The sequence below is a fragment of the Schistocerca gregaria genome, chromosome 6 (assembly GCF_023897955.1).
Source record: "Schistocerca gregaria isolate iqSchGreg1 chromosome 6, iqSchGreg1.2, whole genome shotgun sequence".
NCBI lineage: Eukaryota > Metazoa > Arthropoda > Insecta > Orthoptera > Acrididae > Schistocerca > Schistocerca gregaria.
Genome location: NC_064925.1, coordinates 108,929,289 through 109,001,377, shown reverse-complemented (window position 1 = coordinate 109,001,377; position 72,089 = coordinate 108,929,289). Strand labels below are relative to the sequence as shown.

General features: G+C 41.9%; 1 protein-coding gene across 1 annotated transcript; it reads right to left on the bottom strand.

Annotated features, from left to right (window-relative positions):
- Positions 1-25,900: 25,900 nt before the first annotated feature.
- On the bottom strand, positions 25,901-71,428 carry LOC126278613 (juvenile hormone acid O-methyltransferase-like). Its single transcript, XM_049978855.1, has 6 exons — positions 71,355-71,428; positions 60,807-61,012; positions 52,509-52,699; positions 46,099-46,231; positions 42,050-42,197; positions 25,901-30,160 (listed from the first exon to the last, which is right to left on the bottom strand). The coding sequence occupies exons 2-6, from the start codon at positions 60,990-60,992 to the stop codon at positions 29,892-29,894; spliced, it is 927 nt and encodes a 308-aa protein (XP_049834812.1). The 5' UTR covers positions 60,993-61,012; positions 71,355-71,428; the 3' UTR covers positions 25,901-29,891.
- Between the last annotated feature and the right edge of the window lie 661 nt (positions 71,429-72,089).

Genomic DNA, 72,089 nt, shown 5'->3' with positions numbered 1-72,089 from the left:
CCACGTATACAACCTTCTTTCATGATTCTTAAACCAAGTATTAGCTATGATTAAGTTGTGCTCCGTGCAAAATTCTACTAGGCGGCTTCCTCTTTCATTTCTTAGCCCCAATCCATATTCACCTACCATGTTTCCTTCTCTCCCTTTTCCTACACTCGAATTCCAGTCACCCATTACTATTAAATTTTCGTCTCCCTTCACTATCTGAATAATTTCTTTTATTTCATCGTACATTTCTTCAATTTCTTCATCATCTGCAGAGCTAGTTGGCATATAAACTTGTACTACTGTAGTAGGTGTGGGCTTCGTATCTATCTTGGCCACAATAATGCGTTCACTATGCTGTTTGTAGTAGCTTACCCGCATTCCTATTTTCCTATTCATTATTAAACCTACTCCTGCATTACCCCTATTTGATTTTTTGTTTATAACCCTGTAGTCACCTGACCAGAAGTCTTGTTCCTCCTGCCACCGAACTTCACTAATTCCCACTATATCTAACTTTAACCTATCCATTTCCCTTTTTAAATTTTCTAACCTACCTGCCCGATTAAGGGATCTGACATTCCACGCTCCGATCCGTAGAATGCCAGTTTTCTTTCTACTGATAACGACATCCTCCTGAGTAGTCCCCGCCCGGAGATCCGAATGGGGGACTATTTTACCTCCGGAATATTTTACCCAAGAGGATGCCATCATCATTTAATCATACAGTAAAGCTGCATGTCCTCGGGAAAAATTACGGCTGTAGTTTCCCCTTGCTTTCAGCCGTTCGCAGTACCAGCACAGCAAGGCCGTTTTGGTTAATGTTGCAAGGCCAGATCAGTGAATCATCCAGACTGTTGCCCCTGCAACTACTGAAAAGGCTGCTGCCCCTCTTCAGGAACCACACATTTGTCTGGCCTCTCAACAGATACCCCTCCGTTGTGGTTGCACCTACGGTACGGCCATCTGTATCGCTGAGGCACGCAAGCCTCCCCACCAACGGCAAGGTCCATGGTTCATGGGGGGAGGAGAACATACATAGAACACCTATTAATGGGAGCTATAGAACACCTATTAATGGGAGCTAGAACGGAATAATTCACATTTTAGGATTTTTGTCTCATTATAAAATATGTAATTTTCCGAATAAAATGTTATACTTAGAAATTTACAAGAGAAGTATTTTATTTTACTTTTTTAAAAATAACCTACACTAGTTGAAAATGTTAAGATTTTTACGTGCATTACTTCAAGATCTAATAAAATCTGTAATTTTTTTATATAGTAGGTTGTGGATTGCTGTGTTATAAAGGTTAAATTATGTGCTTTTTGTATTGGTAGCACTGTCAGTAACAGTTTCATGCTATCTCATACTATAAACACTTGTTGTATGTCGAAGTGCTAACGTTTTTCCGACGAAAAGTGACGAATAGATGGGTAAATCTCTCAAAAAGTAAAATATGAGGCCAAAACGATTTTTTTTTTTTTTAAAGTGGATTTCATGGTAACAGATTGCCGAATAAAGGGAAACATTGTGTTCAACATGTGGCGTGTGAAGTAGCAGATAATGTAATACAGGCAAACTCGTCAGTATCTAGAGAAACACCCATTAGTTCTTGAAGATTAACATGTACCTTCTTGATACACAGTTTTCTCAAAACGAAAGTGACGTAAATGGTAGGTTAGGTTATATTCTGATAGATTTACACATCCTAACAAGGGTGTTAGGTGAATATGTGTGTTGTAAAATATGTGGCGGGCCAGTTAGTTTAGATGAAGACAGTGAGGTATCAAATGGACTAGCCAGGAAACCTATCATTAATTGTGCCAGTTGTAAATATACTCATTCATTTTAGAATTCTGATGAGTGTAAAGATAATTATTTTGAAGGAAATGTTAGGTGGCTTTATGGACTGAGAGCTATTGGCAAAGGACACACTGCAGCAGAAACAATGTGTGCTGTGATGAGTGTGCCACGCCTACCTTGTAAAATCGATAAGTATGCAGGATTTATTGGAGCTGCTGTGGAATCTGTTGCATGCGAGTCCATGAAGCGTGCTGCAAACGAAGCTGTTGAAATAAATGATGGTATGACTGACATACCAGTAGCTTTTGATGGCACTTCGCAGAAGTGCGGCTACAGTTCTAAGGATTCTATTGTTATGGTGACCAGTTTGGATACTGTAAAGGTAATATATTTCCATATTTTAACCAAACATTGTTATAAATGTAAATCAGGGAATGAAGAAGGGCATATCTGTGACAGAAATTGTAAAGGTGGCGGTATGGAGGCTCTGCAACTATTGAAATTTTTAGTCAATCTGTGAACAAAAGGGGAGTGTGCTACACTAAGTTCTTCGGTGATGGAGACTCAAAAGCATATAACAGTGTAGTAGCTGCTCAGCCTTTTGGTGAGAAGATTATCACAGATCTGGAATGTGTTGGTCATGTCCAGAGAAGAATGGGCACTAGGTTGAGGAAGCTGAAACAAAGTGTGGGAGACAAGAAACTTTCTGATGGTAAAACCATAAGAGGCAGGCTGACAGACGAAATGATTGGTGAACTACAGCAGTATTATGGGATGGTCATTAGAAATAATACTGACGATTTGTTAAAAATGAAGCAGGCAGTATGGGCTACTTTCTTCCACAGACTGTCAACTGATGAAAAACCAGTACACCACCTTTGCCCTCCTGGTCATGATTCATGGTGTAATTACTGCAATGCCCAGTACTCAAACAGTTCATAGAGCCATAAATATTCCATCCCAGTAGCAGTCATGGATACCATAAAACCCATTTACAGAGACCTAGCAAATCCTGAATTACTGAAGTGTCTGCGTGGTCAGACTCAAAATCCCAATGAGTCGTTCAGTAATCTAATATGGACTCTCTTACCAAGAAGATTTTGTTGGAATGAAGACACTAACGTGAGGGATCAGTGATGGCAACATTGGTAGGGTGAAAGTACTACAGCATATGGGAATTAATCCTCTAGCAAACTGCATCATAGAACTTCAACAGATTCGCATTGATAAAGCAGAGTGTGCAACACAATTGGCCACTGAGGAGTCCAGAAAGAAGAAACAACTTCGAAAAAGATCAAGAGGATGATATACAGTATGGTGCAAGGTGCTTCTGTGTGACCAAAAATAAAAAATTAAGCATTTGCTAAGTGAGTTACAGTCTTTTGAAACTTTAGAAGCCGTTCCTGAAAGTTTACATTTACTGCTGCATTTTTCCCTAAATCTCAGAAACCAATTCAAGTAGAGGATTCAAATTCTGATGGAGTAATAACATACGTATCCTGAGTCTACTGAACTAAAAGAACATAATGTTATCTATAATTAAAATTATTTAGGATGAACTACAAAAATTACACACAATTTTAGTCGAGTAATTAAAAATTGTATTCCCGAAAGTAGTGCCTGCAACGCAATTATTGTAGTTCAGTAGACTCAGAACATACAGTTTAGTGTCCTGTAAAAGTTTCATGTTAATGAAATACAGGGAAGCCAAGTCATTAAATTTAACAATGTCAGGATAGGTCATTCCAACTCCCCTTAAGTAAATGGAGAAGATGTTTATGAGTATATGGCTATATGCTGACCATTTCTTGGTTTTTCGTGTATTAGCATCTAATTATTTCCATTCAGGAATCCCTGTGTGCTGCAGAAAGAGTTGTTGACGGAAAACATCTTTAATGTAACTTGAAAATGCTGCTGCTACCTGTAAGACATTTTATTTCCATTCGTAGATTGTCAAAAACTTCGCATACTTCACTCCATTCTACTCCAAAGTTACTTTCAGTAGAGAATGATGCAAATCATTTTGTTTTCTTGTAAATGTGCACATGTGAATATTTCTTTTACTTTCATAATCAGTTAAATTGATAGTAACAAATTTCGTGAGTGAATAAATGTACTGTGATACAGCGGTTAACATTACCATCTATTAAAGAGATCTTTTGTATACACTCGATGTTCCCTGCTAGTCGCACTTGATACAGGCCTCATAGTCTTGAGCAACATTCAGATGTTTTCTTATGCAATCTCTTTTGCCGGGTAACTACACTTTTCTAGTGTTCTACATGTATCGTAGTCAGAGATTTGCTTTACTTACAACTGAACCTATGTTGTCATTCCACCTCACGTCCCTATACATTGTTACTCTCAAGTATTCGTATGACCTGGCCAGGCTCTGCTTACGGCTCATTAATCCTTCCGTCAGAGGAAGCAAAAAAAGTTCTCGAAGTTCTCAGTCTTTGCACAAGATGTATTTTATCGGCATTTAATTTGAAATTACTGCACTTTTTACAGGCTGAAATATTCTGACAGATAACTGCATCATCTGCGAAAAGTCTGAGGGTGCGGCAAACTCTATCCACTAAGTTATTAATTTAATCTGGACAGTGAGGATTCTATTACTCTCCATTGATAGCCACCAGATATTACTTAAGTGTATGTAGATGACCGTTAAACGTTCATTCAGGATAACATACTTTTTCCTATCTGTTAGGAAATTTTCGATGCAGCCACAAATCTGGTATGGAATCCCACAGCAACGTATTTTCTGCACAATGCGTCAATAGGGCACTGAATCAAAAGCTTTTAAGAAGTCCTGAAGCATGCAAGTGACAGGAACTGAAAGCTAGTGGACATTGTTTTCGGAAGCCATACTTATTTCCACGGGGAAAGGTTAATTTGTGGCATATACGCTAAAAGTTTGAACTCAGAACGTGTTCTAGATTTCTGATACAGACAGGCCTGTTCTGGTGATTACAGGGATTCAGTTTAGAAGCCTGGAGATTTAGAATACATTGGGTAAAGCTATCTTGACCAGAGAGACGCCCAGAGAAAAGAAAATAATTTCTGGTGTCCTTAGGGACTTATTACTTACCTACTAGTTCAAGGCACATGGTGCATTAAAGGAGAGACGGAAAACAGGAAGGTTGGTTGACAAAGTGAAACAAAGTGCAACGCTTCAGTCGATACGTTGACCCTTACAGAAATAATGCTTATTCCCCTTGGGGTAGTTTGTTCTTCTGCAGTCTAATCCACACGCCGTCCCTGTCAGAAACGAATGATGTTCCCTTACTGGAAAAGTTGCACTAGAACCAGAAGCATTATAAGAATCCATCGAGTGCAACAGATGTTTTCGGTATCTGTTTAAGTGAGCATTTGATTGAAAGCTATATTGTGAGTGAAAATTTGGAATATATTGGCTCTTGTTTGAAAAAACATTGCCAAGCCCATTCTAATCTTAAATTCTAGTTTCAAAACTGACAATCATAGTCATTCGTAATAGCAAATTTCTGGTAATTAACCAAACCCGTTACCAAAAGGATTGTCAAACGGATTATATGTGACAGAATAATCGCTCAAATATTACGCTGTTTGACCATTAAGAATGTTCAGTTTGCGGTCACAGACCGTATAACATGCTACGCGGATTTAGGTTATTCACAAGTCACAGTTTACATATTAAAATCGATATTTCATGTGTTAGTTTTTCTCATACATTCGCATCCACTTTGCGGAATTCCACGGACGAGCTTTCATCATTATTCTGCAAAATTATCATACCTATTCAGAGCTTCTTATATTTGCATCCGAATGTGATGATGACTGATCTTCGAATTGCACTTCAAGACTGCAGAAAGCAATTATTTTGTTCACAAACTATGTGCGAACGTACTTTCCTCTGATCGGTTGATACACATGATAGCCATTGTATTAGTGTTAAACCTCACATCTTTTACATTTGACTAATTGCAGCTTAATAGCGTATGTGAACAATCTGCAAAGTGAACAAATTTAGAAACTCCATCAGTTTAAAAATAACTCCCGCTTTAAATAACAGAATTACCTAAAATATTTCTTACTTTCCCAGTCCCATAAGCTGGCTGACTGTACATCATGAAGTTTCCCTAAGAGTGTAATTCACTCTCTCTGTATCATCACTGTTCTCAAGCTAACGTGTACTTTGGTAATAGAGATAACAATAGTCATTTAATATCTTACTTTCCATTCACACCATCGTTCACATTAATTAACAAACTATCAATAATTAATGACAGTCATAATAATCACAATAAGTACTGTTTTGTTTCCAGAATATGTTTTAACTATGTGATAATTTGATAGTCCGTAAGAAGCTGACACCATTCGGCCATTGTCGTAACTACTTGCAGATAACTCTTGGATCAGAGCGCAACTGTTATGGGATAACAGCGTCACGTAGAATTAGTGTTAAAAAGACTACTGAAAAGACTATCCTAAAAATGGTCAGCAAGTTATCATATTTTTCGCTGTTAACGGGTATTATGAGAGTAAACTAACTAGTTCGACATTACAGTGAGAGGCCCCATTTATAATCCATTGAACAAACAAACAATTAACCACCATCTGCGAATAACTCCAGGCAACGGTGGCTGATAACATCGAAAACGACCGACATCTCGACAAGTAACAGTTATTTCGTTTCACAGCGTTATCCAGTTCGTGCCTTCAAAATGACGAGGGATTACATGTGGAAATACCGGACTTTTGACTAATTTATCCAGCTGCGTTGTTATTAGAACATACAATATGGTGGGAGAAGCTTAACTTCTCCGTGGACAATATGTTGAACATTACAGTCTGCATGTTTCAGAGGATACAAAGTCCTAATCAAAAAGGCAACTGATATGTTGACAAACATATTTTTTAAACCATGAGTCTTTAAAACTAAGAAATATTATTACTTTTTTCCAAAGTCTATATCGCAATAGCACCGTCACTTCTATTTGATCTGTTTCTGAACAATCTGATTGTAAATTTACAATGACAGGTTCAAAGCTCATCTCCATCATCGCTTCCCTGTCAAATTATTCCTTCTGAAGCTTTTCAGCATGCTGCAGAGGCTGTGCCCACGCTGCAGGTGGTTGCTGGCAGTAGCGGTCACGAGAATATACAGTCGCAAGAAGACCGGGCACAGGACTGCCACGTGGCACTACCGCGAGGGAAGACCCCAGTCTCCAGCGTATGGCTCTGGCGCATGTACTGCATGTGCAGCTGGAATTTGAGCAGCATTTGGCACCACAGTGACGCAAAGCACTGTTTCGTATTGGTTACTTCAAGCATTGCTCTGAGGCAGATGCCCTGTAGCGTGCATTCAACTGACCTCAAACCGCCGCCATTTGCGACTTCAGTGGTGTCAAGCGAGAGCTCATTGGAGAGCAGGTTGGAAGTCTGTGGTGTTTTCTGATGAACTCTGGTTCTGCCTCGGTGCCAGTGATGGCCATATATTCATTAGGCTCGTTGTGGGCCTGCAACCCACGTGTCTGTTTGGTAGCCACACTGGACGACCTTCACCTGGAGCTATGGTCAGATGTGCGATTTCATATGACAGCAGGAGCACTTGCATGGCTACCTCACGCATTCTGACTATAAATTTGTACGGCAATCTAGTGATTCAGTCTGTTGTGCTGTCATTCATGAACAGCATTCCAGGGGGTGTTTACCAACAGTATATCGCTCATCCATATACTGCTGTTGTAACCCAACGTGCTCTACACGTTGTCGACACGTTGCCTTCGCCTGCTCGATCACCAGATATCGGGCGCATATAGGACATTACTGGATGACAACTCTAGCATCAACCACAACCAGCATTAGAAGTCCCTGTACTGAACGACCAAGTGCAACAGGCATAGAACTCCATCCCACAAACTGATGTTCCGCGCCTGTACAGTTTCATGCGGGTTTGCGTACTTAGTTTCAACATGCTGGCGGTTAGACCGTTTATTAATGTTCCAGCATTTCAAATTTGCAATGGATTATCTCACAACTACGTTAAACCCGTGATCTTGCAATAACCGGCCGGTGCGGCCGAGCGGTTCTAGGCGCTTCAGTGGGGAACCTCGCGACCGCTACGGTCGCACGTGTGTGGTGTCCTTAGGTTAGTTAAGATTAAGTAGTTCTAAGTTCTAGGGGACTGATGTCCTCAGATGTTGTTAAGTCCCATAGTGCTGGTTGGTTGGTTGGTTGTTTGGGGAAGGAGACCAGACAGCGAGTTCATCGGTCTCAGCGGATTAGGGAAGGGCGGGGAAGGCAGTCGGCCGTACCCTTTGAAAGGAACCATCCCGGCATTTGCCTGGAGCGATTTAGGGAAATCACGGAAAACCTAAATCAGGATGGCCGGACGTGGGATTGAACCGTCGTCCTCCCGAATGCGAGTCCAGTGTCTATCCACTGCGCCACCTCGCTCGGTCCCATAGTGCTCAGAGCCATTTGAACCAATTAATAATTCAATGTGAGACCTGAGCTTCTCCTGGCGTAAACTGTGTTCAAAGTACTTACGGGCATTCAGCCAGGTTGAATTTTCGACAACTGCCGATATTTCGGCGGATGCACCCTCCGCCATTTTCAAGGCTTAACTGCAACGACCAGACGAAGTGCAGAAAACACGAGAGCTCGGTTCTGCGAGTCTAACAGAAAAGATAACACACACCTAAACAAAAGCCACCAAAGATGAACGAAGTCAGAGCTATCGATAGTAAGAAACTATGGACTGGTAGTTGAGGAAACGTTAACTCTGTCCCTATGTTTTTTAACAAGTGAAAGAGCAGGATTCCAGGCCGAGTTTAAACAAAAGCCTCCATCCCTATTCACAAGGTTGCTAGCCAATTTAATTTCAACAGACTCCTTAATCACACTATCCCAATAGCCGGACGTGCATGCTAATATCTCGGTATTATTATACCACATGGGGTGACCAGTATCCAAACAATGTTCGGCAATAGCAGATTTGCTAGGCTGCTGTAGTCGCGTGTGCCGTTTATGTTCAATACAGCGGTCCTCCACGGTCCTGATGGTCTGACCAATGTATGCCATGCCACAGCTACAAGGAATGCGATAAACACCTGCCTTACGTAAACCAAGATCATCCTTAACAGACCCCAAAAGCGCTTTAATCTTAGATGGAGGTCGGAAAACACATTTCACATTGTATTTCCGTAAAATACGACCTATCTGGTTTGAAGTGCTTCCTATGTAGGGCAAAAAGGCAATAGATTTAGGAGTCAACTGAGAATTATCATCAGTCCCCTGGCGCACAGTTGGTTGATATCGCAACGCCCGTTCAATCTGCCTTTCACTATACCCATTGTGGCGGAAGGTAGCCTCAAGATGGGCCAGCTCAGCAGGCAAAGTCTCAACGTCGGAGATGACATGTGCCCTGTGTACCAGGGTACGAAGTACCCCTTCACGTTGGGCCGGATGATGACAACTGTCCGCCTGCAGATACAAGTCAGTGTGAGTACGCTTCCTATAAACTGCATGTCCCAACGATCCATCCAACTGTGGGCCAGGGGACTGATGATAATTCTCAGTTGACTCCTAAATCTATTGCCTTTTTGCCCTACATAGGAAGCACTTCAAACAAGATAGGTCGTATTTTACGGAAATACAATGTGAAATGTGTTTTCCGACCTCCATCTAAGATTAAAGCGCTTTTGGGGTCTGTTACGGATGATCTTGGTTTACGTAAGGCAGGTGTTTATCGCATTCCTTGTAGCTGTGGCATGGCATACATTGGTCAGACCATCAGGACCGTGGAGGACCGCTGTATCGAACATAAACGGCACACGCGACTACAGCAGCCTAGCAAATCTGCTATTGCCGAACATTGTTTGGATACTGGTCACCCCATGTGGTATAATAATACCGAGATATTAGCATGCACGTCCGGCTATTGGGATAGTGTGATTAAGGAGTCTGTTGAAATTAAATTGGCTAGCAACCTTGTGAATAGGGATGGAGGCTTTTGTTTAAACTCGGCCTGGAATCCTGCTCTTTCACTTGTTAAAAAACATAGGGACAGAGTTAACGTTTCCTCAACTACCAGTCCATAGTTTCTTACTATCGATAGCTCTGACTTCGTTCATCTTTGGTGGCTTTTGTTTAGGTGTGTGTTATCTTTTCTGTTAGACTCGCAGAACCGAGCTCTCGTGTTTTCTGCACTTCGTCTGGTCGTTGCAGTTAAGCCTTGAAAATGGCGGAGGGTGCATCCGCCGAAATATCGGCAGTTGTCGAAAATTCAACCTGGCTGAATGCCCGTAAGTACTTTGAAAATAATTCAATGTTAATCACTTAAATAACTAATGACGGGTATTGAATAGGATTGGTGAGAGGAGAAGTTTGTAGCACAACTTGACTAGAAGAAGGGATCGGTTGGTAGGACATGTCCTGAGGCATCAAGGGATCACAAATTTAGCATTGGAGGGCAGTGTGGAGGCTAAAAATCGTAGAGGGAGACCAAGAGATGAATACACTAAGCAGATTCAGAAGGATGTAGGTTGCAGTAGGTACTGGGAGATGAAGGAGCTTGCACAGGATAGATTAGCATGGAGAGCTGCATCAAACCAGTCTCAGGACTGAAGACCACAACAACAACAATCACTTAAATATGTTACGCAGACATATTTATTCCCAAAATTTCATTACTCTACTTAATTTTTTTGGTGATGCCTTTTTTCCATCATTACATAAATCTCTGTGGTGTTACATGAAGTTGTGTGGAAACCACTGATTTAACTGCAGAGTCACTAAGCTGTGACTGGACTCGCATTCGGGAGGACGACGATTCAATCCAGCGTCCGGTCATCCTGATTTAGGTTTTCCGTGATTTCCCTAAGTTGCTCCAGGCAAATGCTGGGATGGTTCCTTTTAAAGGGCACGGCCGACGTCCTTCCCTGTCCTTCCCTAATCCGATGAGACCGATGACCTCGCTGTCTGGTCTCTTCTCCCAAATAACCCAACCCCCTAATCTATGCTTAAGCATAGGGACTGTAAATACACGAGGAGTGAACTGCTTCAAAGTGTAGAAACTTGGAGTAGAAATGTTACGTTTTTCGTTTGATGTAAGTGATTCGAGTCCTGTTGGTCGAAGAAATTTCCAACACAAGTGGCAGCGTATCTAGGGATGGAGAGGAGATGTCTTTAACTCGGTTAAGTCCAAAATGTCTCTTCAGTCTGTCAACAAAGAAGGTTAGGTGACACAACAAACCACAAAAAAGGAGAAAGCGGGAGATATTGTGTTTCATAATTTCAATGTGTCCCATGTACAACCTTTCAAATCGATAAAAGAGTCTCTGTAATTGTCAGAAGAATGAAAGAAGAAGGGTGGATATTTTTAGAAACGCTAGAATTTCCAAGAAATGTAGGGTTGGAATATTGCAGATATAATTCTTTTTACAGAGCCAAACATGTAATTTATGCTGTAAACATTTCAAGAGTAGACATTTTGTTTGTCAGGCTTGAAAAGTTTTATTCGTAATTTTTTAATGATAATTCGTTTCTAAATTCGTTTTTTGACGATGGTTCTGATTTGCACAGTGTGCACGATCGACGCATGTGGACGTAGGGAAAAACGGGTTATTACAGAATATGTTTTATTTAGGCCTTCTGTGTAGAATGTATAACTTTCCTGCAATGATTGTCAGATTGATACGTAAGCAAAACTCCATTCACATGATACCTTTCAACGGATAAGATTTACTTACGCAAATAGAGACAGTTGACTAAAGGATTTACTTCTTGGAGCAAGCAGTGAATTTGTGCCAGTGAATTGACGGCGCTAAATGTTTACAACTTTCAGCTAGTCGGAAAAATGCACAAATGACGCTGTTGTTTGCGTGTTCTCGGCGAAGACAGGTCATGCTTCTCATAAACGAGGTCGCAGAATTGAAGACCACGTACTGGACAAAGGGATACGTTATCTCCGAAATAGTCTCGATGTTTCATATTCCTCAACATATGATGAACTTATGTGTTTGGAAGGTTTACCTTCCGTAATGCACAATGCACTGATCGACTAAACGTACGCAGCAAACATCGGAACTGCACACATCCTCAGGCCTACGGTATGTTCAGGAGAATAATTGTACAACAGGCAGGCATGTGCATAGTAGGTGTGATTAGCATATAGCTGGCCACTATATTTCTCCTGAAGTTGCTCAATTCTTATTTTACGTCTCTCTGTAGGAGGCGATATTTTTTCCCATGGCCCTTGCACCTAGAGATATTGGGGACGTAACTATTGAAAAAGCGTGGTCCGGTATTTCTGCATAATTACACAGGAAAAGCAGGAAAAGAATTCAATTTTCATACGGAATAGTTTGACACAAATGACGTTCGTCCGCATATTACACATTCTGAATGGTTCATACACCTGTGGACGGATTGCCAACAGTTAAATTATCATTTATAGCCTACTTTAGCAACGAGTCAGTTCTGGAAGCGAGCATAAAGCCGGCGAATATTATCTTAGGAGATAATGTTGTACACAGTTTCCAACTGTTGTTGCAAATGTTCAAGGGACTTTGCTGGAAATGCAAACTAGACAAGAGCCCATACGCCACCATGTCCCACACGTAATTGAGGGAGGGGTTAATGGTGAGGGGGGGGGGGGGGGGGGGGGAGGAGCAGGTCTGGCGATTGTGTTGCTGGAAAAGCACTTAATATACCGTGTCAGAATTTGCTGGATGGTACTCTGGTCATACGACACACCACGCAGGTCCTCCATACAAAATATCAGAGAGATATAGTCACATTAGGCAGTGAATTTCCGCATCATCAAACATGGAGTTGGTCCTGCGTGTAACTCCTTGACAGACACAATCTGTTGGATTACGCAATCTTCAGTGACGCAAACCCTTTCTTATCAATAATAACAAAAAACCGTTTTCATACTTGCAGTTGCGTCTTTCGCTAGACCAGGGCGTTTGTGGGTTATGAGAAAGAGCCTGCCGAGCGGCACCCTTAGCGATGAAACAGATTTTAGGGACTATTCGTCATAATCTTAGCCATGGGAAACACTGTCTAGGTCCTGATCTGCGCTGCAGTCGTCGCGCGTTCGGTAACGGTTTCTCGTCTGATGCGGTGGTCCAAGTGTGAACTTACGTATATGGCAATACCGCACAAAGCCAAGTCGACGACTAAGTGTACCTTTCTTGGACATCCATCTCCACTTCAGAGTTGACACTTCACGTTCATTGTGCTGGGAAAAAGTTTCGAAAGCATCTAACCTCCCACAGACCCAAAGTGAATGAACTGCACTAATTAAGTTCATCGACAGCCCACTGATATGTGAACACTGTTTTCTGATCCATTTCGAGATCGAAACATCAGCACACCATTTTAATGCATCAGATGCATGCGCCAGGGCCGCAGAGTTTATTTAAAATGTCGTTCAGTGGTTGCTAGGTTCTCCTTCAGTGCCCCTGCAATTTTGATGTTCCTGTGCCTCACTTTTAGCCGTTTTCGTTTCCCACCAGTGTATTTCGTCTAATAATGAATGAGTACGAGATAAGCTTTCTGCGATCACTTTTATCACGTTAATTTGTTGTAGACATAATCAAGACAAAAGATTGAAAATGAGTGTTAATTTCGAAACCAGAAAATATTACAAGTAGCGCTTTACGAATTACGTTTCATATGTCGACACAACTCGCACATTCTCTCTCTTTCTTATATAGATTGTCCTTCCAGACAATGAATCTTGCTGCAGCTTGTAAGTGTTTCTGCTGTTTCCTAACTTCTGTAACTATCCACTGTTTCTCCGCTTTTATTCGATATGCAGTCTGTAATTGTAAGAATTCTGCTAACCGTGAGTAGCCTCGCTTTTATCAATGGAACACTGTTACATAATAATAATATGCAACAAATTCTAATTGGTTCTCTGATAACCTACCAGAAAAAATGCCTAAGTGTTATTCATCCCTCAATATCGAGGAACACTTCTCTCCCGTTGGTAGTCAAAGGGTTAGAACAGAGCACTGCACTCATATTTTGGACGGCTAGGGACATCAGCGGTTTTCGTAAATTTGTTCAGTTGAAATACGGCATTGTCGAATTCCTCCCCCTCATTTGTCTTGTGGTTCAAATGACTCTGAGCACTATGGGACTTAACATTTGAGGTCATCAGTCCCCTAGAACTTAGAACTACTTAAACTTAACTAACCTAAGGACATCACACACATCCGTGCCCGAGGCAGGATTCGAAGCTGCGACCGTAGCGATCTCGCGGGTCCAGACTGAAGCGCGTAGAACTGCTCCGCCACTCCGGCCGGAATTTGTCTTACAGCATCAGTGCTGTAACACCGATGACTTGAGCTCCATCTAACAAACCTTTTTCTTCCCAATATTACAGTTCGACGTGTTTTAGCTATCAGGTTCGATGGTCCATCAGTCTTCACTATCTCCCCATTAGTCATAAACCATCACCATTCACACGGGGTGGTTATAATTAAAGTGCAGTTACTCACAGAGGTTCAATAAAGGCTGTTATTATCGTGTGGTAGTGAAACGTGATAGATACGCTAATGCATTCATGCGGAACCGATTTATAGTGGAAAAAATTAGTTCCAGTTGTGGACACCATGTCCAAACCTAGACTTCGAATATAAAAAAAAGTGTGACAATGTTTCCATATGTAATGAATTAGGAATGGGATGTGGGCCGAAAAGATCAAACAAGTGAGAAAGACACAAAGTGGATTTTGTTACTAACCGCGTCTTACACAGTTCATTCAATATGAGCACCGGAGATGTCGACGACTTGCTACATCCGTAAAACGATGTGATCAACAATTTCTGTCACCAGTCCTGTCGGAAATTAAGAAATGTGTTCCTGTCTACTGTCCTTCAGATCAGGTGGAATCCGAGCATGTCCCTGATAAACACGTTCTCTTAGATATCCCCAGAGCTAAAACATACATGGATTCAGATGAGGGGATCTTGCAGGCCGCACATCTAGAAAACCTCCAGAGGTAAGACATTCGTGGAAGCTTACGTTAAGCAGATTTTTCACTGGGCAAACGACATGAGGAGTTGCCCCATCTTACATGAGAACAGTGGTTTCCACATAGTTGCGTCTTACAAATCTCGATAATCTGTAGACGTCACGAGTATCTGAAATACTCTATGGGTGTATTCTGTTGGAAGAAGAATGGAGCGAGAATAAAGGTGCTTGTGAATGCACAGCACACAGTCGCATACGGCAAGTACAATGGCTGTTCGTTTACAACGCATGGTTTAACGGTACCCAAAATTCGGCAGTTCTGTTTATTCACTGCATTCTGCAGCGTAAAATGTGCCTCGACTCTCAATGGAATATTGTCCAGCCATATGTTATCAACTTCTATCCGTGCCAGAAACCAAAGAGCAAATTCAGAATGTTGCTGTGGATTATGAGGTTTCAGTTGCTGCACCATCTGGATCTAGCACGGGTACCAGTACAAAACACACTGAAAATCTTTCCACACTGTTGACTAAGGGGTGGACAATTCTCATGACTCTGAATGAACACTAGCACTACCTGGGCCCGTGTTGGGTGGCCAATTACAGCAAAAACAACCTCGTCAAGAACTTCCACCGAAATAGCACGCCTTCGTCTTCCCGGTGCCACACCTGTATTTTTTAATTTTATAATCATCTTCTGTAAACCATTTAATGACACTGGACCTCTCGTCAGAACTTTCAGCTCTGTAGTTGCTGCCATTCACATTAAACACTCTCACTGACAGCGCACAGTCTCTCTTCTCGACAGCTATACTGTTTTCTCAAGTTACAGCTTGTCAAATGACAGTTTGGATGTCATACCATAATACAAACAGTGTACAGCGCCAGACTTGCAATTCGTGGCCAAAACTGGAACTAATTTTTTTCCAGCGTAAATCGGTTCCGTGTTAGTGCATTAGCATATCTGCAAAGTTTCCCTGCCACATGATAATTACAGCCCACAATAGCCACACAGTACATTCTTAGTATGATTGTTGTACCAAAAGTAAGGTTTCCAAATTTTACAAATAGAAGACATTGTTTATTGTTCTTAATTTATACATCTTTGAAAAGATATACTTTTGTCAATTTTTCGACATAATCTCCATTTTTTTTCGACACACTTTTGAAGACGGTGCTCCAGATTTTGTACTCCTAAGCCAAAGAAGTCTCCCGCCAACCTGTTGAGGAAGCGTGTGACCTCTGATTGGACTTCATCGTTGCTCTTAAAGCGTTTAGCACCTAAGTGTTCCTTTAGCTTGGGGAAGAGGTGATAATTACTGGGGGCTGAGTTTGGGCTGTATGAGGGATGGGGCATAACAATCCACCGAAATTTCTTCAAAAGCTCCTGTGTTTGACAAGCGATGTGGGGTCGAGCGTTGTTGTGAAGAACTACTCCATTCATCAGTCGTCCTCTCCAGCGATTCTGGATTGCTCGCCCGAGTTTGGTCAGTGTTTCGCAATATCTGTCCGAGTATAATGTCATCCCAGGTTGCATTAAATTGATGAGGATTACCCTCTTCTGATCCCAAAACACACTCGCCATAATCTTTCCTGCCAACTGCGTTTGTTTGAATTTCTTTGGTGGCAGTGAACCAGAGTGACGCCACTGACGAGAGTGTTGTTTTGTTTCACATAGTTGAAGAAAATTGCTAGTACAATCAAGGTGTTGCCCTTGTGTTCATCAATCAGGATCCGGCGGTCCCAGCAAGCACACACTACAATAACACAACGTTTCTGTTAAAGTTCTTTCAGTTGTGCCGTGAGAAACTTCAGGAATCCATTCAACAAGTTCACGGACAGCGACCCTCCAATCTTTGAGCAGCTCAGTGTTGATCTTCTGGACAATAGCATCCGAAAGCGGAGGTCTCCCACTCCCTTCTTCATCGTAAACTTCCGTGCGACCCTCAGCAAAATCCCTGCACCATTTGCGGATGTGCTGAATGGACATGCACTCTTCACCATAAACCTCAGTCAGCTGCCATTGACTCTCCACGGGCGGTAACTTCCTTGCATGGAGAAACCGGAGTACTACTCGAACCTCACACTTGGTGGGAGCGGCGATCAACATTTCAATCTCTGATGGCTGCTAAGCCAACAATGAGCGACGTAGCGAATCGTCGACGGGCGGGCTCGAGAGTGGGGGAACACTGCACACGGAGCTGTTGTCGGATTTAGCCTAGCACCTTCCCTCGTGGCTGTAGCTCATTGGGGACCTTACTTTTGGTACAACCCTCGTATCTCTCTAGAGGTTCAGCCTTCCCTGAGTCAAGGATTTGTCACTGATGTAATGTCATCTTCCTTAATCTCCCATATTGTCCAACCATCAAATTTTATGATTTTAACACCACTAAACTGTGCACCCAGACAAACAACCTTTTGATACCGACTTACCTGAATCAGTACTACTCAGCACAGATTTGTTCACTTTCTGGTGATGCAGGAATACTCGGCAGCAGTGTTAGTCAAGTTGCTGTAATCGCGCTGCTCCTGGTAACTAGATGGCTTATCGTTTCGCTACTCTCTCTCTCTCTCTCTCTCTCTCTCTCTCTCTCTCTCTGTCTCTCTGTCTCTCTGTCTCTCTGTCTCTCTGTCTGTCTGTGTGTGTGTGTGTGTGTGTGTGTGTGTGTGTGTGTGTGTGTGTGTGTGTGTGTGTGTGATGTGATGTCTCTCTCTCTCTCTCTCTCTCTCAACAGTTCGGTATGTTTCCAGTTAACATTGTTTGCAAGCGTACTATTACTCTGCAGCCTTAAATTATTGTGGAAACTCTTAAAGGAATTGAGATAAATTGGTCATATCTGTGTACTGGTGTAGGAATTACTACATGTATCCCATGACTTATTTTTGTGGTCAGATGATTATGTTTCTGAAGGAGGAACATGTGTATGTTCTTATGTTTATAATAATTTCTCAAGACTTTTCAAATCATTGGAAAAATGGAAATAAGCGTTTGGCATCATTGGCCGGGAGGCCCCTTACGGGGCAGGTCCGGCCGCCTTGGCGCAGGTCTTATTACATTCGACGCCACACTGGGCGACCTGCGCGCCAGATGGGGATGAAATTATGATGAAGACAACACAGCACCCAGTCCCTGAGCGGAGAAAATCCACAACCCAGCCGAGGATCGAGCCCGGGCCCGCAGGACGCCAATCCGTCACACTGACTGCTCAGTTATTGGGGCGGACTTCAAATCATTTACGGCAAGGATTCAGAAATTATAACCTTTTTCGTCTTATGAAATGATGTTTTGATAGGTGTCTGATAATTATAAACATTTTTTCAAAAGGAAGAAGTTAGTCCAGCTGTGCTCAATAACAGCCATTGCCCAAAATTTTAGCTGTAAGAAATAAAAAATTGTTGAGTGAAGTGATGCTTTTGTATAACTGTTATGCTGTGAACTCAAAAATAGATGAAGCTATGGAATTCAGTTTGTAGTGACTTATAAACATGACAAGATTCAATAAAACAAACTGCATAAGCTCAGGACGATATACATAACAAACCGCAAAAGTCTACAATAAAAATTTGAGAGTAAAATATTAATGAATGTTTCCTCTCTTTACACAAGTAAACCGACGATTTCAAACTTATTATAATTGGTATAGCATTAAGAAAGAACTGGGTAGTGGCAATACACAAGAAAATGAGAGGATACAAAATTTCCGAAAAGGACGAGTCTAGAAAGAAAATCATCAAATTAAATAAACGTGTGTAAAAAAGAAAACTAAATCTAGTTTAACAAAGAAAAAAACTGGTACTGTAACAGTCAATAAATTATCCAAAATTGAAAGAGAAGAGATTAACATGGCTTTACTAGTACTTATTTGGCCCGCAGTGTCATATGATAGGTAGTAATCAAGTGTCCCAGTATATTTGTTTTGAAGTATCCACATCACGTTTATTTATTAGCTTATAACCATATTAGGGCTGTCAGACACTCACAGCAGACCAGAGAACTTGCAGTTTACAGTGTAGACATATTTATTTTTATGTTATAGTTGAAAAAAGAAACAAGGGGTATGGAAATATTTTAGAATGTAGTAACCATAGTGCTTATACTACATGCAATATGAAATCACAAAACTGTTAGGAAAAAGGATAAAGGAGTTAAAACACCGCATTCATTCATTCACATAACATGTTCCGCAAACTCCATCATGAGGAAGAACCTTCAGGGACATCGAATAAGTCAGTTTAAACATTAACTGGGGTGAACAGCCACTGCAGGTTACTTCTGTAAAGTACTGTAGGCTTACTGGTCTCCGAGCATAGTGCTTATACTACATGCAATATGAAATCACAAAACTGTTAGGAAAAAGGATAAAGGAGTTAAAACACCGCATTCATTCATTCACATAACATGTTCCGCAAACTCCATCATGAGGAAGAACCTTCAGGGACATCGAATAAGTCAGTTTAAACATTAACTGGGGTGAACAGCCACTGCAGGTTACTTCTGTAAAGTACTGTAGGCTTACTGGTCTCCGAGCATTCCACTCGCTCTCTATGTACTACAAAAGTTAAAATGTTTAACATAAGCTTACATCACCAAGGCCAGGTGCAGTGAAAAATTATGGAAGGAGTTGCTAATAAAGTACTCTTTAACTTTATCTTTGAACGTTTGAGGATTTCCCCGTTTCCTGCCTTACGTTTGCCAGTGACCTATTTAAAACTTTTGCAGCAGAATATAAAACTCTATTCTGAATCCTATAAGGGGATGCATTGTTTTTATTTGTAATGTTTCAGTTGCATATTTCGCAGTTTATCATTATATCTGATTACTTTACGAATATGTTAATGAGTTAAATATTTGGCCTTAAGAACGTAGGAAAGAAGAAGTGTAGGAGAGGTTTGAAACTATGATATAAGTTCGCTTGAAGTCGCTAAGTGTTCTCATCATGAATCGCTAGATAGTTATAGTCTGGGTAGATTGCACTTCATTTTAAGAAAAAGTTAATTTTTCACGTATCGCAATGTTTATGGTGCCATATCTTCTGAACTATGTGTCGCACAGTGATATAATTTTGCAGCTACATTCAGTCGTATATGTGGGTACTGCTGCAGACTTCTGAACAGAGTCGGTAGTAAAGACGTAATAAATTAAAACGTTATATCTGTTGCTGATCAGCTTTAGTGCGTGAACAACTGAAATGTGGTAAACGATAAACTTTTGTCATTTCATCATTTTGTGGGGGTGTCAGCGAGAGAAAGTTTCATAAGGAGTTGAAACTATGTGTAAAGTTTGTCGGAAGTTGCTGAGAGCTCTTATTCTCAAATGCTATATGAATAAAATCCAGGTATTTACGTGCAGTCAGTTAATCTACCTCAAGACAAACACACAGTTTCTAACAGTAACACTTTTAATTCTAAATGACCAGATTATGACAGTATTTTAAACTCGGTAGGTAATCATGCGAAATATTGAAAACTAAATTTTTGTGCCCCTGGTGTGTTCTAGGGGAGCGATTGATTACAGTAGTACCTAGATCCCAAGGTTCCTGAAGAGACTTCTGGAAGACGTTCAGTTATCAACTTCACATAATATGCTTACTGCAATTTCCTGTAGAATACTTTTCTTGACCTACTTTGCTGCCGAAGATGATGCCGTAGGACAGTCATACACTATGTGATCAAAAGTACATGGACACCCTCAAAAACACACGTTTTTCGTATTACGTGAGTTGTGCCACCACCTACTGCCAGGTATGGTACTCTGTATCAGCGAGGTACTCTATATCAGAGACCTCAGTAGTCATTAGACATTGTGAAAGAGCAGAATGGGGCACTCCGCAGAACTCATGGACTTCCAACTTCAGGTGATTGGATGTCACTTGCGTCATACGTCTCTACGCAAAATTTCCGCACTCCTATACATTCCTAGGTCCACTGTGTCCGCCCCGATAGCTGAGTGGTCAGCGTGACGGATTGCCGTCCTCAGGGACTGGATGTTGTGTTGTCTTCATCATCATTCCCTCGCCACCGGGCGCGCGTCGAATGTAATAAGACCTGCACCAAGGCGGCCGCACCTGCCCTGTAAGGGGCCTTTCGGCCAATGACGCCAAACGCTCATTTCCGTTTTTTTCAGGTCCACGTTTCCGATGTGATAGAGAAGTGGAAACGTGAAGGGACACGGACAACACAAAAGCGTACAGGTCGACCTCGTCTGTTGGCTGACAGAGGCTCGGAGCCGTGCGACTGCTACGGTCGCAGGTTCGAATCCTGCCTCGGGCATGGATGTTTTTGATGTTCTTAGGTTAGTTAGGTTTAAGTAGTTCTAAGTTCTAGGGGACTAATGACCATAGCAGTTGAGTCCCATAGTGCTCAGAGCCATTTGAACCATTTTTTTTTTGACAGAGGCTGCCGACAGTTGAAGAGGGTCGTAATGTGAAATAGGCAGACATCTATCCAGACCATCACACAGGAATTCTAAAGTGCATCAGGATCCACTGCAAGTACTACGACAGTAAGGTGGGAGGAGAGAAAACATACATTTCATGATTGAACGGTCGGTCATAAACCACACATCACGCCGGTAAATGCCAAATGACGCCTCGCTTGGTGTAAGAAGCGTAAAAAAATGGTTCAAATGGCTCTGAGCACTATGGGACTTAACAACTGAGGTCATCAGTCCCCTAGAACTGAGAACTACTTAAACCTAACTAACCTAAGGACATCACACACACCCATGCCCGAGGCAGGATTCGAACCTGCGACTGTAGCTGTCGCTCGGTTCCAGACTGAAGGACATAGAACCGCTGGGGCGCTAAGAAGCGTAAACAGTGGGAAAACGTTGTGTAGAGTGACGAATCACGGTACACAATGTGGCGATACAATGGCAGGGTGTGGGTATGGCGAATACCCGGTGAACGTCATCTGCCAGCGTGTGTAGTGTCAACAGTAAAAACCTCCAACATCGCAGCGCGTGAGCAATCGTTGGTTAATATATTAAAAAACTAAAAACCCGCGTCGATTGCGAAAAAAGCACCTAGTGTTAAGTGTTAACCCAGGTTTCAGTGTAGATAACTACATCTTTTTCAGAACTACAATAACACCCACAAGTGCCTAAGATGACCTTTGTCAATGATTAAAAGAACACCATAGCTATACATTTATAAACGAAAAAGAAAAGGAAAACACAAACAGTACATATCTACAAGGTCAAAACCACTGCTTAACTTAATGGTGTACGCTCCACCTTACGCCGGCCTATGTTCGTTGGGCCATGACCCGCCATAAACTGCGACAACAAACGGTCGCTCACTGACAAGCCTGACCCCCTATCTACGCACATGCGCAAGACAAGGGAAGTTACTTGAATGCGAATGCGCGTACGAATACGAGAAAGTTTATACATGGGTCTGGGATAAATAGCCCATATATTCCCAACCGTGGATCAACGTATCTCAAAAAATGAAATTGATAGAACAAGAGACGAGCTAAATAGGAGATGAAACCTACAAATAACCGCACACGGTTGCTTATGAGACGTCGTGGTAATAAAGAAAATAGGGATAAAAGTGAGTTGCTCAACGGGCTAAAATCACCTTCACCGTAAAAGGAAAATGAGGATAAAAAGAAAGAAGATGAACAGCTTGACCAACCGCGCTCGTCAATCAGCGCGCACATGTGATAATCCCCAGATCATCAGATTTACTAGTATGAAGAACAAAGTAAAGGGGCGAAACCTTCAAAAAAATTTCGATTTCTTAGTAGGAGTTGGTCATTGAGGATATTATCTTTAACATGTTGCAGATGCTTAAAGATCTGCATTTCTTCCAAAACATCCAGTTTTAAGCCCTTAACCTCGGCATGAAGTAAAGCGATATTAACTGGAGAGCTCGGCGCATGAGCCGTTTGCACAATGTGTTCCGCATAAGTAGAGCCCTTAGTAGCGTCACCGCTTCTGGTCGGAATATACTCTTTATACCTGAGACTCAGAGCTGGCCCCGTTTGCCCGATGTAAAATTTTGGACAGTCCCTGAATGTAATTTTATATACTCCTGAGTGGGAAAGTTTATCGCTCTTTCTCTGCAAGGAGTGAATTAAATTCCTATGTAAACTATTATTAGTAGAATAGGCGTCTCTGAAGTTATAAGCTGTGAGTAAACGCCACAATTTGTAACTTATATTGCCTATGTAAGGGATACATATCGTTGCCACCTGTTTGTCATCTAACGCATCCCCTACGGTGGAAGACGTAATATTATTTTTATTAATATTATTATTTATTTTCTTGTTATACATGTGTTACCAACTGAGGCCTATAGCCATTATTTATAGCAATATTCTCAAGTGTAACCAGTTCAGTTTCAACTGCAACTGCTGCAAGAGGGATAACTGTAACTCGATGAATATTATAATGGAAAAAGGCCGTCTTTGGGCGTACGGATGGGCCGAGTCTGCAGGTATAATATTGTCGGAAAACGTGTTTTTTCGAAAAAATATTAAATTCAATGCGGTTGTCAATCACAATTAAAGTGAGATCCAAAAAATTTAAGGACCTAGTATCGGATTCTCGCTCAATTGTAAAACTGATATTATGGCGAAGCTCATTAAAAATCGGAAAAATATGGTCTACATCATTTCCAGAACCATCTAAGATTAACAGAAGGCCGTCAACTGATTTTTTTGCCAGGACATAGAGATTCTTAGGAGAATAAAATTTTACAAAAGGTATGTGTCACAGAAAATGCTAACAGACGTAGTTCTTTTGTTTAATAATACTATAGCTGACGTTTTGAGATTCTATGTCCCTATCTCTGTAGAGTATCGTTTATGGAAGCCAAATTGCGCAGTTGTTAAGAAGTTACTATCACACAGTCGTTCATTACTGTATTACAAGCTGACTTCTTAGAAGAACTCGGTGGTGAAGGGAGAGTGATCTGTAATTAGATGTAACTCCCTTGTTTCCATTTCTATAAGTGGCTATTACTGTCACTTATACCAGAAAATACATCATGGCTCATGGAATGATTAAAAAGGCAACTGAGGGAGACGCTACCAAATTAGCTTACGATTTCAGCATTGTCACTGAAATATATCATCATAGCCTGAAGAATAACTGTTATACAGTGACATAGTGATTTTTGTGGTCTCTGACACCTGAGTTGGCAAAATCTGTCTACTGGAGGAGTACTCAGTGCCTAAACGAATCTAATATATACCTGGATTTGATCGTCGGTTTCTTTCCCAGTATTTCCCAATGTTCTAAGGGTGGATTCATTAAATCTATAGGCCAGTGATTTGAACTTAGCATCATCTGCCTTAGAGTTCATTTCGTTTGGGGCTTGAATTCATTTGGATTATTTTGTTTATTCATTTGATGCCTAGTAATCTACTGAAATGCCTTTGTTTTGTTCCGGTTGCTTGTAATCTTGATCGAAGGGAGCCCACTGTGTTACATAAAGCCTTCTGTTCATAGCTCAGTAGACTCCTCTCAGCTTCCAGACTCTAACTCTCCTTGAATTTCTCTAAAGAAGAACTGGGCTGACAGTGTTGAAGGAATTTGTTTAGGAGAGTTAAAATTGTTGTTTATTCTGTGCCCTTGATAAACTTCTTTCTGTTACTCACACAGCAAACGTCATTTGAATCGTGCTATTTGAGCTTTTACTATTAAGCGAAACTGAACTTTTTCCTTCTCGGCTGAATCCGCTTCAGGGGGGTGATCTACTGCTGTCGTTTTGAGACTCTGGGTAAAAGTGTTGAGAATATAGGTTACGTTATATTTGGATTCAGCGAGGAGTGAAGATAGAGCTGTCAATATACCAAAAGAATAGCCGTCAGTTTGTTTTTGAAACTGGAAAAAAACATAGCTTATATGATATTACGCACATGATATTCCATAACGCAGAAGGACTTGACATAAACAACTAGTGGTATTGAGGAGAGGCTAGTGTAATTAGGAATGGGAGAACGTGGTGGCTGATGAATGTTGTTTATGTAGCTGTGATGTAGCTGGGTAGAGATATTTGAAATAGTGATTACTGGGAATCGGCTACACAAACAAAGTTTTTGATAATTACCCTTTACTACTGTAAGAAATGACAAATGTGAATGCTTATAAAAGACTTTTTATATTCTGCTTCGTTTATTGGTCTTTGGTAGTACATTAAGGTCGCAAATTGCCATACAACTTCGTAATGTAGATATATATGGAATATATACTTTTGACATTCAGTTACCACAAAGAGAATAACGTAATTTTCATTGTGTAGTTGCTGTTTAGGTGGCTGAAAATGGCCATTTAGTGATTGCATCTTTAAATGATAATGTTTCCCATACAACGTATTCCTGAATAAATCCAGCAGTAACGACGAGTACTGCATTTCGACCTTTCAATTGCTGCATTATAACACATGAAATGATTTTTGCAGGAATGGATGGCTGTACTTCTAGGCGATATTTTATGTAGCTTTTTACATAAAAGATCGCATAGAAGAACAGAAGTAAATACATCTTGTATGTATTTTCGTTTCGATCCTCTAAAGATGAAAAAAAGAACGTCTTTTTCAGAAATGGACTGTTGTAAGAAACCACTCTTGTTAAAATAGATGTGCTAGGTTAATTATCACATAAACGATTGAAAATAGCCACAGTCATTTCGGTACATGCTACTGGTGCCGCTGTGTGCTTTAGCAAAATAGTTTGCTGTAATTCTTTACAAAGACTATATAAAGAAAGCCACAATTACTTTTTCACAATTATAGCTGTTTAAAATTGACCTTTGGTTAGCAATAAATATTCCGAAAGTGCAGTTGTGGAATTCTAGTCAGATACCTAATGCGATTAATCTTTCGATTCTGCTTTTTCCATACGCATGATTGCGTCACGGTATGAACATGTGAGCCACACAGGTCTGGAGGAATGACTATTTGTGTATGTGCACTTACGGAATCTTTCACACTTACTTAATATAAGACAAAAAAGTTGTGAAAGGAATAACATTCTAATAGACACATCTTCCAATATCGCTGTTTGTTTCTGAGTATTTGTTGCTAGAAGACATGTCCACGAATCGTAAATTTCACAAGTGCTTATCTGTTGATTGAAGATTTTACTTTGTAGAATGCAAATATAAAAAAAGAAATCGAACACATAAAAGTGAAGCCTTTGTTTATTTAAATTAACTTGCCTTCTATGCCAATCAGTTCTACGGTTTAAACAGTTTCACTTTTCTACATTAATGATTACAAACAGAAAGCAGTAACCTAGAAAAGAAGTATTGATTCTTATCAGAGAGCGAAGCTGTTTGTCAATAAATATGGTTAGGTCTAACATCTGACGACGACGAGGTTATTGTAAAGTTTAAGCTTTGAGTGGACAACGACGGAGAACAAAGTGGAACATTGCATTTCCAAAGGGACAAGCCGAAAATTCATCTTAGGGAAACTGAAGGCAGCAAGGAACAACTAAATCTGGATGAGGGGACAGTATTTGAACTTTGCCCTTTTTGAATGCAATCCAAAGTCTTATGCACTGTGCGGCAAGAATGCGACGCCCTCACGTATTGTTGTAGCTGTAGTGTGCCGATTTGACAACAGGTCATGGAATGCGTTCTACTTGTGCAAGAGTTGCCATGTTTCTGGAGCTCTGTGAGATATGTGTCTGTATTTGAGCAGACATGTTACTGTCTACTGAATCTTGTGTTTTAACATGAGACCTCTCAGTTAGAATTACTGAGTGATAATTAATTTTCATGTTATGTTGTGAGCCTGTACATCTGTTTACTTCTAACAGTGTTTCCTCTCGCTTACTATACTTTGTATTATAATGTTACTTAATGAAGCCGTTGTTTCTTTGTATTTCAGTAACAGCCTCTGTTTACACTTAGTTTATTTAATTTTTGTGGGAAAACAATCTTTGCAGATTATTACTACACTCATGCTCATAAATTAAGGATAATGCTCATACATGGTGAAACAAAGCTCTGGTGGACCGTTTGCGGGTTTAAATCACCTCGGGGTATGACCATGCGGTGCATTTGACCTGCGGTCGTCGCACGGTGGCGCTGGCGGCAGTCCACATATGCAGAGGTGTGTTGGTACATGTCAGAGTACGATGCAGCGTGTAAGTCTGTAGACGTTTACAGACGTGCTAATAGTGATTGTGTGTTGAAAATGGCTCAAAGAACACATATTGATGACGTTATAAGGGGTAGAATACTAGGGCGACTGGACTCTGGTCAAACACAGCAGGTCGTTGCACGGGCCCTCCGTGTGCCACAAAGTGTGATCTCACGGTTATGGGAAAGATTCTAGCAGACAGGAAACGTGTCCAAGTGCTACAGTATGGGATGTCCACAATGTAAAATACCACAAGAAGACCGATATCTCACCATCAGTGCCCGCAGACAGCCGCGGAGTACTACAGGTAGCCTTGCTCGGGACCTTACCGCAGCCACTGGACCAGTTGTCTCCAGACACACAGTCTATAGACGACTGAACACACATGGTTTATTCGCCCGGAGAACAGCAAGGTGTATTGCACTAACCCCTGGTCACAGGAGAGCCAGTAAAGCCTGGTGTCAAGAACACAGTATATGGTCATTGGAACAGTGGTCCCAGGTTATGTTCACGGACGAGTTCAGGTATAGTCTGAACAGTGATGAGGCTTGGTGTTCATTCCTTTCCTTGAAAGGGACCTGTGTGGAGGTCGTGGTTTGATGGTGTGGGATGGGACTATGATTGGTGCACGTACACCCCTCCATGTCTTTGACAGAGGAACTGTAAACAGATCAGGTGTATCGGGACGTCATTTTGCACCAGTATGTCCACCTTTTAAGGGGTGCAGTGGGTCCCAACTTCCTCCTGATGGATGATAACGCACGGACCCATCTAGTTGCCATCGTGAAGGAGTACCTTGAAACAGAAGATATCCGGCGAATGGAGTGGCCTGCCTTTTCTCCAGACCTAAACTCTATCGAGCACGTCTGGGATGCTCTCAGTTGACGTATCGCTGCACGTTTTCAAACCCCTACGACACTTCAGGAGCTCCGACAGGCACTGGTGCAAGAATGGTAGGCTACACCCCAGCAGCTGCTCGGCCACCTGATCCATAGTATGCCAACCCGTTATACGGCCTGTGTACGTGTGCATGGTGATCATATCCCATATCGATGTCGGGATACATGCGCAGGAAACAGTGGTGTTTTGTAGCACTTGTGTTTCTGGACGGTTTTCTCAACTTACCCCAATACCGTGGACTTACAGATCTTTGTCGTGTGTGTTCCCTATGTGCCTATGCTATTAGCGCCATTTTTGTGTAGTGCCACGTTGTGTGGCACCACATTATGCAATCACCCTAAATTATATTAGAACAAATAAGACCTCGCTCACAAATATTAAGTCAAAATTGACCAGGTTTCGACGCTACTATGAGCGTCGTCTTCAGTCTTGTTGCAACCCTTGTTCACTAAGTACGAGCCGTCCTTAGCGACTCGCCATTTTATTTAAAACGATTCATGACGTCGCCTTTCCAGCCTTAGACTTTTTCAAATGTGTCTTGTAAGTACTGCACCTCTTTCCAGTCAGTACAAACTTTAATTTTATTAATGTATTATATACCTAATATGTTTTAGAACAGTTAGTTTAATTCTGGTGTCGACGCTCATAGTAGCGACGAAAACTGGTCAATTTTGACTTAATATTTGTGACCGAGGGCTTATTTGTTCTAATATAATTCTGAAATGGTCACTGAACCTTAACAGCTATGTTCAAAGTTTTAATCATCCTTAATTTAAGAACATGATTTTAGTAGTTCATCCGGAAATAAACTTCATTAATTATTTTTTCTGGTTTTGTACTCGGAACTGAATTAACGTGGTAGATGTAGTAGGAGCTTTAAACTGTAAGTACTCTTCTTAGGACAACCTCTTCCAAGCGTTAGAGCAGTGGTAGTCAACCTGATACCTACCGCCAGCTACTGGTTATTTCAGCTTTTATGGTGGGCGGTAGACGGTACGGGTTTTAAAAAATGTTCAGTAAGTCTTCATAAAATTTGTCATTAAATATTTGCTGCGTAGTTATTATTGTATGATTTAACCTGCTATAAGTCATTTTTATAAATTTTATAAGTAAAGTTACTTCGCTGAGTTATAAATAAACATTACTGTCCAACTGCGGGGCAGTTAGGAAGTTTTACTACTGACAGAAAAACAAAAGTGGGTGGTAGGCAAAAGGTTAGGTATCCATGCGTTAGAGTATTCACTGTGATCAGTAACATGTACTGGGAACAAGGTACACCTGACAGACAATCATACAGAGAAGACCAATCACAGGGAAACTATAAATGATTTTACTACACCGTCCATTCTTGACGCCGTAAGAGATTCTATTAATTTATTCATGTGTCAATTGTCACATTTTGTTCCCATCACGCCACCTCCAGTTTCGAAAACTTGTTCTCTCTGTCTGAAACCCTAATTCGCTATCAACATTACGATGTGTTTTCGTAGTGCATATCTCCATAAGCTGTGCATATCTGCATAAACTATGCTTAACATAGAGCTTGACACTGTATCGGTATCCAAAATGCCAGTTGCACTCCAAAATATGGAAGAATAAAGATGAAGAATATCTTCACTACAGTTTTCTTACTGACAAAGATATGGTTCTTTGAGAGATGATTTGGTGTAAGTGTTACAGGTACACAGTTTGGAAAATGCATGGATTGCACATGGCATCACAGTGCAGTGCACGAGTGTCCATGCGCTTTTAACATTTGTTTATTTAATCTTCAGTGCCTCTTTTAAGATGTGCTAGTGAATGTTAATTAATTATCATTAGCTACACAGATCTATGAAAGACAGTCCTGTCGTGGTTTCTACACCTGACGAGAACTTTCCTATCCAAGGTGCTTTACTCATCTCAAGTGCCATGAGGTTGGTCCTTTGCAGACCACGGAGACACAGGAAGTTGCCTACAGGATTAGGTGCTGAAATAACCTGTGGTACTATTCTCCGACTGCCGTAGACTACTGACGACCACGGGGGAGAACTCGGTGGGACATCTACGAGCATCCTGCCGCAACTACCACATTCTAGTCGAGACGGCTGCAGATACCGCTTATTGTTGTGTTCTCCGGCCTAGTCAACGTACAGTTCGAACTCCGTTCTGTGCCGCGGCCTTCGCGGCCACGACCGTGAGCACGCTATAGCGCGTCGTCAACTTCTTGCTGTTTGCGTCGACTGCGTTGTTCCCACTCCTGTTACTGCCGTTGCTATTGTTGTTGCTGTCAGCATCATCTTCTATCGACACGAGCTTTTGTCGCAGAACTTCTTTCATGCAGTCTTCTAGGAACTCTTGCTGCAGCGTTTCTGGCAAGCGCTCCACAAACGGGTTCACGGCTGTCACGGCTTCTGTGTGAAAAAAAAAAGAGTTGTCTTTGAAACAGAGGCAAGTACCAAATGTCAGAATAAAGAAAGACTAGTAGCTAGTTTCTCTGAGCTTCGTGTTTGTTATGAGGCCCACACAATTTAAGGCGATAAATATCAATACTTGCTTTAATCTGTTGTTCACGTTCTACAACTTTGTATAAGAACCGAATTATCAAAAAGTAACAAACCAGTTAAGACAATTAGGCTGTTTCACAATAGAAAATCTGCTGTCTTTGTTCTCTAAGCAACCTTAAACATTGTACATATTTTTAAATTCTTTTAGAAACATTACTTTTAAGGCGTACAAATCGTCTTTTATATTTTAATATTAAGTGCAAATACTGAAGTAATCTGGCTACGGCCCATCTCTTTCATCCTTGCAGCAAGTTAAAAGAGTGCCTGGGCAGGTGGCAGTTAGCTGACTACGAAAAAAAGCCTTCCAAGAACGAGAGGATTGGAGACTAATTCATGTGGCCAAATAGTCAAAACGTTAGTGGAACCTTCAAGCAGATAGTTATGGAACTGGAGAAGGTGGCGAAATTTAAATGTGTTGTGATGAAATGCCTCCAACAGTAAATGCTTGTTTTTCATAGAGTAATAAATCATTCTAGTCGTTAATTACCTTGCACATATTAGAAATGATGACACGTGGATTTATATCTTATATCGGTTTTGAAATGCACACCTCGCAGTACTGATTCCAATGATTGTTCCTAATCCACGGAAGGGTAACAACTGTTTTGCCTCAATACATACTGGGTGCTTATAATTAAAGTGAAGCTACTAATGGAGGTGCGATGTGGGCTGTAATTATCGCATGGCGCCGATACTTGGTAGGTATGCTAATGCGTTAATGCGGAACCGATTTACTCTGGAAAAAATTACCTCCAGTTTCAACCACCAGATGAATATCTGACACTGTGATAACAAGAAAGACGTACAGAAATGTTTCCATGTGTTTGCCAACAATAGAAAAGGGCCATGAGAATAACTACAAAAATATTAATGGAGATTATTGTAAACATATATTGAAAAGAATGGGTCTTGAAATGGATAGTTATGAAATAACATTCTTTGCAAGAATCTTATATCTTTTGTATATTGTTTATGCGAAAGTTTGTATGTATGTGTGTAAGTTAATATGTTTGTGACTCCTTCCTGCTGAAACGGCTGGACGGATTTGAATGAAATTTGAATCCTGAATTAACACAAATTTCATCTTATACACTGATTTAAAAAATCGCAGTTCGAAGAAGGAGTTGTGCGACATAAACGAAAGTTGTTAGGCGTGTTTCTACATTTGAAATATTGTCTTTCCAATTTCTCGCTAGTCGCATAACAGCAGTGCTAGTACCACCACTATATGTATGCAAATCAGATTTGCTTTAAATACACAAGGTAACTGTCGTTACCGTGTTACTTCTGTGACTGGATATGATGAATCCACTTTATTCAAGAATGTCTTTAAGGGGACAAAGAAGCCATTATCAACACCTCACTGAGTTTGAACGACGTCATTTGAATAGGGCTACGACAAGATATGTGTTTCTCCTGCGATTTTGTAGGAAGACTTGAACGGAATGCAGCCACTATACGCGACTGCTGGCAGTGGTGGTCACGAGAATATTCGGTCGCAAGAAGACAAGGCTCCGGACTGCCACCTGACACTACCGAGAGGGAAAACCCTCGTCTTCGGCGTATGGCTCTGGCGCATCGTACTGTATCCGCAGCAACAAACTGTTATAAATCGGTTACTTGAATGACAGCTCCGAGCCAGAAGCCCTGTAGCGTGCATTCCACTGACCCTTAACCGCCACCATTGACGACTTCGTGGCGTCAAGCAGGAGTTCTTTGGAGGGCTGTGTGAAGGTGTGTTTTGATTTCCGATGAAAGATGGTTCTTCCTCGATGCCAGTGATGGCCGTGTGTTGGTTAGAAGGAGACCAGTTGAGGGCCTGTAACCAACGAGTAGGGATGCTAGACAAACTGAATCTATATCTGGAGTTTTGGTCTGGAATGTGATCTCGTATGACAGCAGAAGCATTCTCGTGGTTATACAATGCACCCTTGTACGTAGGGTTGGTGATTTGACCTGTTGGCTATCATTCATGAATAGCATTCTAGAGGGTGTTTTCCAAGAGTATAACGCTCGCCTACATGTCGATGTTGTAATCTAACATGCGCCACAGAGGATCGACATGTTGTCTTGCCATAATTGATCACCAGATCTGTTTTCGGTCGAAAACATATGGGGCATTAACGTACGACATCTGCGACATCCACAAACAGTATTAACCGTCACTATATTGACTGACCAATTGCAGCAGTCATGGAGCTCCAGCACACTAATGACATCCGGCACCTGTACAACGCAATGCATGCACACTTGCCTGCAACATTCTGCCCGTTACATCGGTTATTAATGTACCAGCATTTTACATCTGCAATGGCTTACTTCGGGGTTACATTACCATGTGATCTTGCAATGTTAAACACTTAAATATGTTACCTAGGCGCCGGCCGCGGTGGTCTCGCGGTTAAGGCGCTCAGTTCGGAACCGCGTGAATGCTACGGTCGCAGGTTCGAATCCTGCCTCGGGCATGGATGTGTGTGATGTCCTTAGGTTAGTTAGGTTTAAGTAGTTCTAAGTTCTAGGGGACTGATGACCTCAGATGTTTAGTCCCATAGCGCTCAGAGCCATTTTTTGTATTACCTAGGCAAAAGCATTCCCAAATTTTCATTACATTAATTACTTTTTGTTGTGGTGACTTTTTTGCGTCAGTCTATATATCCAAGTGCATTTAATTCACTGTCCAGTTGAGGCAGAGATCTGTATTTCTTTTAAATTATGTATACACACTGCCATTGAATCAAAGAATGGCGTCTGTTCTGACGGACATGTCAGGCACTTGTTTATATACATCTAACTATCAAAGGGATGGGGGTAAAAAAGACATCTAGCCCACTACGCGAGAATACCCATAATTCAGTCATCCAATATTTGAGAATGAGAGCACTCAGTGACTTGCAACAAACTTTACATATAGTACTATAGCTTTATGATTTTTTTTCTCGCCGATATGATGAAAGGAAAAAAAAATTATCGTTTACTACATTTTCGCTGTTCATTGAGTAAATCCAACACGAACTACGACGTTTTAATTTATTACTTCCTTACTACTAAGTCTATTCAGATCACTGTTAGCGGATAGTAGCCACGTATACCACTGAATGTAAACTAGATCCATGTACAACAAATAGTTCTGGAGATACGTCATATATATTGAGCTGCATAAAGATGAAATTGTAGTCTGGAACACACTATAGATACAAGTGAAATGTGTTAAGTACATGTGAAATATATTTGATATGTGTATATGGAGGCAAAGCCACAGGTGCCTGTAGAAATCTCATCCTAAATCCCTGGATCGATTTCAACCAAATGTGGTATACATGTTACCTAGGATTTGGAAAGAAATACATGGGGGTAAGAACCACCAGCCTAGGGTGGGGGCGATAAGTGGAGAGAGAAGAAGGAGGAGGAGACTGACGGACAGGGAGAGGAAAGGAAGACATGAATACAGATAGGGAGACAAGGAGATGGACAAAGAGAGGGGATGAATGAGATGGATAAAAGTGGGAGTAGGAGGAACTGGATGGAGAAGAGAGGAAATGGATAAGATGGATGAAGTGCTAGTAGGAGGAACTGGATGGAGAAGAGGAGATGGGCAAGGAGAGGGAAGAGGAGTAGATGAAGAGAGATTGGAAAGAGGAGGAGATGGACAGAGAGAGAAAGGAGGAGGAGTTGAACAGCGAATAGGAGAGAAGGAGATGGACATTGAGAGATGGACAAAGAGAGGGGATTGATGAGATGGGTAAAAGTGGGAGAAGAAGGAACTGGACAGAGAAGAGAGGGGATGGATGAGATGGATAAGAGTGGAAGTAGGAGGAACTGGATGGAGAAGAGGAGGAGATGGGCTAAGGGAGGGGAGAGGAGTAGATGAATAGAGATTGGAAAGAGATGGGCAGAGAGAGAAGGGATGAGAAGTTGAACAGTGAGTGGAGAGAATTAGATGGACAAGGAGGAGGGGGGGGGGAGCAGGAGATGGGCAAAGAGCTTAACTACTTGGCGAAGTTGGTGTATAAATAAAGCAGCATTGTGCACTAGGGATAAACGGAACGAGACTGCACTGTTTTTAGTGGATTGGAGTTATATTCGGGAGGATGGGAGCTGTAATACCCATTCAGTTACACTAATTGAAATTTTCCGTATTTTTCCTGAATTACTTCAGGCCATTGCCACGATGCCTCTTACTATAAAGCCACAGCCGACTACCTCTCCCTGTAGTATCGAACTGTCTAACGTGGTTCACCGTTCATGCTTCACCCTGTCGGTAGTAAGTTGCCTCTCTGATGTCTTCCAGGGGCAACAAAAATTTGATTTTCAACATTTCATTTAATTACTGATAGAATTTAAAAATTTAAAATTCTTTCATAATCTAAGGCATAGCCTTATGATCATAGTTTAACACAGTAAGACAAGTATTACATTGAGAAACTGGATGTATGTCTTCAAGCAGCGTAACTCGCCTCGTGCAAAAACCAAGACTACATTCACCCACTATTTGAAAAAGAGAAACATTAGTGACTTTCAACAAACAGTACACATAATTTCGAACCTTTTCGAAACTTCTTGTCACTGACACCTCTGCCAGAATGATGAAAGGAAACAGTTTATCTTATGCCACATTTTCGCTGTTCGTGCACTAGAACTGCTGCATCAATCATGACGTCTTATATTTTACTACTTCTTTACTACTATGTCTATTCGCAGCACATTTTGCAGACAGTATTCACATATACGACTGGATGTACCTGCTGAATTATATCGTTGAAAGACATATATTTCAGGACGTGGCCAACGGCAAATAAAGGTCTCAGTGCACCTCTGTGGGACGTCAGTAATGGGGAGTTTTTGGCCAACGACAAATAGTTGTCAAACCTCTTTGGTCAAAACTTTGGGCAGAGTAGAAGGGAAGCATTTAGCAAAGGTCTTTGATAAAAGTTAGAGCGAGAGCGTATCTTTGATCAACGTTCGCCATTGTATACACGTCTCTTCGCTTCCTTTAGTGAATTTTAACTATAAGATGACGAAGCATATTTGATGCTTGGCTACCACCATAGTGATCATCGCAAAATATGAAAAATATGAAATTACTCATAACACAAAGCACGTTGACTACAAAAATCATAATAACCAACTGGAAACTTAAGAAAGACCTGCAGCAATAAGTTGCATTCGAAGTGGCCTTGCAGTCGATGATGTTAAAGTTAAATATGGAAAGAAAGGATATCGAAGGAGACGGATATGTGAAAAACATAGTGTTTCCAAGTGTACATAAGTGAAATAAATGTATTTACCTGTACTCTGAGTAACTTAACTGAACCTTCATAAATTTCTACTGAGGTGATGCATTGGTTCACACGTTTCTGAAATAATACGTAAAATATTACACTGTTTACTACATTGCAAGATGGAATAACTTTTGCGTTTTGCTAAAAATCTAAAACTTGCCAAGAGAAAATCCCCAGCAGAAATAGCATTCATGATTTAATTAGTGTAACAGTCTGCCAGTTACGTATTTGTTCACGGTTTTCACGATGCTTTGCAAGAATTTATCCTTATTATCAAGTACAAATATTTACATAGGTATTTTGTATGATGTTTCGGAAAATCGGACAAAAGCAATCTGTCCGGTTGCGGTAAACCTAAAAACACAACTACAAGGCAAGAGAGGCAGAACAACACACATACAGGGCGACAATTACTGAACTATATGATACAAAGTAAGTTTGTTTCAAAATACGGCGCGCACACACTTTATACAACATTTAAACGTCACTACAGATATACGGATTTAGGTTATGACATGTTCGATATGCCTGCCATCATTGTCGATCTACATGACTACTCTGCAATTCACATTTAAGTGCTGATGATGTGGCGCAGACGAATAGCGAAATTCTGCTTCACCCGCTGAAGTGTCAGAACATCGATGCTGTCAATGACCTTCTGAATGGCTGTTTTCAGCTCAGCAATGGTTTTGGGGTTACTGCTTGTCTTTAATATAGTGCTCCTCCAGGGCATCAAACACTCTCCTGCTTCGATGGGGTCGAGCTCTGTCTCGCATGAACGACATCTTGTCGAAATCAGGGATAATGGGGATGAAATAATTTTCCAAAACCTTCACGTGCCGTTCGGTAGTCACCGTACCATCAAGGAATATCGCACCGATTATTCCGTGATTGGACATTGCACTCTACACTTTCACCCGTTAAGGGTGAAGAGACTTCTCGATCGCGAAATGCTGGATCTCAGTCCCCCAAATCCACAAATTTGGTTTATTGACGAACCTATCCAAATGAAAGTGGGATTCTTCGCTAAACCAAACCGTACATGCTCACACTATTTCCCATCATTCCCCGCAGCCTGCAGTTTGAACATCCTAACGCAAACCGTTTAGAAGTCATGACGATTTTATTTCATATAGTTCAATAATTGTCACTCTGTACAAACACTCCATAAAATACCTATATGAGTACTTACTGTTGATAATGAGAGTAAATTCTCGAAACGCGTCATATTAAGCACGAGAAAATAGGTATCTAGTGCGGCGTTTCATTATTTAAATCCTGAAGAGCCGCAGGCTTTACAGAAACATCGATTAAGATAATGAAGCGAAGAAGCGGCACCTCTTAAATGAGTATTGTGCATGAAAATATGAGGGACCATTTTCGTGACGGCAGACTGTTCTCAAAAAATTTCGGTTTTCTTTATATCCTCGCACTGTAGCTCGCGAAGGACATTCTGGCGTACACTTCTAGCTTTTGTACTCGCCATCCACGGTTTCATCCAAAATAATTTCCACTTCTCTTCTTTTTCAAGAAATGCGGTCGCCTCTAACATGTACTGTTGTACAGCATCCATTACGAACAGTTTTACAATCGTGTCATATCTCCAGTGAAATAGTTTGGCCAAAGACGTTTGGCGAATTTTTTTGGAAAATGTCACAGTCAAAGATCTTTTGCAGTGTAATACGTGCCTCAAGCTTCATGCGTTTGGGACGACAGGCAGTAACACTATGTTGCTGACGTCACACAGACGAGCGCTCAGGTCTGTATTTATCGTTGTCTAAGGTTCAAGCTGTATGACGTCACAGCACTGAGACGCCTGAAAAACCAGCTTTTGCGTAAAACGGAGCACAAATTACCCAGAATATAACGATCCAGTGTGTGGTAATGAGATCACAGCGACTTACAACAACTTTTAGAAATAATCTTAGTTCTTTTCTAAAACTTTCTCGCTTACATTCTTAATGTCGAAATTTGATACACAGAGCTGCCACGACTAGCAGCAAAACTGGATAGAAGGTAGGTATTGATTCGAACTAATCTTTGATTACGAAGACGCATACGTCGTTCCCTGTTGCTTCAACCCTATACCTCATTTCATCAGTCGTAGTTCGTGGTTATTTGTGGCGTGTTAGTCTTCGGCAACCCATGATTAAATGTTGCCCAGGATAACATGAGCAACAGGCCATCTTGCAGTAACTTGTTGAAAAATAATGTCACAGAGCCCTTGAAAATGAGTAAAACGGCCAACCTTATCAAGTCAGAAATTAACGATTTCTGTCCGGCCTAGGTGGCACAGGCTGTCATGTATGTGAAAATTTGCAGTTACACATGACACTGTTGAAATTCAACCGGCCAACTTTTCACAACACGAACACCGCATAAAAATACAAGCATCTGTGCTTTTACATTGCGGCAAACTGGAAGGCGCAATTCATATACACTACTGGCCATTAAAATTGCTACACCAAGAAGAAATGCAGATGATAAACGGGTATTCACGGGACAAATATATTATACTAGAACTGACATCTGATTACATTTTCACGCAATTTGGGTGCATAGATCCTGACAAATCAGTACCCAGAACAACCACCTCTGGCCGTAATAACGGCCTTGATACGCCTGGGCATTGAGTCAAACAGAGCTTGGATGGCGTGTACAGGTACAGCTACCCATGCAGCTTCAACACGATACTACAGTTCATCAAGAGTAGTGACTGGCGCATTGTGACGAGCCAGTTGCTCGGCCACCATTGACCAGACGTTTTCAGTTGGTGAGAGATCTGGAGAATATGCTGGCCAGGGCAGCAGTCGAACATTTTCTGTATCCAGAAAGGCCCGTACAGGACCTGCAACATGCGGCCGTGCATTATCCTGCTGAAATGTAGGGTTTCGCAGGGATCGAATGAACGGTAGAGCCACGGGTAGTAACACATCTGAAACGTAACGTCCACTGTTCAAAGTGCTGTCAATGCGAACAAGAGGAGACCGGGACGAGTAACCAATGGCACCCCATGCCATCACGTCGGGTGATACGCCAGAATGGCGATGACGAATACACGCTTCCAATGTGCGTTCACCGCGATGTCGCCAAATACGGATGCGACTATCATGATGCTGTGAACAAAACCTGGATTCATTCGAAAAAATGACGTTTTGCCATTCGTGCACCCAGGTTCGTCGTTGAGTACACCATCGCAGCGCTCCTGTCTGTGATGCAGCGTCAGGGGTAACCGCAACCATGGTCTCCGCACTGATTGTGCATGCTGCTGCATGTGGATAAGATGCCTGTCATCTTGAGGCCCTTGGGATCCAGCACGGCGTTCCTTAATACCTTCCTGAACCCACCGATTCCATATTCTGCTATCTGTCATTGGATCTCGACCTATGCGAGCAGCAATGTCGCGATACGATGAACCGCAATCGCGATAGACTACAATCCGACCTTTATCAAAGTCGGAAACGTGGTGGTACGCATTTCTCCACCTTACACGTGGCATCACAGCAACGTTTCACCAGGGAACGTCGCACAACTGCTGTTTGTGTATGAGAAACCGTTTGGAAACTTTCCTCATGTCAGCAGGGTTGTAGGGTTTCGCCACCGGCGCCAACCTTGTGTGAATTCTCTGAAAAGCTAATCATTTGCATATAACACAGCAACTTCTTCCTGTCAGTTAAATTTCGCGTCTGTAGCACGTCATCTTCGTGGTGTAGCAATTTTAATGGCCAGTAGTGTATATTTTTGGATGTACCAACTGACGGAACCAGACATCAAAGGTGCTAAAGAAAATTGTGCGTAAGAAATACCATTTAGCAACAGCCACAGTTTTATTATACACAGACATTGCAGTATATAGTCATACCAGTAAATACTTGATTTTTTGAAGAACTGAAGTCCCTTGCATTAGACTTTTTTAAACGCCTGATGACTTTACAAATGAGACAACCTGTTAAACATTTGTTGCTAAGCTTGTAAGGGAGAAAAAGTTTAGAGAAGGCTTGAAATTATGTTTAAAGGGTGTTGGAAGTTCCTGAGTGCTCTTATTTTCAAATGGAGGGGGATGTACATCTACATCTACATCTACATGACTACTCTGCAATTCACATTTAAGTGCTTGGCAGAGGGTTCATCGAACCACAATCATACTATCTCTCTACTATTCCACTCAAGAACAGCGAGCGGGAAAAACGAACACCTAAACCTTTCTGTTCGAGCTCTGATTTCTCTTATTTTATTTTGATGATCATTCCTACCTATGTAGGTTGGGCTCAACAAAATATTTTCGCATTCGGAAGAGAAAGTTGGTGACTGAAATTTCGTAAAAAGGTCTCGCCGCGACGAAAAACGTCTATGCTGTAATGACTTCCATCCCAACTCGTGTATCATATCTGCCACACTCTCTCCCCTATAACGTGATAATACAAAACGAGCTGCCCTTTTTTGCACCCCCTCGATGTCCTCCGTCAATCCCACCTGGTAAGGATCCCACACCACGCAGCAATATTCTAACAGAGTACGAACGAGTGTAGTGTAAGCTGTCTCTTTAGTGGACTTGTTGCATCTTCTAAGTGTCCTGCCAATGAAACGTAACCTTTGGCTCGCCTTCCCGACAATATTATCTATGTGGTCCTTCCAACTGAAGTTGTTCGTAATTTTAACACCCAGGTACTTAGTTGAATTGACAGCCTTGAGAATTGTACTATTTATCGAGTAATCGAATTCCAACGGATTTCTTTTGGAACTCATGTGGATCATCTCACACTTTTCGTTATTTAGCGTCAACTGCCACCTGACACACCATACAGCAATCTTTTCTAAATCGCTTTGCAGCTGATACTGGTCTTCGGATGACCTTACTAGACGGTAAATTACAGCATCATCTGCGAACAGTCTAAGAGAACTGCTCAGATTGTCACCCAGGTCATTTATATAGATCAGGAACAGTAGAGGTCCCAGGACACTTCCCTGGGGAACACCTGATATCACTTCAGTTTTACTCGATGATTTGCCGTCTATTACTACGAACTGCGACCTTCCTGACAGGAAATCACGAATCCACTTGCACAACTGAGACGATACCCCATAGCTCCGCAGCTTGATTAGAAGTCGCTTATGAGGAACAGTGTCAAAAGCTTTCCGGAAATCTAGAAATACGGAATCAACTTGAGATCCCCTGTCAATAGCGGCCATTACTTCGTGCGAATAAAGAGCTAGCTGCGTTGCACAAGAGCTATGTTTTCTGAAGCCATGCTGATTACGTGTCAATAGATCGTTCCCTTCTAGGTGATTCATAATGTTTGAATACAGTATATGCTCCAAAACCCTACTGCAAACCGACGTCAATGATATAGGTCTGTAGTTAAATGGATTACTCCTACTACCCTTCTTGAACACTGGTGCGACCCGCGCAATTTTCCAATCTGTAGGTACAGATCTATCGGTGAGCGAGCGGTTGTATATGAGTGCTAAGTAGGGACCTATAGTATCAGCGTAATCTGAAAGGAACCTAATCGGTATACAATCTGGCCCTGAAGACTTGCCCGTATCAAGCGATTTGAGTTGCTTCGCAACCCCTAAGTATCTACTTCTAAGAAACTCATGCTAGCAGATGTTCGTGTTTCAAATTCTGGAATATTCCATTCGTCTTCCCTGGTGAAGGAATTTCGGAAAACTGCGTTCAATAACTCCGCTTTAGCGGCACAGTCGTCGATAACAGTACCATCGGCACTGCGCAGCGAAGGTATTGACTACGTCATGCCGCTTGTGTACTTTACATACGACCAGAATTTCTTCGGATTTTCTACCAAATTTCGAGACAATGTTTCGTTGTGGAACCTATTAAAGGCATCTCGCATCGAAGTAAGTGCCAAATTTCGCGCGTCTGTAAATTTTAGCCCATCGTCGGGATTTCGCGTTCTTCTGAACTTCGCATGCTTTTTCCGTTGCCTCTGCAACAGCGTTCGGACCTTTTTTGTGTACCACGGGGGATCCGTTCCATCTCTTACCAATTTATGAGGTATGAATATCTCAATTGCTGTTGCTACTATATCTTTGAATTTGAGCCACATCTCGTCTACATTCGCATAGTCAGTTCGGAAGGAATGGAAATTGTCTTTTAGGAAGGCTTCTAGTGGCACTTTATCCGCTTTTTTAAATAAAATTATTTTGCGTTTGTTTCTGATGGATTCATGTAGCGGAGAAAACGCTAATCATTAGCGTATCCAAACAGTTGGTGCAGTTTACGACAAACTGACGTTTGTTGTATAGTGCCTTCATGGTATTGGAGTTCTAATAACCAGCAGTGCGCCTTATTACAAAATAGGAATATGTTACCTGGGAACCTTCAATGAGAGCATTGTCGATAAATGGGCAGCATCTTAACCTGGAGATTTTTATCCCATAACGTTGTTAACAACACTCTGAGATGTAGTGATTATCTTCAGTTTCGGTAACTCACCTATGAGGGCGCTGTGGCCGGGAAAAGTGAAGGATCGTTGCTGCCGGGTGCAGAGCGTGACTCGAAACCCGGCGCGGCACAGGAGTTCATTCATCTCGCGCTCCGGGTCTTCGCTGTGATGGTACGGCGAAATGAAGCGTCTTGCGTCCTGTTACACCATCTAAGTTATTCTGTTGTACATACGTAAACAAATAACACTATATTATATGCAGACATTCGTTACTTAGTTATGGGACGGTGGGAGAGCGTACAGGTGACATGATAAAGTGAAGAAAACGTTGGCAGTCCAAATAACTTCTCACTGACTTCAGAATTCACATTTGTGATTTAATGGGTGAAGTTACGAGTGAGTGGATACATGGCGAAATCCCACAGCCGGGGACAGTGAAGTGCATGGACGTGTCGAAGAAGGAGGAGCGGTGGTTCCACCGCAGAGAAAATACCGAACTTCGCATTCGTATCGTTCTGCTAGAATTCTGCAGCTGCAGGAATGCCCAGAACGATGCATAACTTTCTGGGCTCTACATCTTGCTTGATGTAGAGATACTGTTGAAAGTATGATTAATTACCGGCAGCTGATTTTTTCTTTTCAGAGACGACTAGCAGTGACCCAGTAACATCACGCCAGGCGTCCGTCCGATGTGATTGGCTGGCCGCATTCATGTGAATAGTATCTAACGTGTACTCGGCCATAAATGCAGTCCAAATTGAAACATGACTTGGAAAATGACAGTTTGTGCCCAGTCTGCACTGACAGGACCACTGAAGTAAGTGGCGTTAATGGTACCTTGTATGAAGGAACGTACGGAGTATTTCAAAAGTCTCTACAACAAACTTCTGTGAATAGTAGATCACGTCACGATGTTCTTCCAAGTTTCTCGGCTACATTAATCTTCCTTTTATGTTGCATATGCCCTGAAAGGCATCAGGTCGGAGGCACTCTGCGGCTTTCGTATGCAGTGTGTGTTGCCTATAAGCCAGTCCTCTCCATCACCTGAAAGGCTGTGGTCCGAATTTCTGAAATATCTTTCTTTTCTTACACGAATTCATCCTAAAAGCTATTTTTGTTTGAAAATCTGTAACAGTTTTCTGGGGTAGCTAATATGCAGACACGTGGTTAGTAGACCTTGCAAGTTGGTGAAATCTCGACGTCCCAGGGCCGACGAATTCAATAAAACGACTCCTGGCGTCGCCGCGAAGTGTCAGTCAGCAGCTTGTCTGTAAGAGAAGTTGGTCCCCATTACGTAAGATATCATCTCTACACGTTCGTCGCAACGAGTTTGAAACATCCGATGTCGATGTCACACTTGTTTTCAATTCTTGAGGTGAATTATAGAATACACTGAGGCGACAAAAGTCATGGGATAGTGATGTACACAAAGACAGATGGCGATAGTGTAACGTAGAGAAAGTATGAAAAGGCAGTGCATTGGCGCTGTAGTGTTTCTTCTGGCTGGACTTGGGTTTAAAAAAAATGTAAACTAAATATTACGATAAATTTTATAAATAATCGAGAAGTACGCCAAAGAAGAAGAGATAGAACTACAATGGACTCGTTATTGCACGGACTCTTGCGCTTCTATGCGTGAACTATCTTTCCTTCGTCTTTCACTTATCTTATCTGCTTGGATTCGGACCTAAGAGGACGTTCTTGTGTAAAGCTCATCTTGCTGTACCAGCTAATAATGTAAGTTGTACTTAAAACCCGAAAAATATACTGGTTATTTTGTCCATCAGTTGGTAGTCTGATACCTGGATTGTCTTAAGTAGATATGGGCCATGGCAAAGAATTTTCATTGTTAGGCGCCATATTAGCAAAATATTTAACATTTTTCTTTTAGCTCATCTACGAGACGTGCCGTCTGTTAGGACAATTAACTTTATTTCAGATCCAAAGAGACGGGAGGCAGCTACTAATAATTTAACAATTTTACTTACAGATTTTCTTTATATAACGAGTAACATCCCAGGCAGAAAAGGTCTGGTCACAGGATTCCAGTTCCATTATAGGATTTCATTTGTAAATGCTACTCTTGTTATTTTATATTGGGGAATTGAGACGAAACCACGAGGTTAAGTTACGTGTTGTAGTAGTGTACATCGAACAGACTTGGCAAATATTATCTGGTGCAATAAGCACACGACGTCTCACCTGCCTGGAATAATATCTGTGGTGTTGGTTAAATAAGAAACGGACAATTAATTATCGACTATTGCGTAACAACCCTGAGAACTGAGCTGGTTTTCTGAGTGCTTATACACGTCGGGCAAAATTAAACAAAATATTACACTGTTAATAATATTCGTACATTAGTTACTTGTCTTTTGTGCTGAGCCATTGCATTAATGTGTGTTTCTTTTTTATATAAGTCACGGCTCATATTCATTCTATTACATTACATTGATAGCAAAGAAAAAGAGTCACAAATAATTTTTGTTTTATTACATTACAGCGCGGAGCTGTCATTTGTCTTCAAGTGATTCGTGTGGAAAGGTTTCCTACGTGATTATGGCCGCACGACGGAAATTAACAACAGACCTTGAACGCGAAATGGTAGTTGGAGATACAGGCGTGGGACGTTATATCTCGGAAATCATTAAGAAAATACAATATTGCGAGACCCACAGTGTCACAGAATGTGCCGAGAATACTAAACTTTAGGTATTACCTCTTACCACGGACTATGCATTGTCCCATGGCCTCCACGTAACGACCGAGGACATGGGCGTTTGCGTAGAGTTGTCAGTGAATAACAGACAAACAACACATTGTGAAATACCCCTCCGAAATGTGAGACATACGACGGACATATGGACTCGTGACCATATCAGTTGGACTCTAGACGACTGACCAACCGTAGGCTGGTCAGATGAGTCCCGATTTCCGTTGGTATGAGCTGATGGTAGGGTAGACCCCAAGAAGCCATGGACCCAAGTTGCCAAAGAGGCCTTGTGGAAACTGGTGATAGCTTCAGAAGTGGAGGCTGTGTTTACACGAAACGGACTGGGTCCTCTGATCGAACAGAAGGGCTAATCGGAAGGAAAGGTTATGTTCGACTAGTTTTTCCCGAAGGAAGATGTAATTTTTATGGATGACAATGCGCCATGTCACCAGGCCTCAGCTGTTCGCGACTGCTTCGAAGAACACTCAGGACAACTCGAAAATGTTCAAATGTGTGAAATCTTACAGAACTTAACTGCTAAGATAATGAGTCCATAAGCTTACACACTACTAAACCTAAATTATCCTATGGACAAACACGCACACCCATGCCCGAGGGAGGACTCGAACCCCCGCAGGGACCAGCCGCACAGTCCATGACCGCAGCGCCCCAGACCGCTCGGCTAAACCCGCGCGGCGGGACAACTCGATCGAATGATCTGGCCACCCAGATCGTCCACTATAAATCCCATTGAACATTTATGGGACATAATCGAGAGGCCAATTATTGCACAAAATCCTGCACCTGCAACACTTTCGCAATTATGGGCAGCTATGGAGGCAACATGGCTCCAAATTTCTGCTGGGAAATTCCAATGGCTTGTTGATTTCATGACACGTCGAGTTTCTGGACAACGCAGGGGAAAAGGTCGTCGGACACGATTTTAGACCACGATTTCTGTCGCCCCATTGTAAACGTTCTTTTTTCTCTGCATTTTATAACTAGGAAAGTGGTGGAGGGGGCTACGACAGTGATCCAGTTTCCACGGGCCACCATTTGGAATATCATTTATGGGCAATGGGCATACAAGTTGTGGTAACTCCTACTTTGATGTACACCAAAGCTCCATTGTGTGATAGCTATGTGGCATTGTCATTCTGCATTTACAGCAGTACTCAGAAGCGTCTGATTAGTCGTAAAACTTTATTTGCGTGGTGACTGATAACACAGAAATGTGTAAGTCTTGCTGCGAAAGCTTTGACTGCAAAATGTTGTTTCTCATTTCTAATTGCTCTGTATAGTAGCTTCAAATAATGCTTCACAGAAAACATGCGAACTGGATTACGGAGTGTTTTAATCGGCATCTTTTGGATCTTGTGTACCTACCTGCATGTATTCTTTCCACTGGGGTTTGTGCGCCAGTCCTTCGTACACGCTGAAGATGGGGCAGTGGGCCAGCAGTGACAGGACCACTTCACCGCCTGGTTTCAGCAGTCGGTGTAGATTTTCAGCTGCTTGCCTGCCAATTCGTGTACACAGTAGTCTTAGAATTCAGAATTTATCTACAATTCTTTACATTCGTATTTGACTACTAACTAAAGAATTTTTGTAGTGGAAATTTGACATTTCATTAATGACAGGAAAAGAGCAAGTATGCATATTCCTGAGGGAGGGCGTGTAGGTAGTTCACTCAAAGTTTGTTTTTTGTTGATACATAGGAAAACTAATTTACGTACATCTGGGTAGTTACAAAAATACTAAACACACAGGCGTCTCTACTTGAGTATCAATAAGTACTACAAATAATTCAGTTGTAGCACTCGTGATTCTGTTTTAATCCAGTTGTAGGTACTAAATGAAGAAATTTTGACATATCATTCTCGTTTCTTCACAAACGCTATTGCTTGTCTGAAAACGTCTTGGTATGTTTATCGTTAAGTCGTGTTTGCAGAATACTTTCATTATTCCACTATTTCCATTATACAGACGATGGTGTGTGGTTGTTTGTTATGCTCTCCACCATTTTTTCTTCTTGAAAAATTTAACTTAGCGTTCCCTATTTAAAATTATCTTTAAAATGTGGATTCTCATAACTTGTAGATACTGCTACGAGCTGCGGTTTATGCAGTGTACCATAGTCGTTAGTGTCACTAGCCTGTACACAAGACATAAAAGGGCAGTGGATTGGCGGAGCTGTCATTTGTACTCGTGTGATTCATGTGAAAAGGTTTATCACGTGATTACGGTCGCCCAATGGCAATCAACAGACTTTGAACGCGGAATGGTAATTTGAGCTACACGCTTGTGACATTCTGTATCAGAAATCATTACTGAATTCAATATTACGAGATGCACAGTGTCACGAGTGTTCCGAGAATATCAGATTTCAAGTATTCCTTCTCACCACGAACAACACAATGGTCGAGAGCCTTCACTTAACGCCTGAGAGCAGCTGCATTTCGTGCCCGGGGGGTAGCCGTGCGGTCTCAAGCGTCTTGCCCCGGTTCGTACTGCTTTCCCTGTCAGATGTTCGAGTCCTCCTTCGGGCATGGGTGTGTGTGTTGTCATTAGTGTAAGTTAGTTTAAGTTAGATTAAGTAGTGTGTAAGCCTCGGGACTGATGACCTTAGCAGTTTGGTCCCAAAAAACTTACATTTCCAAATTTCCAGCTGTGTTTGTGTAAAGTCGTCAGTGGTAACAGACAAGCAACACTGCGTGGAATAACCGCTGAAATGAACATTGAACGTACGAGGAAGTATCCGTTATGACAGTGAGGTGAAATTTGGGGTTAATGTGCTAGGACAGCTGACGAGGGACGGGAGCGCCTTTGTAAGAGCACGACATCGCCTGCACTCTCTCCTGGGCTCGTGACCTTATCGGTTGGACCATAGATGACTGGAAAACTGTGTTCTGATCAGATGGATCCCGATTCCAGTCAATAAGAGCGAGTGTTAGGGTTCGGGAGTGACGCAGACCCCACGAATCCATGGGTTTAAGTTGTCAACAATGCACTGTGCAAGCTGATCGTGTCTCCATAATGGTGCGGGCTGTGTTTACATGGAATGGACTGGATTCTCTGGTCCAACTGAACCTACCATTGACTGGAGATGGTCATCTTTGGCTACTTGGCGACTATTCTGAGCTAAAAGACGATGGAATTGTTATGGATGACATTGCGCCATGTCAGTTTAGTGATAGAATGGCAACTGCACACCATACGCAGACGAATTTCCTCACGCAATGCTTTATAAGATGCTGGCAGATAAGTTCTGGATGTACAATACTGTTGATTAGAGGAATTGGGATCCAATAGCGCACATAGTGACACTGGCATACAATACGGCGAAGCAAGACACTAAAGGCTTTACACCGTTATTTCTACATGCTTGCGAGGCCGAAGCTTCAATGGATACATTGATCACGTGTGAGATCGACACTACTCACATTGTCTACATGAAATATATCACAGAAGGAACAAGGCACCTTGTTCGTGTACCGACCCTGGGCGCCCAGGAGAACGAGCGCGAGCGCTATAACGTCAAGCACGGGCCAAGTGAGATACAGCTCGAGAGATTTGGTTTTACGCCTCTGTGGGAAGTAGGACTAACGGAAATGTTACCAAAGCGCTACTCTGGGCTGTATCGTATCCTTCGTCGCCTGTCGGACGTCGCATATTTAGTCGAGGATTATGATCCTTCATAAAAGACAATAGTACGGATACGTCGTCCATGTTCTTCGAACGAAGCCCTATTACAGTCCAGAGGCCTAGATTGACGATGTAAGGTTCGAGAAAACTGAAGACCCAATGGACGGTGGGAAGCTTCGACAGGAGAGGCTACCTCCGCGCTCATCATAGTGAAGACTGTGTAACAACATGACGAGCACTCGAGAACTCGTGAATGCGTCACACATAGGACCATGACAAGACGTAGGTTAGGAGCACTATAGTTGGCTCCTGTGGGAGCATTTGAAACAGAAGGTCGCTGTTTCTCCGGGAGAGGGAGCAATGCGGCGAGATGTGGTGTATGCCGTGTGGCATAACGGTCAGCCTCACTGGCTGGCGTGGTGAGGGTCGCCACTTCCAACCAGACCACGAGAAATTATTAGTTATCTGGTTTGTATCGTTTGTGGAACGCAACGCAAAATTAGTTACTAGTAGTTTCTATAAACATACATATTTTACAGGGATGCTTCGTGAACTCAAATGGCAATCGATATAGGGAACACGAAGTTCTTTTTGGGAGATACTGCTGAGAAAATATAGGAATGGGCATTTGCAACTGACTGCAGTGAGCAGGATAGGGTGGCCGAGCGGTTCTAGGCGCTACAGACTGGAACCGCGCGACCGCTACGGTCGCAGGTTCGAATCCTGCCTCGGAAATGGATGTGTGTGATGTCTTTAGGTTAGTTAGCTTTAAGTAGTTTTAAGTTCTAGGGGACTGATGACCTTAAAAGAAAATGCTACAAATGGCTCTGAGCACTATGGGACTTAACAACATCTGAGGTCATCAGTCCCCTAGAACTTAGAACTACTTAAACCTAACTAACCTAAGGACATCACACACATCCATGCTCGAGGCAGGATTCGAACCTGCGACCGTAGCGGCCGCGCGGTTCCAGACTGTAGCGCCTAGAACCTCTCGGCCACTCCGGCCGGCGATGACCTTGGAAGTTAAGTCCCATAGTACTCAGAGCCATTTTATTTTGACTGCAGTGCGATTATACTGCCACCTACGTACACTTTGCGGAGGACCGTAAGGATAATGCAGAGACTTTACGTCTCGTACGGAGGTGTACAGATAATCGTTTTTCCTTCGCTCCCTTTGAGGTTCTTGGAGTGATTACTAACCTTCAACAGATAAGTAGCAGTTCCAAAAACCCTGAAAACGCACATGAATCTCATGTGTAGTTATCCTACGTTGTCGGCATTGGGCTTTACTTACATAGTAGATAAAGAACAGGGATGAAAACAACACAATAAACAAAAAACAATAGATAAAATTAAGATTGCACGTCTGCGTAATGCAAAATATCTCTGTCAAAAAATATCTCTGACTACATAAGACATAATGTACTTGCAAGCAAAATGCATCGGCAACTGTCAAATACACTGAAGCGCCAAAGAAGCTGGTATAGGTATGTGCATTCAAATACAGAGATGTGTAAACAGGCAGAATACGGCGGTGCGTTCGGCAACGCCTATGTAAGATAACATGTATCTGCCGCAGTTGTTAGATCGGTTATTGCTACTACAATGGCAGGTTATCAAGATTTGAGTGAGTTTGAACGTGGTGTTATAGTCGGCGCACGAGCGATGGGACACAGAATCTCCAAGGTAGCGATGAAGTGGGGATTTTCCCGTACGACCATTTCACAGGTGTATCGTGAAATCAGGACTCCTGCGAAACATCAAATCTCCGACTGCGCTGTGGCCGGAAAAAAATCCTGCAAGAACGGGACCAATGACGTAATCGATATGGGCTTTCGGAGCCGAAGTCCCACTAGTGTAACCTTGCTGGTTGCACGACACAAAGCTTTACGTCTCGCCTGTGCCTGTCAACACTGACATCGTACTGTTGATGACTGGAAACTTGTTCCCTGGTCGGACGAGTCTCTTTTCAAATTGTACCGAGCGGATGGACGTGTAAGGGAATGGAGACAACTTTATGAATCCATGGACGCTGAATGAAGTACGCATTAGGAGTGATTTAAAATTGAAAGATCACATAAAGTTGATCGTCGGTAAACCATATGCCTGACTGAGATTCATTGGAAGAATCCTAAGGAAATGCAATCCGAAAACAAAGGAAGTAGGTTGCAGTACGCTTGTTCGCCCACTGCTTGAATACTGCTCAACAGTGTGGGATCGGTAACAGATAGGGTTGATAGAAGAGATAGAAAAGATCCAACGGAGAGCAGCGCGCTTCGTTACAGGATCATTTAGTAATCGCGAAAGCGTTACAGAGATGATAGATAAACTCCAGCGGAAGACTCTGCAGGAGAGACGCTCAGTAGCTAGGTACGGGCTTTTGTTAAAGTTTCGAGAACATACCTTCACCGAAAGGTCAAGCAGTATATTGCTCCCTCCTACGTACATCTCGCGAAGAGACCATGAGGATAAAATCAGAGAGATTAGAGCCCACACAGAAGCAGACCGACAATCCTTCTTTCCACTAACAATGCGAGAATGGAATAGAAGGGAGAACCGATAGAGGTACTCAGGGTACCCTCCGCCACACACTATCAGGTGGCTTGCGGAGTATGGATGTAGATGTAGATGTCAGCTAGTGGAGGTTCTGTAATGGTATGGGTTCTGTGCAGTTGGAGTGACACGGGACCCCTGATAGGTCTAGATACGACTTCCACATGTGACATGTACGTGAACATCCTGCCTGATCGCCTGCATCCATTCATATTCATTGTGCATTCCTACCAACTTGGGCAATTCCAGCAGGAGAATGCGACACCCCAAACATTCAGACTTGCTACAGAGTGGTTCAAGAACTCTCTTCTGAGTTTAAACACTTCCGCAGGCCACCAGACTCCCCAGATATAAACATTAATTAGCAAATGTGGGATTCCTTGCAATGTGCTGTTCAGAAGAGATCTTCACCCCATCGTACTCTTACGGATTTATGGACAGCCCTATAGGGTTCGTGGCGTCAGTTCCTCCTGCACCAAGACTTTAGTCGAGTCCAGGCCACGTCGTGTTGCGCCATTTCTGGGTATTCGCGGGGGCCCTACACGATATTAGACAGGTGTACTAGTTTCTTTGGTTCTTCAGTGTATGACATGAAGTTTCTATAGAAGGTAAATGCATTGCTTATTTTAACAATGTAGTAAATAAAAGAAGTTACATTCCAAGATGTTTTGTGTAAGTCCTGCATCTAGATATAAGTATAATACGTGATAAAAATCTTATACTGCTTTTACACAGATGTAGAATTAAAATGATATACAAATGTAATGTCAAAAGTAACACCAGAAAAAGCCACAAATGCCTAAACAAGTTTGTCGTCAACCTATATAAAAACAACAAGGAATAAATTATTTAAAGCTAATTTTGTAAAAATATAAAGAAAATTTCATCATGAACTGAAATTTAGGATTGGGATTAGTGAAATTTCTATTTCTGGACCTAGTGAAAACAAGACTGAATCTTCCTTTGTTTTCTTTTGGTAGTGCCCTTGTCCCACATGTTGCGCAGGGTCGGCATGGTTAAGGTCAGATTTGGCATGGTTAATTTTAAGGGGTGGCTGGATGCCCTTCCTGTGGCCACCACGCACCTATCCGGATGGAACGAGTGTACCCCACCTGTCTGCGTCTAGTGTAAGCCGTGGAATAGTGCGAACATGTTGAAATGTCTGCAAGTCGTGTAACTGAGGCGGGAAATGGGGACCAGCCCGGTAATCACCTAGTAGGATGTGGAAAACCGCCTAAAACCACATCCAGGCTGGCCGGCACACCGGCCCTCGTCGTTAATCCGCTGGACGGATTCGATCTGGGGCTGGCGCGCCTACCCGAGAGCAGGAAGCAGCGCATTAGCGCTCTCAGCTAACTTGGTGGGTCAGAAAACGAGACCGAATATGGAAGATAAAGTCGGTAGACTGCGTAATAGATAAAACTATCGCACGTTTGGTGTTAAGAAGAGTGAATTCAATACACAGTTTGCATCTAATGATGCTGAAAAATTGTAAGAGGGTTGCTACAGTTTGTAGGAAATCTACTTTGTACAGAGAGAAGAAAGAACAAGAAATAATTTGCATCAATATCTGCAGCGACACTGCCTGGCCTCACCTTTGCTCCGGAACCCAGTGCAAGCAGAAGAAGGAGAAGATCTTGTCGAATGGCGCCAGCTGGTAGACGGGCGAGGCGTCGATGTTAGGGTCGGCAATGTCGAGGAGCTGGAAACTGAGGCCGGGGTGCGCCGCCCCGTACAGTTCCGCGGCGTGCTCCACCATGGCAGCCGACAAGTCTGTGCCCACCAGCTGCAAGAGCGATGCCGCTGTAAGGCGTCTCAGCGCTCATCATCCCTACCATGCGGTCCTACATTACTGGCGAGTAAAATATCTTTATGCATATGGACCTACAGTCTAAATATTACGGTTGTGGTATCGTCCAGAGATCGCGGCGCCACTTCAAAGTTGGCAACGTGAATCGATAACACAGCCATTACCGAGCGTTCGCTGCAATCCGCAACGATATATGGGAGGCGCTCCAGAGGACCTCGCCTCCTTCTCAGCAACAGCACTGCTCTCGCACTGGGGTCTATATAGAGCTGATCCAGGAAGGACTCGCCCAGTTAGAGATCCCAGCTACAGCAGACAAGACCATCGTCTAGGACCAAAGAGTAGTTAAAATTTCAGATGAACTTGTTCTGTAGCTAATGTTGAAAACTGTACTTCAAGAGAACAATTCCTTAATTAGTGCATCAAGTGAAGCTTTGTTGATCCAAGATAGTTGTAAACTTTCTACTACTCTTGTGACAAAGAAGTATGTCAAAGTTAATTAAACATTTTATTCATTTCTCTAATAAAGTGAGCTAACATTTCTTGTTTTCTAGTTTGGTGAGCCTACTCTTAGAGCAATCAAAGAACCTACGATTGTGGCCGGAAGAAAATAGTTTCGCCCGGTCACAACAACAGTAGTTAAAAGTTGAAGAAAATCAGTGCCTCCAACATAAGCAGTCGAAACAATATCTATCACGGAGGACTCTTCTAGGAGAAACGTTTTTATTCTCGTTGTCTTATACACATATGGGAGATGCAGTGTGCATAGAGAATCAATTTAACAGGATGTTGCTCTTAGTTTATATCTGTTGACCATCAAAGCCACCATCTAAACTGTAACTCCATTAAAGAAAATATAGAGAGAGCCAAAAGAATATGTAAAAAGTTGTTGTTGTTGTTGTCTTCAGTCCAGAGACTGGTTTGATGCAGCTCTCCATGCTACTCTATCCTGCGCAAGCTTCTTCATCACCCAGTACCTACTGCAACCTACATCCTTCTGAATCTGTTTAGTGTATTCATCTCCTGGTCTCCTTCTACGATCTTTACCCTGCACGCAGCCCTCCAATACTAAACTGGTGATCCGTTGATGCCTCAGAATATGCCCTACCAACCGATCCCTTGTTCTAGTTAAGTTGTGCCACAAACTTCTCTTCTCCCCAGTCCTATTCAGTACCTCCTCATTAGTTATGTGATCTACCCATCCAATCTTCAGCATTCTTCTGTAGCACCACATTTCGAAAGCTTCTATTCTTGTCTAAACTATCTATCGTCCACGCTTGACTTCCATACATGGCTACACTCAATACAAATACTTTCAGAAATGACTTCCTGACACTTAAATCTATACTCGATGTTAATAAATTTATCTTCTTCAGAAACGCTTTCCTTGCCATTGCCAGTCTACATATTATATCCTCTCTACTTCGACCATCATGAGTTATTTTGCTCCCCAAATAGAAAAACTCCGTTACTACTTTAAGTGTCTCATTTTCTTACCTAATTCCCTCAGCGTCAGCCTACTTAATTCGACTACATTCCATTATCCTCGTTTTGCTTTTGTTGATGTTCATCTTATACCCTCCTTTCAAGACACTGTCCATTCCGTTCAACTGCTCTTCCAAGTCCTTTGCTGTCTCTGATAGAATTACAATGTCATCGGCGAACCTCAAAGTTTTTATTTCTTCTCCATGGATTTTAATACCTACTCCAAACTTTTCTTTTTTTCCTTTGCTGCTTGCTCAATATACAGATTGAATAACATCGGGGATAGGCTACAGCACTGTCTCACTCCCTTCCCAACCACTGCTTCCCTTTCATGCCCCTCGACTCTTGTAACCGACATCTGGTTTCTGTACAAACTGTAAATAGCCTTTCGCTCCCTGTATTTTACCCCTGCCACCTTCAGAATTTGAAAGATAGTATTCCAGTCAACATTGTCAAAAGCTTTATCTAAGTCTACAAATGCTAGAAACGTAGGTTCGCCTTTCCTTAATCTATTTTCTAAGATAAGTTGTAGGGTCAGTATTGCCTCGCGTGTTCCAGCATTTCTACGGAACCAAACTGATCTTTCCCGAGATCGGCTTCTACCAGTTTTTCCAATCGTCTGTAAAGAATTCGTGTTAGTATTTTGCAGCCGTGGCTTATTAAACTGATAGTTCAGTAATTTCACATCTGTCAACACCTGATTTCTTTGGGATTGGAATTATTATATTCTTCTTGAAGTCTGAGGGCATTTCGTCTGTCTCATACATCTTGCTCACTGGATGGTAGTGCTTTGTTAGGCCTGGCTCTCCCGAGGCTGTCAGTAGTTCTAATGGAATGTTGTCTACTCCCGGGGTCTTGTTTCGACTTAGGTCTTTCAGTGCTATGCAAAAAGTAGGAAAAATATAAAAAGGTCACCATGGCGTAAATGTAGGAGCCTCGCCACATTCTCCTGAGTGAGCGGTAAGGTCGGACTGACGGTAAGCTAAGCGCCAGCGAAGAGTAGTCCTACTTGTGAAGGGAAGTGCCTCGACGACAAGAGTCGTACGAAGCTTTGAGCAGGTACTCGACCATGCAATGTTATTGCAACACGGGATGGCCACCATATTATGCGGATATCGGTAACTGACGTACGGCTTTGGTCAAAGTCTTGGCTCGAGTTATAGCACTGTGTATCTATCCGTGTCGGCGGTTCGCACACTCGTGCATTTGAGCCCCTTTTCACAGTCCGTCAATATCATTGTTGAGTGCAGCGAAGTTATTAGTGGCAGGATATAATGTTTTCTGGTGAGTCCTAATTCGAGGTCCGTAATATTAGATGCATACAGGTTGTCGACTATAGTGCACTGTTGAACGGCACAGCCGATAAATGTCAGATGTGACAGTACGGTGTACGAGTGGAAGCTGTAACCGGTCTCGACTCGTACATCCTCAGACTCCCTGAACATAAACATCCACACTAGGGAGGTATTAAGCCCGGGGTAGTGCGCACGTTCCATAAATTAATTACGCAGTTCAGAGTTCATTTGCAAGGGGCAAGGAACGAGGAAGACTTCTTCTAAAATCGGCAAGTACCTCTGTTTCCCTGGAGCCTGCTCACAGGACGTAACAAAGTTATTGCGTCCTTGGTCGGTAATTTGTTCGTCACACTCGCTTAGTAATCACATTTAGTACATGAGACTCACGCAGAGGAGATTCCACACTAACATAACCACGTTCTCGTTGAGGCCGTACTACAGCAAAGGCTGTGGTTATATTACGAGGGTCGCAGTGTACTGAAATCTGAATCGTTAAGTAATTCTACTAGTTTAAATATGCCATGCACCTGATACTTCACTGACATCTCTTCTTCGTGGTGTAGCAATTGTCATTGAAGGTGGTGAATTTTCTAAGACAATAAGTGATTATGAATCTGATTGCAAGTGTAACAGATTATGTCGTTAATGAAAGGCGAACGAAAGTAAACGTTTTTCATCCACTTTGCGTTGTAAAGATGTAGGACGGCTGCCTCAGTTACTCAAGGCGAATTACAGACTGCAATTTCTCTGCATACATCTTTTATTTCAGGATTTGAAATCACCAACAAACTATGAGAAACAAAAGGTCAAATACAGATTTTTTTCCCCTTGTGACCGTGTCTTTTTCATCCATCTTTTATGACAAAGTAACGTGAGTGAATCGCTGTCCTCTGTAGGTGTCTTGTACATCAAAGCTTTCACTCTCCCCTACGAGCTGTTGTTAGCATGTGAGAGTTTGGTCTTGGTTTCGGTATGATTTTATGTTGCAGTGACGCGACGGTTATTGGAATATTGGGGCGCCGTTTTCCTGACGAGAGACATTCACACAGTACTTGTGCTGATCTTCGTCGTGAGCATGCTACGGATGGACGGCAGATTTGAGAATATCGGAATTTTAGGGTGGCGTGACTGGCAACTTCAGTAGTGCTCCTTCGCCTAGAGTGCGTGCTATGAGTACAGATGCCGTATTTGTGTCGTAGTTGTTCCAGGAGTACTGCATCAGATTTGGTGTCGGATCTGAAGTCACTTAATTTCGCTGCTGCTATGGAATTTCTGAAGTACTTTCAGCAGCAAAATAGTAATGGTGCGGCCTTCCAAATACACGTCTTACTGTCAGATGCGACCTATTTTACGGTTGCTAGTTATTTTAGCAATTAGAATAGCAAGGTCTGGAACTATGTTGGTGTTAGAGCTCACTAAAAAAACTTTTCGTAATACATATGTATTTATATATATTTATTTATATTATTTATAGTTATATTATTTATTTACATGTATACAAAGAGTATAGAACAATCTTTATGTTTAACAGCTATAAAATAAAAGCCCACTTATGGTCCTGCAACTGCAGTGAAACATGTCTGTGATAAAATACAAACTGTGTTTCGCTAAAGGCATACAAATACATATGAATTGTTAAAGCAAACATGGACAAAAGAGCTTCAACCCCAAGGTGATTACTTTTCGTAATATTTAACCTGGAGTGATTAGTAATAATCTGGCGTCTGTATGCGTGACGGTAGGGCAACACGAAGCAACTTACCATCAGTTTCTGGGTACAAGACTTACACGATTGCTGGGAACGGTACCGTTGTGTAGAGCAATCTGTCGTCTTTGGCGAGTTTTGTTACGAAGCAAAGGATCCGTTGGGTGCATGGACTGTGAGTTGGCGTTTTGGCGTTTTTCCCTGACGTATATTCCTCCATTTACAGTCAAAGTTTGCTGATTACCGAAATCAGTAATTCATTACATGGCGTGAAACGGTGTGCTGTCAAGCATGAAAGACGGTATTGCTGGCACTAATCGTGTTAAAATCAGAAGCCGAGCACGTGAAGTTTCTTACAAGTCTCCTGATTTGTGCATTATATTTAGGAAGCTCGTGGAAAAAAAGCCATTTTCAGAAATGGCTGATTCTCAGCTACAAGGGGGATTATAAATGAGTTGTTGATAAAGTGCTTTACAGCCAAAATGGAAGACACTGAGAGAGCACGTGCTATGGAAATTAACATAGAAAAAAATAAAGATTATGATAAATCCAGATATGGTGTGACCTAAATTGTAGAAGACGACTCAATCTGTAAGACGTTAAACAATTCATATATCTGGGAAGTCTCCTATTAAATGAGGCTCACTGTACCAATAAAATTGAATGTTGACTTGCCATCGTCAAAAAAGAGGAGCTCGGTTGAGTAGAACGAGACTAGATACAAATAAAACATTGAGTAGACACAAGAAGAGCTGAGTATATTGACGAATTACAGCTAAAGAAAAAATATTGGCAGCTGAAGGAGGAGGGTGACGTCAGATATAAGTGGAAATATCCAATGTTCAGAAACAATGAAGGAATAAATGAACGAGGCATATCTTCAACGAACGTACCTGAGGACGGAACATGAATATTAGCAACAATGAGGTAAAAGATCAATAGGAACTGCCTGCTAAAACATTGCTAAAGCTCTGTTTCGAGAGGCTGTTGCAACTTTGATCATGAATTTCTTACCTTTTTTTGCATTTTTGCAAACAAATTTACGTTGACCATTAATCGATGTGTCGCTCACGCCGACGTAGGGAAAAAAGTGATCGAAGTTTGCAAAAATTTATTGACCAAGGAAACGAACGTTTGCTTTGACGATAATAACAAAATGACAGTGTCTCATAGGTATGAAGACTTGATAGCATGGTGATTCAAGAGTCTGACAAAGTAACACAATTAGGATCTTCATAGAGAAATACATTTGTATGGAAAATATTCTAAGTCCGATGAAGCTGTCCTGGATAACACCAGCGTAGGAAGAGACAAGTCTGTCCTTGATACCGTCTGATTGCCCCAAGAGAAACAACGACGAATGCTAACTACGGTGGTGACGGTCCCTACGATGGACTTCGAGAGTCTCCTAAGACGATGGTGTGAGTAGCACCCACGTAGAGGCTAGGAGAGGCTCTCAAAATCGAAAGAACTGTCCTGTGCAACTCTGGCTCCGACCTTTATAGTGGCCGGTGGCGGAATACCTGCAGCACATTGTTCTGGTCACATGAGTGGCGGACGCGAATATGTTCCTTGGAAGTGACGGCCTCTGATAGCGCTCGTATCGCCTGTTAATGTCCGTACGTCAATGCTACAGAGCGGGTTCATGACGCCGAGGCGTGCGGGCGCCATTGAGGCTGCGAACGTGCCCTTTGTATACGAATCTGCCGTTTTGCGTAGACCTCAGGTATAGCCGATATAAAGGGAACACCATGTTTGGTTAGTAGTCTCTGCCGTAAGAATAAGGCAAGTAAAGTCAAATTACCCGATTCTATTAACAGTACAGTTGTTTCACAGCAGAATGTCAGTATCTTACATTGTTCCGACATTATCATACACCATAAATTCAGTGATTAATGTTTATTATGTTTGGAGATACCCAACATATTGAAATCAGTAGTTGTCCGTGGTTAGGTGCAGATGAAGAAATGATCTACACGTAGAACTACACTACTGGCCATTAAAATTGCTACACCACCAAGATGACGTGCTACAGACGCGAAATTTAACCGACAGGAAGAGGATGCTGTGATATGCAAATGATTAGCTTTTCAGAGCATTCACACAAGGTTGGCCCCGGTGGCGACACCTACAACGTTCTGACACGAGGACAGTTTCCAACCGGTTTCTCTTGCACAAACAGCAGTTGACCGGCGTTGTCTGGTAAAACATTGTTGTGATGCCTCGTGTAAGGAGGAGAAATGCGTACCATCACTTTTTCGACTTTGATAAAGGTCGAATTGTAGCCTATCGCTATTGCGTTTTATCTTATCGTGGCATTGCTGTTCGCGTTGGTCGAGATCCAATGACTGTTAGCAGAATATGCAATCGGTGGGTTCAGGAGGGTAATACGGAACGCCATGCTGCATCCCAACGGCCACGTATCAGTAGCAGTCGAGATGACAGGCATCTTATCCACATGGGTGTAACGGATCGTGCAGCCACGTCTCGATCCCTGAGTCAACAGATGGGGACGTTTGCTAGACAATAACCATCTGCACGAACAGTTCGACGACGTTTGTAGCATCATGGACTATCAGCTCGGAGACCGTGGCTGCGGTTACCCTTGACGCTGCATCACAGACAGGAGCGCCTGAGATGGTGTACTCAACGACGAACCTGGGTGCACGAATGGCAAAAGGACATTTTTTTCGGATGAATCCAGGTTCTGTTTACAGGATCATGATGGTCGCATCCGTGTTTAGTGACATCGCGGTGAACGCATATTGGAAGCGTGTATTCGTCATCGCCATACTGGCGTATCACCCGGCGTGATGGTATGGGGTGCCATTGGTTACACGTCTCGGTCACCTCTTGTTCGCATTGACAGCACTTTGAACAGTGGACGTTACATTTCAGATGTGTTACAACCCGTGGTTGTACCCTTCATTCGATCCCTGCGAAACCCTACATTTCAGCAGAATAATGCACGACCGCATGTTGCAGGTCCTGTACGGGCCTTTCTGGATACAGAAAATGTTCGACTGCTGCCCTGTCCACCACAGCAATTGAAAACGTCTGGTGAATGGTGTCCGAACAACTGGCTCGACACAATACGCTAGTCACTACTCTTGATGAACCGTTGTATCGTTTTGAAGCTACATGGGCAGCTGTACCTGTACACACCATCCAAGCTCTGTTTGACTCACTGCCCAGGCGTATCACTGCCGTTATTACGGTCAGAGGTGATTGTTCTGGGTACTGATTTATCAGTATCTATGCACCCAAATTGCTTGAAAATGTAATCACATGTCAGTTCTAGTATAATATATTTGTCCAATGAATACCCGTTTATCATCTACATTCCTTCCTGGTATAGCAATTTTAATGGCCAGTAGTGTATATTGCAAATGTGAGAATGTGAGTCAAGTGCTTGCAGAAGAGTGTCTTAACGTATCCATTTAACGAGTGGAGTTTTCTTCTGTGTGAATGAACTCCGTTGTGGAAGGGGAGGAGAAGGAAGAAACCCATTGAGATATTGGGCTGTTGGACCTGGAGGATTCATACTGCTGGAGATAAACTCATTGGAGTTCAGAGGAAAGGAGAAGTCTGCGATGCGAACCTGGGTGTGTGGAGGCAGCCTGGGCAGCAGCAGGTCGACGGTGACGTCTCCGGCGCCGCAGCCCACGTCGAGCACTCGCAGGGGCGGCGCCGGCCACCGCAGCGCCGGCCACGCCGCCTCCAGCGCCGCAGACGCCTCCCACCGCTGGAGCCCGTTGGACCGCGAGTACAGCTCCGCCTTGTCCATTGCGACTGCCCCACGAGAGACTACAGGGAAAGCCAGAAAATAACTGTTTATATTCTCGCCAGCCTTGATATAGAGACGAATTGGAGGTAAAACCTTATGAGGAGCCATCAATATCGTTGAAACGTGTATCGGTAGCAACTATAGCAATGTAATGGCAGGTAGTGGTGGCGGGTAGGAACGTGATGGACATTCTGGATCAAGTAACTTCCTGGCAGATTAAAACTGTGTGCTTGACCGAGTCTCAAACTCGGAACCTTTGTCTTTTGCGGGCAATTGCGCTACGAACTGAGCGACCCAAGCACGATTCGCACCTCGTCTTCACAGATTCAATTCCGCCAGTATCTCGTCTCCTTCCTTCCAAGCTTCACAGGAGCTCTCCTGCAAACCATGCAGCTGTGAATTTTGGAATGTAGGAGACGAGATACTCGCAGAATTGAAGCTGCGAGGACGGGGTGCGAATCGTGCTTGGGTAGCTCAGTTGGTAGAGCACTTGCTCGCGAAAGGCAAAGGTCCGGAGTTCGAGTCTCGGTCCGGCACACAGTTTTAATCTGCCAGGACGTTTCATATCAGCGCACACTCCGCTGCACAGTGAAACTTTCATCCTGGATTCTGGATCAAATTTGAGCTTCGACTGTCAGCTTACCTTTATTCACGGGCAGGGCAAATGCATGACGGTATCACACCCTACTTCACTCCTAAACATTCGATAGCTACATAACTTCCCTCCCTATACCCCTCCCACTCCCCCCCCCCCCCCCTCTGCCCCTTCATCGCCTCTCCCTCTTTCGCCTACAGTTCTCTTTCTAAACGACATCCCTTTGCTGGGACGAGGCCAGTCAGAGAGCTTCTAAGCCAATTGTGCCATTCATATTGATTGCTCTCAAACAAAGCTCGTGTATCACAGCCGTAGCAGCTCATGCCATATTTTCTTTAGTCTCCAACCTGTTTCTAAGGCTAGCTTAAGTATTAATTGAAACATGAGATTGGACGAGCTAATACGGCACTAAAATATCGAGCTGTTATTAAGAGGGCTAAATATGTGTAACACAATTGGTGTAGAATCTCTTTGATGTGTATTGCCAAGAAATGGACATGGCTTACGAATGGAGTGGGGTAAGGGGAGAAGGGAAATTGATGTCCAGGACGGGAGGGAAGGCATTTGCCTATTGAAGAGAGTCTGCCTTAGGAGAAGGGTGAATCATGATGACGTGATGCGTTTGCCCCTGTATTTACACATTTGGTCCAGAATGCATACAAACTAGTGTGAGATGTGATCAACCTGAATTTTTGGAGATAAATACTTCCTGTGTAGAGGCACATACATACAAACATATAATAAGCTATTCAACACTAAGTTTTCAGTTTCTGCTTTAGAAACACCTTTCTGTTTCTGTTGCTCACGTACAGTTTGTCCCTTCTAACAGTCGTCAGGCGCTTTTTCTCTGGTATTCCGGCAGATATTTGCAATAACTGGATTTATCTCAAACATATACTGGTCATTACATTTTTCATGCAATACTCAGTGTCAACGGAAACAGTCAACTTGTTTTCCATGTTAAAAAAAATCAAAACGTAACTTAATGTTCCCATTCGATAGAGACAATCCAAATTAGTCTAGTGCAATATTCGTTTTATCGATATTTTTTAATGCGGACAGTGAAACACGAAGAATAATCAGTACCCAAGCCAGTGGTGGATTTACATATAGGCCCTCTAGGCACGGTCCTAGGGGCGGCATCTTAAGGGGGTACTCATTTTAACCATTTACGTTTTAAAATTACTGCGCTTAGAAACGACAAAATTTTTTAAAACGGTTAAGGTACTGGCTAGTTTAAATAAGCCTTAAGAACGAAATTCAAAAATACAAGCTTGGAAATGGTGACTGAATCGAAATTTAACGTTGGGTTTCTGTCTGGTATCATCTTCATGATTGTTCAAAATAATTTGAAGTAAGCTGTAAGCAATCTACAATACAATGTTTGAAATGTTATTATTCCGAGAATTTTGTCGCCTGCTGCTTAACCCTACCATATTTTCTTCGTGAAAATACCGGGACCCCTGAAAAGCTGTGATAAACTAATCAGCAGTCTCTTAAATACTGTAACATGTGTGAGCCTCAGTATGTAAAGCCCAATTCTACTTAAATTTCTTGTAGAAATTACAAGGAAGTTTCAAGTCAACCTTCCATTACTGTAATTAATGTGAAAGCTCTGTGGTCTTCAATATCTGAGCTTTGGTTTAATGACACCCGTTTAACAAAACATGTTGATCCAGGGAATGTTTTATATTTTTATATATATGTTTATACGAAAGGAACATAAGTAGAATATCTAATAATGAGTGAAATATGCTTCACAAGAGTTTAAAAATTTTGTTTATTTACTTTTTTGGCGAAAAAAGAAGATGTATCAAACTTTCGTTTGTCTGGTTTATTGTGCTGCAGCCTGCACGATATCAAAGTTCCCACTGTGTACAATCTAATAGTAAGGGGCATTGGAAATTTTATATTAAACTACTTAACTAAGCTTTTTTTCTTCGAGTAAAGGTTATTTTTATTTTATGTTGGAACTAAAGCTGCATTTGCGCGTAGACACAACAGCAGTGTTCACACACCGTATCAACTGCCATCAAGACTACTTAAACTTTATAGTCTTCTGTGCCCATTGAAACCGCTAAAATGTTATAAGAATAAACTCACTGCAAGAAGTTGCAAAAATTATTTGCTTTTTAAATTAGAAAGACATTGTCAAGAATATTCAGAAAATATTTGCGTCCCAGCTAAAATTTGCGTCCCAGAAGCCAAAAAAAGGACTGGTCGTTTCTTTACGAGACGAATTCTAGCCGGCAGGTGTGCTTCTACTGTTCGCTGACAATAGAGAAATAGGCGACAGTGAAATTACAGTAAATTATTCTGCATTGTCATTCTTTCACAGCACAGTTACGCCGAGTAAACCGAGTTGGTCAGTTCATCGCTCCGTGTTTAAAGGAAAAATCTTTGTGCTCGTGAGCCGTGCTGAAAGTAAGAAGCTTTGTCCTCATTTGTGGTGTAGTATGACTGGAACTGGATACAGTCTTCTTTCTTTCCTTTTACAATGTTTTTCTTTTGTTTTGACTGTTGGTTGACAATTCTGTAAGTGTCTTAACATGAATAACAGTGAAAAAAGCAAACGTGCAAAATTAAGTGGGGCGGAATTTCGGAAATAAACGAAGGAAAGCCGAGAACGAGAAGCATTCTTTTGAAGTCCCTTCATACAGTCACTGTGCCAGGTGAACTCCTGGTAGCACTTTGCAACCGACGCGTGATTTCTTCTACTGATTTCATGTCCGTATACTTTTGATCAGATAGAGCATAGGCAGAGTTCAAGAGCCGGCAGTAAAACGCGTTACCAAAGTTAAAGGTCTCTGAGAGGTTAGCAGGTGCACGTGGGAGTTGTCTAAAGTACAGTCTGCCGTCGTGTGCATGTGTTATCTTGCTGAAGCACGTCATCTGCGCTGTGTGTCCGCCTACCTGTCTGAACTTGGACGTTGTAAAGTTGCCGATATTAGGTAACTGAAACTATTGTATATGTCCATTTCTTAAATATTTGATAAAACCTTGCAGCGTCCCTTTGCAAATAAGATGAGGCTTTCTTCCCAGAGCATTAAAACAATGGGTTATTTCAATGCCATTTAAGCAGTTTGAAAAGTACCTTAAGTAAAAAACTTCTTTTCTCTTTTTCAAAGTGACGAGAATATCAGGTTGTCCACTGCCAAAAATATTGAGAAAATTTTTTGCTTTGTAACTGATGATTGATATTTGGTGCCGAAGATAACGTGAAACTTCTCTGCTTACACCAAGAAAAAAGATGTAGATCTCATTCTACTGGTAAATACAAACACATTTTGTATTTTGCTTTGTTTAAAAACGTTGAGAAGATGCTGCAGTGTAACTGAGGATGAGTGCTTAGTAGAAGCCAAATTAACACTACTTTGAAAATTATAGTTCAACCTGGAATGTAGAGTATCTTTAACCTTTTATTCATTTCTCTAAATTCTAGTGAAACTATGGCCAGTATTTTATATAGTCAAACATTTCAGTCCAATATCCTGAAGGCAAGACCATTTTAGCTTCAAATAACATCAGTAATTGAAGTAGCATGAGAAATACAAGCTGCCTTCGCTACTAAGGTGCATCGTCCTTCTCACACGATATGTCCACGACCATCTGTTATCACAAAGGATTTTGACGATCTTCACAAAACAGACTTAGCAGGCGATGATTCCTTATTCCACATGGAATTCTGACTGTAAATCTTTATCAGCAGTGATCAATGTTTACTCCATAAAACGCATGGGTTGCTACTACGAATTCTAAACGTTGTACAAAAGAAGCAGATGTACTTAAAAATGTATATACCGAAAAAATGACGAATATCATCACATTTACAAAGGCTGATGTAGAAGAGGAATTTTACAATGCTACTTTAAAAAAAATGCAATATATCAAATTTAATCATTACTGAAGTTTTTCAAATATGATAGCTCCCATGGTTGATCGCTTCAACGAAACTCTTAAGTATACAGTATTCAGAGTTATTAATATGGATTAATATTGTACAAGGTTTGAAACGAGAAAAAAGTCGCACAGAACACAGGACAATAAAACGAAAACCACCTGGTGTAAACAATAATAGCCCTTGATCTTCTGCATATAAGAAGACGAAAATGACTGAATCCCATCTACTTATATTAAAAGCGGGAGATTTCATTGGTGCTGTCGAACAGAAGACTGTTTTGAAAAACATTATACTGAAAACTGGTCTACACATATATTCAGCTTTTGTAAAGTCAAAAACTTGTAAAGTTAAAGAAACTAATCGGAGATCATATCTATTTGAAGGTTACAAATCTCAGCCTGCAGCAGACGCTTTCTGTGCAGCAGCTCTCAAGAAAGTGAATTATCCATCAACCTGTGTTGCTGATAAAATCGCTCATAACAAAAATTGCAAAGTTTTGGTAATCCAGCGATGATCATAAGAACTGGATTTCTTTGCAAAAGTTTGAAATAACGAAGATACCCATTTAACATGTTATGTACAGACACATTCGTGTGTGTGTGTGTGTGTGTGTGTGTGTGTGTGTGTGTGTGTTTCTGACGATGCCGTGTGGGTTCGGCGAATGCTAAGAAAGCAGCCCGTCGTTCTCCTGCCAGCGAACTAGATGGTGCGGTGCTTAGTATGATGGACTCGCATTCGGGAGGACGACTGTTCAAATCCCCCGTCCGGCAATCCGGATTTAGGTTAACCGTGATTTCCCTAAACAACTCTAAGAAAATGCGAGGATTTTTTATTCGAAAAAGACACAACTGATTTCCTTTCTCATCCTTTCGTAATCTGAGCTTGTGCTCCGTCTCTAATGTCCGCGATACCGACGGGACACTGAACTATCATCTTCGCTCCTTCCTGTCCTCGCAGCCATAAGCCTGGAAGTAGGCAACCCGGAATCATAGTTCCTACTGCCTATTCTATACAAATAACTGTTATGAATTTTTTTTTTGTCATGAATAAACTCTGTCTTTGATTTTCCTCTACTCTGGTGTTATAGTCCGACTTTCTGGATCACAAGTAGATTTAATAATGTGATTTTTCACCGTTCGGTACAAATCTAATCGAAGTGACGTTCAGCTGATGATCTGAACAAACACACCTCCATTTGACCGTGACATTACCGTACATTCGCTTGTGTTCCGTTGAATTTCAGCGTGATTCGACCTTAAGGTCCTGTAAGTGATGCATTGTGGAAATTGGAGAGCACAAAGAAAGTATGTCCGTATGACAAAACACCTATGCAACACTGCCCTTGTAGCACGTTTTCGTGAACCGGAAAGAAAGGTTGCAAATTTATCCATGACTTGAAATGAACGAGTAGCTAGTTTGGGATACTTCGAGTTTCACAGTTTGGGCGTTCAGGTCACCAATGCGTTTTCTAACAATTTCCAAGATACGTCACAGATATTTGTGGGAACGCTGAACATCTTCAGGTGTCTCTATGTTACGCCTGTCCACGATCGGGGGAAATGCTCCATTGCTCAACAAAGGCGTGAAAGTATTCGAAATACGATAGATATTTGCACACATACTTCTTTTCATTAACTTCAATTTAAATGTTAGATATTTCCTTTAGATTCTAGAGAATAGGAGAGACACCATTAGTTAGAAAGTGTATCGTAAGTTACATGTTCGTTAAGGTTGCAGTGCACAAATGAGAATGTGATCTCGTCAAGTACATAATACTTCGCAGCCATGCAGTTAGAGTTAAAAATGGTTCAAATGGCTCTGAGCACTATGGGACTTAACTGCTGAGGTCATCAGTCGCCTAGAACTTAGAACTACTTAAACCTAACTAACCTAAGGACATCACACACATCCATGCCCGGGGCAGGATTCGAACCTGCGACTGTTGCGGTCGTGCGGATCCAGACTGTAGCGCCTAGAACCGCTCGGCCACTCCGGCCGGCTTAGGGTTAAAGAGGTCGGAAATTACATTAACGAAATCAGTTGTTGAGCGCTAGTTCGAACGTCCCGCAGATGTCCCGGGTTCTTTAATATCGTATAACAAAATTAAGACCGTTTAAATGCAACTAGGAGAAATTTCTTTCTTGCCTTATGAATCATCCAGCACAGTCATGGTAAGTTTAAATACTCTGCAGTCACTCTATCCTTGTGCGTTTTGAATGCTATGAGAGTAACTATAAACATTATATTAACGATCATGAGATGGTGTCATTGACATGTTTCATCACTGTAGATATTTCCTATTTTTGAACCAATGAACTGGCCAAGTAGTTTGCCTACAGTGAGTGTTTAAACAAACTGTGTTAAAAAAAGGATATTTCACGTGATTTTTTCATTGTATGATTTACGATTTTTGTAAGGAGAAAATCATTTACTTTCAGAAAAAGTTTTTAGAATTGGTTTGTGGAATTTTTCTTAATCGTGCTTCCGTCAGCCTGACTATCGATCCAATTCGGTTGCTGTTTCAAAAAACATCGATTCTCTGTGTGTACCACGACTGGAGATGATTGGCCATTGACTTATCGTGAGACAGAGGGCTGCAGTGCATTAAAAATAGAACGAATATTTAACTGTGCAAAAGGACCTGTTCCCGACAGATCCCACAAAGGTCTAGCGAAGTTCAGTAACAACTCATATGAACTGGTTTAAAGAACTCATAAAACAATTCGACTGGGATAATGAAGAACCCGTGTACAATACACTAACAGAGGACATTACATGAATGTATTCGTACCAGCGTGAAACTAAGTAGAAGTTAACTAGTAATTCTCCGATTCCATTGAACTCTCATGTATAAAACGGCTTAAAATTTCTGATTACTTTACAAATAAGTTAATGTGTTACACATTCGACATTATGCAAAAAAGTGAAAAAAGTTAAGAAAACGTTTAAGATTATGCTTAAAGTTTATACTGGATTATTTGTGTTGTGGTATGAGCATCCATATACATCTACATCTACGTGACTACTCTGCAATTCACGCGAAAGTCTTAAAAATATCTCTCTACCGTTCACGCCAAAGTCTTAAAAATATCTCTCAGCGATAAAATATTTACGCATTCAGGGGAGAAAATTGGCAACTGAAAATCTAGTGTTTCATGCATCGCAAAGTGTATGACGTCATATTTCCTGAACTACGTGTGGTACAGTGATATAAATTTGCAGGCACATTCATTGGTATATTCGGATAATGTCTGCAAACTGTGTGGTGAATATAGCTGGTAGCACCCAAGTAATAAATCAAAACGCCATGTCCGATTCTGTTTTACTGCATAAACAGCAAAAATGCATTAAGCGATAAACTTTTGTTTGTTTCATCATTTTGTGGGTGTGCCAGCAAGAAAAAGTTTCGTGACGGAATGAAATTATGTGTAAAATGTTTCCAAGTCACTCAATACTCTCATTCACAGAGTCTGGATGAATATAGTCTGGGTATTCGCGCACTTTGATTTGCTATGCTTCAAGAAATATACATAGTTTGTGACTTTAATACCTAACTTTAATACCTGTCTTTCTGTGCGAAGCCTTTAACATAAGATTATCCCTCTTAATGAGTAGGTTGTGACGCCATTTTAAATTTTTAAAATCGGTTAATAATTATATGAAATATTGAAAATCACGTTTTTGTTGCCTCTAGAGGCGTTTAGTCAGGCAACCTCTAACTGGAACTGCGCCCCATTGATTAGAATGGACATGTCGCGACCATTGCTTTGTACCGTCAAAAAACGGCTTTGGTGGAACAATTTGCTTCCCGTAAATCATAGATAAAATTAAGAAAAACAAACGAAAATACCATATCGTTCTGCACAGTGAAAATGCCAGTTCTCAGACAGTACATCATACAATCGATCATTTACGACGTATAACATCGAACTAATGCCTCATTTTTCGTATTCACGAAATATATCACATGACGCCTTTTTTCCCCTTATGCAAAACAAACCAATCATGAACGGCAGGTTTCATCACCTCAAGAAACTGATGGGTCTCTCTAAACACATGTTTTTGAGGAATCAGCATTAGTGGTGAAAAGCATTTCCGAAGTTGGTTTGCATGCACGGTGAACATCAAAAAGAAAAAGAGTTGTACCGAAAAGTGTTTCTCTTCATTGCTTTTGTAGAAATTAAAACATGCGGCCCTTGCATTCTCTCATGCAAAATTTTCCATTAAGACTATTACACTATCGTATGAGGAACTAGTGTAGTGATGCGACTTGTAACAGTAAGTAACAGAGTAAAGTAATTCCTTGTAATTCGGTTGCCACATTGGAAGATCGTCTTATCGTTGTCTGTGAAGTGTTTATGACATCTCCGAACTGTTGAACCGACACCAGCGCTTTGTTCACCAGGTACATTGTAAGCCACGAAACTAAAATATAATTATGCGGTAACGCATCGCCTTTCTTCACGAACAACCCTTTGAGAAGAGGCTATCTGTTGCAGATTTATTTGTATACAGTCTAAAATTGTTACGAAATCTGTACCTATATTTTCCGTCGGTCCTAGACAGAACAAAAAAATCATATTAAATAGAAATCACTTTCCTGACATTCTGCAAATATTATTTATTTGAATTAAAAGGAAGGTCAGCGTTAGCGCTAATATTGATGGTTTATTAATAGCAAAACCGATTTTCAATAACATAGTGATCATCTTCAGTGCTTGGTGTACAAACTAAACTCATAGGCGCTGGTGTCAAGTTATCAGTAACCAAAACTGAGAAACGATCAGCATTAGAGGTGGAAAGCATTTCCGAAATTGGTTAGCAAGCACGGTGAACATCAAAAAGTCAAAGAGTTGCACAGAAAAGTGTTTCCTTCCATTGTTTTTATAGAAATTAAAAATTGTGTTTGAAAATCGATTTTGCTATCAGTAAACCATCAATATTACGGCCAACGCTGACCTTCCTTTTAATTTAACATATATGGTCGTTGTGCAAACAGCACTCCATGGAGTCGCCAATCAACAACAATTATTTATTTGATCACGAACAACCTATCGGCTTCTTAGGTCATCGTTCGTGCTCAACTAAATATTATTTCTCAGAACTTCAGGCAGGTGTCTACCTTTTAATGTTAATGGTGAGTCATTGTTACGAACCTCCACTAATCGTTATTGTCAACATTGCACATCTAAAAGATTTAAATGAAAAGACTACCTTAACAGTGACAGTAGGACAGGCTACTCTTAGCAAGAACAAAATACAAGTGTGTCACTGTATGAAATGTGTTTTATATAAACGTTGGAAACGAAACACAGTGGTTGTCGTGTGTTTGGCGCATTGCTGAACGAAATGTAAGTACATTTCTCTCTTAGTCACTAGTATTTATCTCTTGTACACAATTTTTAAATACAGTTCGTGATGAAAGCAAGGATCCCGAGTTCGAGTCTCGGTCCGACACACAGTTTTAATTTATCAGGAAGTTTCAGTTTGTAAATAGTACCTTAAGGTTTCAGATAACTGATTCTGGCTGTTACATATCTTTGTAACAGTACAGAATTTAGTAGCTCACTGAATCCAATTTATCTTCACAGTATTATTAAGATCAGCGATAGACGGTACACTGCTGTCTTTAATGATGAAAATCATGTACAGTTATAAAAACATTTGGGCGTCAGGTTCGTCACACGTTCGCGTGTAATATCTGCAGTGACTGATAATCTACCAGGAGGTCTTTGATTCGATTCCCAGACTCTGCTGCGAGATGACTAACATACGCTTTCGGCTTGTGTGGTTGAGGTTTCACAAAAACTGTTGATGACAGCTCACGTAACACGGTTACCGAGTAGACAAGCTGTGGGCTATTTACCTTTGGGCGAGACGGGCAGAGCCGGAGGAGTGATGTGTGGGAGCGACCGGTCGGTCCTCAGAAGCGGGCGGAGCGGTCACAGTGCGACGCGAGTGCCACCGTGTGGCCACTGCCGGCATTTATATAGGTCCAGCAGCTTGGGCCGCGGGCCTATTTCGAAGCCTCCCCTTCACTGCGGACGCCACCCGCTCCTCCTCCCGGCTGGCTCTCGGTACCGTGAGTTTTCTTGACCCCCACTCCGGCATCATCGGTGGAGATAACCCCGGGTACTCAGGAAACGCTCCTGGAGGCAATGTATGCGGCTGCGACAAGCGACGCCCGGTTATTCCAGCGCGGGCGACCTTCACAGCTACCTGCCGACTCGGACTGTCTTCTTCCGTTGCGCCTTACCGTCTCTTGTTCATTCAGGCGCTCTTTGGTTCACTGCGATTCCCAAGCGTGTTCGGCAGTGGAACGTCCACGCCGTTCTATACTGACCTCTATCCTGCACACTCTCTTCTACATCTAAATCTACATCTACATACATACTCCGCAAGCCACTATCCAGTGCGTGGCGGAGAGTACCCTTTACTATAACTAGTCGCTTTCTTTCCTGTTTCACTCGCAGATAGAGCGAGGAAAGAAACGATTATCTGTATGCCTCTGTATGTGCCCTAATTTCTCGGTCTTATCTTCATGGTCCATACGCGAAATGTACACTACTGGCCATTGAAATTGCTACACCACGAAGATGAG

Coding starts and splice junctions, on each gene's coding strand:
- LOC126278613 (XM_049978855.1), bottom strand. CDS start 60,992: ATGGACAAGGCGGAGCTGTACTCGCGGTCCAACGGGCTCCAGCGGTGG. Junction 46,232..52,508: donor CACTGGGTTCCGGAGCAAAG/GTGAGGCCAGGC, acceptor ACGAATTGGCAG/GCAAGCAGCTGAAAATCTAC. Junction 42,198..46,098: donor AGTGGAAAGAATACATGCAG/GTAGGTACACAA, acceptor ATGGTGTAACAG/GACGCAAGACGCTTCATTTC.